The 70,664-nt window shown below is 38.1% G+C and overlaps 6 protein-coding genes and 1 long non-coding RNA gene across 25 annotated transcripts; 3 read left to right on the top strand and 4 right to left on the bottom strand.

The window, feature by feature from the left end:
* Positions 1–14,401: 14,401 nt before the first annotated feature.
* Positions 14,402–16,487, bottom strand: LOC126600439 (uncharacterized). 2 transcript variants are annotated; one of them, XR_007615445.1, is made up of 3 exons: positions 15,292–16,487; positions 15,122–15,212; positions 14,402–14,703 (listed from the first exon to the last, which is right to left on the bottom strand). XR_007615445.1 is itself a non-coding variant. In XM_050267011.1 (2 exons), exons 1-2 carry the CDS (start codon positions 16,385–16,387, stop codon positions 14,638–14,640), a joined length of 1,332 nt encoding a protein of 443 aa, XP_050122968.1. In that variant the 5' UTR covers positions 16,388–16,487; the 3' UTR covers positions 14,402–14,637. The 2 variants fall into 2 exon arrangements, 1 of the variants encoding a protein (XP_050122968.1); XM_050267011.1 differs by having other exon boundaries at positions 15,122–16,487.
* A 1,309-nt stretch (positions 16,488–17,796) lies between these two features.
* Positions 17,797–19,148, bottom strand: LOC126598721 (uncharacterized). 2 transcript variants are annotated; one of them, XR_007614940.1, is made up of 3 exons: positions 18,931–19,148; positions 18,722–18,741; positions 17,797–18,603 (listed from the first exon to the last, which is right to left on the bottom strand). It is a non-coding gene; the product is annotated as an uncharacterized LOC126598721 (long non-coding RNA). The 2 variants fall into 2 exon arrangements; XR_007614939.1 differs by having other exon boundaries at positions 18,722–19,148.
* A 1,057-nt stretch (positions 19,149–20,205) lies between these two features.
* LOC126600706 (uncharacterized) lies at positions 20,206–28,578 on the top strand. The gene is made up of 6 exons (XM_050267338.1): positions 20,206–20,226; positions 20,329–20,401; positions 22,748–22,817; positions 23,417–23,918; positions 24,718–25,494; positions 27,939–28,578. Exons 4-5 carry the CDS (start codon positions 23,419–23,421, stop codon positions 24,752–24,754), a joined length of 537 nt encoding a protein of 178 aa, XP_050123295.1. The 5' UTR covers positions 20,206–20,226; positions 20,329–20,401; positions 22,748–22,817; positions 23,417–23,418; the 3' UTR covers positions 24,755–25,494; positions 27,939–28,578.
* On the bottom strand, positions 25,980–33,544 carry LOC126600705 (probable disease resistance protein At4g19060). 8 transcript variants are annotated; one of them, XM_050267335.1, is made up of 9 exons: positions 33,482–33,544; positions 32,988–33,204; positions 32,706–32,811; positions 29,929–32,596; positions 28,791–29,481; positions 28,578–28,711; positions 27,446–27,530; positions 26,366–26,917; positions 25,980–26,267 (listed from the first exon to the last, which is right to left on the bottom strand). In XM_050267335.1, exon 4 carries the CDS (start codon positions 32,548–32,550, stop codon positions 30,937–30,939), a length of 1,614 nt encoding a protein of 537 aa, XP_050123292.1. In that variant the 5' UTR covers positions 32,551–32,596; positions 32,706–32,811; positions 32,988–33,204; positions 33,482–33,544; the 3' UTR covers positions 25,980–26,267; positions 26,366–26,917; positions 27,446–27,530; positions 28,578–28,711; positions 28,791–29,481; positions 29,929–30,936. The 8 variants fall into 8 exon arrangements, with proteins under 8 accessions (XP_050123292.1, XP_050123290.1, XP_050123293.1 ...); XM_050267333.1 differs by lacking the exons at positions 32,988–33,204; positions 33,482–33,544 and having other exon boundaries at positions 29,929–29,992; positions 30,067–30,087; positions 30,188–32,596; positions 32,706–32,967; XM_050267336.1 differs by lacking the exons at positions 32,988–33,204; positions 33,482–33,544 and having other exon boundaries at positions 28,791–29,287; positions 29,929–29,992; positions 30,067–30,087; positions 30,188–32,596; positions 32,706–32,967.
* A 478-nt stretch (positions 33,545–34,022) lies between these two features.
* Positions 34,023–41,666, top strand: LOC126600704 (putative disease resistance protein At4g19050). Of its 9 annotated transcripts, XR_007615551.1 has the most exons (6): positions 34,023–34,188; positions 35,787–36,094; positions 36,621–36,739; positions 36,844–40,781; positions 40,962–41,218; positions 41,271–41,666. XR_007615551.1 is itself a non-coding variant. In XM_050267326.1 (5 exons), exon 4 carries the CDS (start codon positions 36,846–36,848, stop codon positions 40,779–40,781), a length of 3,936 nt encoding a protein of 1,311 aa, XP_050123283.1. In that variant the 5' UTR covers positions 34,023–34,188; positions 36,019–36,094; positions 36,621–36,739; positions 36,844–36,845; the 3' UTR covers positions 40,962–41,666. The 9 variants fall into 9 exon arrangements, 8 of the variants coding, with proteins under 8 accessions (XP_050123283.1, XP_050123282.1, XP_050123279.1 ...); XM_050267326.1 differs by having other exon boundaries at positions 36,019–36,094; positions 40,962–41,666; XM_050267325.1 differs by having other exon boundaries at positions 35,972–36,094; positions 40,962–41,666.
* Positions 41,667–59,495: 17,829 nt separating this feature from the next.
* LOC126600545 (probable L-type lectin-domain containing receptor kinase S.5) lies at positions 59,496–61,977 on the top strand. The gene has a single exon (XM_050267126.1). It carries the CDS (start codon positions 59,788–59,790, stop codon positions 61,759–61,761), a length of 1,974 nt encoding a protein of 657 aa, XP_050123083.1. The 5' UTR covers positions 59,496–59,787; the 3' UTR covers positions 61,762–61,977.
* Positions 61,978–65,158: 3,181 nt separating this feature from the next.
* LOC126600546 (metal tolerance protein C2-like) lies at positions 65,159–69,304 on the bottom strand. Of its 2 annotated transcripts, XM_050267128.1 has the most exons (10): positions 68,666–69,298; positions 68,463–68,571; positions 68,322–68,361; positions 67,776–67,852; positions 67,044–67,132; positions 66,300–66,369; positions 65,990–66,028; positions 65,757–65,907; positions 65,576–65,665; positions 65,159–65,484 (listed from the first exon to the last, which is right to left on the bottom strand). In XM_050267128.1, the coding sequence occupies exons 1-10, from the start codon at positions 69,081–69,083 to the stop codon at positions 65,383–65,385; spliced, it is 1,185 nt and encodes a 394-aa protein (XP_050123085.1). In that variant the 5' UTR covers positions 69,084–69,298; the 3' UTR covers positions 65,159–65,382. The 2 variants fall into 2 exon arrangements, 1 of the variants encoding a protein (XP_050123085.1); XR_007615472.1 differs by lacking the exon at positions 65,159–65,484 and having other exon boundaries at positions 65,990–66,023; positions 68,666–69,304.
* Positions 69,305–70,664: the final 1,360 nt, after the last annotated feature.

Raw genomic sequence — 70,664 nt, 5'->3', positions numbered from 1 at the left:
ACATAAGTTGATGTTGAACTTAGAGCAGAACATTCTGAACTTATTGTCGTCGAACTGTCGCCCGTTGTCAGTGACTATCGCATTGGGAATGCCGAATCTGCAAAGGATGTTCTTCCATACGAAGTCTTCTATTTTTGCCTCAGCAATGGTTGCCAAGGGTTCTACTTCGGCCCACTTTGTGAAGTAGTCAACTGCAACGATTGCATAACGAACCTTGCCCTTCCCTGCAGGCATTGGGCCGATCAAATCAAGTTCCCATTGGGTGAAGGGCCAAGGTCTGATCATTGGAGTAAGTGGCTCGGGAAGGGAATGAGGAGTAGTTGTGTAGCATTGACACTTATCATATGAGCGAGATATTTTGATGGCATCTTGGTGGAGTGTTAGACAGTAATATCCTTGGCGAAAAGCCTTGTGTGCTAGGGATCGAGATCCAGCATGATCTCCGTAGACTCCTTCATGTATTTCTCGAAGGACAGTTTCCGTCTATGCGGGCGTAACGCATCTTAGGTATGGTAGGTTAAAACCCCACTTGTAGAGTTGGTCATTAATAATCGAGTAACGAGTAGCCTTGTATCGAATCTGCTTAGCTTGGACTTTGTCATTTGGAAGGGTGCCATGAGCAAGGAATCTATAAATCGAGGTAATCCAACTATCTGCTTGTTGTACGTTGCACACTTCCGCAGCCATGGTGCTTGGTGCTGCCAACAATTCGACCTGAATTTTTCTCCCAATCTTGTCTTCCACCGCTGAGGTGATGCGAGCCAAAGCATCTGCATGATTGTTTGCTGCTCGAGGAATTTGGGTGATCTAGTAGTAAAAGTGCTTGATCAACAATTGTGTTTGTGCCAGATATGCTGCCATGGAGCTATCTTTAGCGTCAAAGTTATTGGTGACCTGGTTAACCACTAATTGGGAGTCACTGAAGATAACAATTCATTTAACCCCAAGGTGTTTGGCCAAACGTAAGCCTGCTAAGAGGGTTTCATATTCGGCCTCATTATTCGACGCCATGAATTTGAAACGAAGAGCATACTCCATCGCCACTTTGTCAGGGGTCGTAACGACTAGTCCTGCTGCACAACCCTGTTGGTTTGACGAGCCATCAACATATAGACTCCATGTTGGGGCTGTTGGTTCTATTTTCTAAGCTTCCGAGGGTAATGAAACCACTTCTTTAGGCGTAGAAACAATGTTAACATGATATGTAAAGTCGACGATGAAGTCTGCCACTGCTTGGCCCTTTTCAGCTGGCTTTGGTTAGTAAGAGATGTCAAACTCACCCAATGCTATCGCCCATTTGATTATTCGCCCGGAAATGTCAGGACTTTGAAGTATTTGTCGAAAATGATGATTGGTAAGCACGATGATGTAGTGTGCTTGGAAGTAAGGGCGAAGTTTTCGAGCAGACATGACCAATGCTAGAGCCAATTTCTCAATGTTGGAGTATCGTGTCTCCGCATCTTGTAAGGCCTTGCTAGCGTTGTAGACAGGCCGTTCGACATTACCATCATTTCAAATGAGAACGGAACTTACTGCTGAAGCCGATACCGACAGATAGATAATGAAAGTGTCACCAACCTCAAGGTTTGAGAGCAAAGGGGCTTTACTCATGTAGTCTTTGAGGTTCTTCAATGCCTCAGCACATTCATCAGTCCATTTAATGTACTTCTTACTTCCCTTAAGTGCTTTGAAGAAAGGAGCACATCTGTCTGTGGCCTTAGAGATGAACCTAGTTAAGGCTACCATCTTACCAGTAAGGCTCTGGATATCTTTTGAAGTTACCGATTCCTTCATGTCGAGGATTGCTTTGATCTTCTTGGGATTAGCCTCAATGCCTCGTTGGCTTATCATGAAGCCTAAGAATTTACCAGAGCCTACGTCGAAGGCACATTTGTTGAGGTTCAACCTCATTCGATACCTCTTCAGAATGGTGAAAGTTTCAGATAGGTTGGTGATGTGTTGGTCGGCATGTTTGCTCTTGACTAGCATATCATCAACGTAAACTTCCATGCTCTTCCCAATCTGTTCGGCGAACATTGAATGAACCAATCTTTGATAAGTCGCTTATGCATTCTTTAGGCCGAAGGGCATGACTTTATAGCAATATAGTCCCCTGTCAGTAGTGAAGGCTGTGTGTTCTTGGTCCGGAGGGTTCATGAGGATTTGGTTGTATCCTGAGTAAGCATCCATGAAGCTTAGGAGTTCACACCCTGCCGTAGAGTTTATAAGTCTGTCTATGAGAGGAAGAGGAAAGCTATCCTTCGGGCATCCTTTGTTTAGGTCGGTGTAATCGACACACATTCTCCACAAGACCTTTTGGAGCAGGAGACTTTCCTTGGTCGGATTCTTCTTAACAAGGACAACATTTGCTACCCACGTTGGATAATTAACTTGGCGGACGAAGCGTATGCCTTTTAGTTTTTCAACTTCTGCCTTCATTGCCTCGTACCGTTCAGCGTCATAAGATCTTCACTTCTGTCTCATTGGCTTGGTCTTAGGGTCAATACTTAAGCAATGACAGATTATATCAGGAGAGATGCCTGGCATGTCCTCGTATGACCAGGCGATGACCTCAGTGTTCTCTTGTAAAAAAGAGATCAATGCCAACCGAATGGGTGGTGACAGGTGGTACCAATCTTCACCATGCGATCCGGATAATCTTTTGAGATAGAGACATTCTCCAACTCTTCAGCGGGTTGTGCTTGTTGGGTGAAAGAGTCATATCGAGGATCGTCGGGTTGACTATTGCCACCATGAAGATCTAAGTTGGCTTCGTCTGGGCTGGTCTTTATGACTTGGTCATGTATAGAAAGGGTTTCCTTGGGCACATGCAGGTGTTGTTGCCTGACCTAAGTGTTGTAACATGATCGTGCACTAAGTTGATCTCCTCTGATGTAACCATTGCCGTAGGGGGTTGGAAATTTCATCAACAACATATATGTGGATACCATGGCCTTATGATCATTGATGCATGTGCGTCCGAAGATGACATTGTATGTCGTTGGGCAATCAACCACCATGAAGTTAGTGGTAATGGTAGTTGTGTAAGGGCCTGTACCAATGGTGAAAGGTAAGTGTATGCTCCCCAAAGGTTGCACGATATCACCGGAGAAGCTTATTAGAGGGGAAATCGAGCGGTCGAGTAAGTGTTCAGCTACATTAAGTACCCTGAAAGCTTCAGCAAACATGATATTGATCGAAGCCCCCGTGTCTACCAGGATTCGTTGTACTTCAAAGTTGGATATATGAGTTTTCACGATCAGTGGGTCGTTGTGAGAGTAGATGATACCTCTTTCTTCCTCAGGGTAGAAACATATTGGATCCTAGTTAGGCTTTTGATACTTACCTCCCCTGACGTCTTCCACGTGAAACACTTGGTGGCCAGACCTTAAAGCTCGTTCACTATTTTTCATGGCCCTGTTAGAAGATTTAGATATGGGTGTGCCACCACTTATGAAATATATCACATTTACCTGGCATTGGTTATGGTTACCCCTTGGATGGTGAATGAGGAATTGATCAATTTTTCCTTCACGTGCCAAAGCTTCAATATGATCACGAAGGGTGATACACTTCTCACCGTCATAGCCGTTATACTCATGGTTGCAGTAAAACGTGCCGTGTTCTTCGTGGGTTTGTAATCCAGGTGCCTCGGCTTTGGCTTCGGTATCAAGTGTGCTATGCTGGGGTAAATGGCCACACATGTGGCGTTCAAAGGTGTGTATGCCTCATACCTCGGGGTAAGGGCTATCCTGACACATGCTTGACCCACTGTGTTGACTGCCTAGGGTCGAGGATTATCATGGCGATACCCTTGGTTATCGCGGTAGTGTCCCTTACTCTTTTTACTAAAATGAGACTAGTGAGGATGGAAATCTTTCCTTTTGCCCTGAGGTTGATATGTATGTTAACTTGGCAAAGTATTAAGTAAGGCAGGAGGAGGCACTGCTGCCGTTTGGAAGGTTGAGGTCTTCTCATTTGGTTGGATCTGGCTTCCACTCCCTACTTGCTGATAAGGGGTGGTTGTGGGGGGTTTCCCTTAATATGTCTTTGCCTTGGTGAAGGCATGGTTGTAAGCCTGTGCCATCACCTCAGAGTAAGTCTTCTAAGTGTTGGCATTGATCATGTACTTAAAGAAACAATCATGTAGGCCTGCCGTGAAGGCTTTGAGGGCGGTCTTGTCATCTGCCTCAACGCAACTCATGGCTGAAACGACCAACATACTCTCATAGTGACTCGTCCGGCTTCTGGCGAATAGTGTACAAGTCATCTGCAGAATGCAAGTGATCAGTCTGGAAGATGTGTTGAGAGACAAACAGTTTCCTCAGTTCCTCAAATGTGTTTACTGTCTCGGGAGGAAGACAGCAATACCAGTTTAGAGCTCCGCCAGAGAGGGTATAGAGGAAGAAAAGACATCGTTCTTCGTCGGTGTGCATCCGATATGCCATGGTGGACTCAAAGAGGTTAAGGTGTTCAATTAGGTCCTCCTTTCCAATATAGAGTTGTAAACCAAGCTTTTGTTTTTTCTTCACTTGAAGGGGGTGTCAAGGATCCTCCTTGTGAGAGGGCCAAGCCTGGGTTGGTTCCAGTCAGGTATCTCGGCCTGACATTCGACGTTCAACTTGTTTACTTCCTCAATGAGCTGTAGGACAAGGGGGTCTTGAGTGGAGTTATGTACCACTGGGATTTTCTTTCGTAAGTCTTCATCGCCTCTTGGAAGTAGGAAAGTTTGAGCAATGGCGTGTGATTTTTCCTTGGACTCACCTTACTGACTTGTAGGGCGAGTCTGTCGGAATACCTTAGAATCCCCTGTACCTTCATGTTCCTCTAGGACATGTTGTTCCTTCCCTAGATTGGCAACTGGCTTGGGTCGTGGGAGGGGACCGAGTCTTTCAGAAACTCTTGGGTCATTGATCTTCGAGCATATGTGGAGGGGATTCTCTCGACGTTGCTTTAGGAAGTCTCGGCAGTCACGATAAACAGTTTTCGATCCTTCCAACCCTTCTGCAAGGAGGTGTCTTCCTCCACTTCTCTTGCTTCAGGTCGAAGCAGCTGGGTTGAGAGAAGTCTTATGTTGATCAATGTTTTGATGATTAGCTCGTTCTTCATCAGGGATACCCATGTCGAAGGAAGGTGACCCTCCGTGTTGGGGGGCACCCAAATGATGGTTAATGTCCACAGGGGCAACAAGCTCGCATGTTTGAGTACGCATAGTTTCGTGGAGCATCTCAAAGAGCTTCTCATACTTCTCCTGGAGGACCTCATACTTCATTGCTATCTTGTTGTTTTGTGCTTCTAGCTCATCGACTTTAGCTTGAAGAGAAACCCTCTTTCCTTCATTCTTTTGTTGCTTCGCACTAGGTGCAAGAGGGGTGTCATTCTGTGTGCTGTGGCTTCCTTCTCTCCCCATGTTGGAAAGAAATGCCTGGTCAAAAGAGAGTGTACGAATAATGGAAACCAGCTTGACAAAGCTGAAGAGAATGGGAATAAGTGTCGTTCCCACAGATGGCGCCAAATGTTGATGCACAAAATCAGTAGGGACTTTGGTACAACAAAAAGTGTTAAGTTTGTGACCTTCACTAGATTGCTTCGGTCACTAGTGTGGATAAGTATGTAAATGGATAGAGACAGGGAAGCAAACACAAGATGTACGTGGTTCACCCAGATTGGCTACGTCCATGGAGTAGAGGAGTTCTCATTAATTGTGAAGGGTTTACACAAGTACATAGGTTCAAGCTCTCCTTTAGTGAGTACTAGTGAATGATTTAGTACAAATGACATTAGGAAATATTGTGAGAGAATTATCTCTATTTATAGAAGAGAGTTTCTAGTTTCATTCTGACATTGACACGTGTCGTGTTGTGATTAGCTTCTGATGTTGACATGTGTCGCGCTATGATTGGCTTCTGATGTCGACACGTGTTGCGTTGTGATTGGCCTCCTGGTTAGAGGGAAATTCTTCTGGGTCCTTGACGGTATAACGTTGACTGGTGCTCAGTAGTTTCAAGATTGGTCAAGTATGGTACAAACATACTACATAGTAAGTTTTCCGAAAACTCTACATGCCATGAAAACGTTCATAAAACATGTACGTGTAAAACAATGCTCAATAATAGTGTTATAGCCGCTTGAAGGAAAATCTATAAATCTCAACAATGTTATACTCACTAGGGGTATCATAGTGGCCCTAAGGCATAACCATCACCAAAGGTGAAGCTGTACGACTTCGGGTTATGCCGAAGAAGAAACATATACATATAACATCCCACACCGACACTAGTCCCGGGCTAGTGAAGCTGGGGGTATAACATAAATCTCCTCAACTGTGCTCTATGGCCATAGATGTCTACATATCCGTGTTGTGTGGATGTGTTGTATGATAACCCACTAGATAAGCACCGAATACATACCTCAAAACTCATCCAAACCGGAGCTCACAAGGTCAAAGCCTTATTTCATAAATCCAAGATAATTCACATCCGTAAATCCAAATAAACCACAATCGTAAATCCATGGAATTTCATAAGCGAAAACCCAATATTTCATAAGCTTTTGTAAAACGTAAATTCAAGAAGTTATAAACATTCCGTTAAACAATTTAAATAATTCATAAGTATGAAAATCCATAAAACATATTATAAATCATGCTCCATTCATGAAATATGCAATGCATGCAAGCCTAGCATTTTATAAAAACATGCAAGTTTAGAAGGGGTCCACTCACAGTATTCCATCGCCTGTGAGCCGTTCAAACTAGCGAGGATGGTGTCACTTCCAACCGACGGTACCTAAACACAAAGAGAGGATATTTAATAAAACTCTACTAAAACAACATAATTTGGGAAAACGGACAGCAGATTCGGATTCGGCATGTCAAAAAACCTAAGGAGGGATCTCGGGTTCCCCCACTCGCTGCCGCACGCATCGCCATAAGATGATGGCTCGGAAGGCCACGACATACCCTTGTGCGTCGAAAAACCTAAGGAGGGACCTCGGTTTACCTTATGATCAACATCATTTTGTCTGGTTGGATTTTTGTTACCCGATGATGTTTTAATGAGTCACCTACTCTGGGTTGGTCATACCCTTATCTGCGTCCTACAGAAATTCGGTAGATGTTTAGTTTTAACTTAATGATTTAAAGAAGTAGTCTAACCACCAACCTCCACTTCATGTGGTTTACATAATATGATTGTGTTTGGGTTAAGGCTTAAACTTTGGGCTCAAAAGGGAGTTGGCCCAAAAAGAAGAGAGAAGCCCGAAGTAAAGCCCAAAACCCAGAAGACAGAAGAGGCCTTTTTTGACTAGGTGCAGACCATTGGCACCACTTGCTCACCTACCCAAAGACCAAGTGGTGTAGACCAGCCAGCTAATCAGCCCAAAAGTATTTTATAATGGCAGTACAAGTAAATAGTTGATGAGTCATTATCCTTCAAACCGCATTCGGGCAAGATTACTGCTACAAGAGGCCAAGCCAAAGTGTCTATAAAAGAAGAAAGAGAAATCAGAGTTGGGGACACTCAAACAAACAAACAAATACAAGCACAAACTCTGCTCAAAAGCCAGATTTGCTTTCAAACGAAGCTGTAGTCAGCCCAAGCCTTCATCCTTTTCGGGATAAACCCTCACTCAAGCCTTTGTAATAGCTCTGCTACCCTATTCAACTCTTGTTGTAGTATCGATTTCTTTCTGTAAACTCATCTCCCTACCCCTCTTCTAAAGCTCTCAACCCCCTTGATAAACCACAAAGATAGAAAGTTGCAAGACGATCAGCCTTGCCCGACAAGGTTAAACCTTGCCCGACCCTTTTTGTTTCTGTCTTTTCATTCATTAACCTAGCAATATGTTGTATACTTCAAATTGCATTCAAGTTATTTCTAGTAAAATGACTATTAAAAGGCTTTCTCAGTGCTTGAATCCGATTTGAATATGTCTTCACAGTTCAAACCAGATCTAAGTTCGAAGCCCTCGGGCATGTAAGATTTGATCACTTAAAAGTCCTTGGCCTCAAGGCATAAAAAAGAACCTCATGTGGACTTAACCCATCCACGACAAGCTTTGATAAACAAGAAGTCCGAAGTTACTTGGGGTGCAAGTAATCGACCTATTCCTTAGTTTTATTTCTATTATATTATGATTACCATAGAACATTTGAGTATGCAATGAATTCTGATAGGAAGCCTCAAGGCCTACATCTAAGGCCCCACAAAGGCACCTATTTGGATTCATTCTATTCCTCGGGCTAGAACGTTTGAGTATAGAAGGAGTTCTGATGGGAAGCCTCAAGGCCTACATCTAAGGCCACACAAAGGCACCTATTTGAATTCATTCTGCTCTTCGGGCTCAGGTAATCAGAGGTATAATGGTTATAAGACTCATACAATCAATGAAGAGGACATTATATGTTCGAGTACTTAGTTAGTTATTGACTGGAAGCCTCAAGGCCTACACCTAAGGCCCCACAAAGGCACCAGTCATAACTAACATAGTCTCTCGGATATATATACAACTAAAACTCAACATCTGTTTTACGTTTGCCATGCTGAAGATGGCAGTGGCACGCCTGAACACTTAAAAGTTAATCTTGATTGTGAGCCTCAAGGCCTACACCTAAGGCCCCACGAAGGCACCTTTCAAAGTTAACTCTGTCCTTCTCTTTCAGCTTTGCCCGACAAGCTTTGCCCGAGAAAGCCCACCAGTGAAGCAGAAGCCTAACAGAAATCATCAACCGGCGCCAACCTCTCGGGGAGCTGTTTGCTCGTCGGCCAGGGAACATCCCTGACGGAAATTCCTGCCACGAACAGATTGAAAAGATAGTTTCTATAGCATCTAACCAAAAATATAACGATATATTCTCTAGTGGGATTTGATTTCAATTTGTAGACTATGTAACGTAATAAAGATTGGAACTAATTATGGCAAATGGTGTAGTGGCGCTAAAATTTTATTTTGTTGAAAGATGCATGTGTAAATTTTATGAACGATAATTGGTGAGTGAAATAAAAAATATTAAATACATATTTTTTAATAAAAAATAATAATAAATTAGGCGAATCGAATATATAAAACACATTGTACACATGCATGCGTAAATGGACCATTAGGGCAAAAGAGACCCTTGCATGCGCCAAGGATGGAGACCCCCATTGCTTGAACCCTAGCAAAATCCTTTTCCACAAAGCCGGCCGAGCCGAAGATCTCATTGCTCTCCGCTATCTCGTTTTGACATCTTAATCAAGCAATGTAGCCTAAAGGAGTTATAGGCAAGACTAGAAGATATAAAGACCCATTTTCTAATGCGCGAGATTCAATATAATATTTAGCTTAGCAGAAATATTCCCCACATCCAAAGTTTAAGAAAAATTATTTTGTACAGCACACTTTGCTGTATTCTAATAAGAAATTAGTGAACCTAGAGGTCTCACATATTAGTTTGTTATTGAAAGTGTTCACTAAATCCTGCAACAATAGTGTGTGTTTATTTTCTGGTGGTGCTACATATACATTAAAATTTGTGCACTTAATGATGTGACACATTCTACACCATATAAATTTTTCCTACAACTATTAATCAAATTCCAACTTGAATTAAATTAGATTAGTGACATATCATTCGGTGTCCAAATTTGGTATGCCTAGCATTATTCTTATTCTTTTATTATATTATTACACTAAGTGAGATGAAGGAGATGAGAAAATTTGAACCCAAGACCCAATGAGTTGTAGAGAAAGACCTATATACCATTTCTTTGTGCAACAACAGTGTATTTTACTCTTTGATTATGAGCTCAAACTGAACCTTTTTTCTTCTTCTACGAAATAGTAAAATACCTTGTTATTTTACTAATTACAATCACCAACCATTTTTGAAAAATGTAAAGTCTTGTTTCGGAAATGTACCTGTTTGTGGCAAAATGTGGATCTAGCCCTTCACACAGCTCCCCAAGGGTTGATGCCACCTTTGTGTATGTTGGTCGTCAAGCTCTAGCTTGTTGGTGTGCTACAAGAAGAATACAAAGTTAGTTCTGAAAGGTGCATTTGTAGGGCCTTAGGAGTAGGCTTTGAGGCTCACAATCAAAACTGACAAAGTGTTAGGCGTGCCACTGCTATGTCAGTATAGCATATGTAGAACAAGTGTGTTTTAAGTTGATTACATGCGCCCCAAGTTATTCAAACTTCTTGTTATCAAAAGATTGTCGCAGATGGGCTAAGTCTGCATTAAACTCTTTTTCTTGCCTTGTAAATAAGGACTTTTAGTTCATGATCTTGTAAGTTCGAATGGAGGGAGTCCAGAGCCCTTTAAGTCATTTGCTTGATTCCAAGTTGCTCTTAATGAAAACATATATATTAAGTTAACCAGATCCATATGCAAATGAGACTCTTAAAATAGGAAACAGGTGGAAATGATTTGAATACATGCTAAAGAGTGCATTAAGCAACATATCTACTAATTTAGAGGACAAACAAAGAGACTTGGGCAAGATTCCACCTTGTCTGGCAATGTTAAACCTCTTGCAACCACTCCCCTTTGAGTTTGCAGGGGTTGTACACTAAAAGGGATGGATGGTAAATAGGTTTACAAGAGGGAATCGATACTATAACACTAGGGGAAGTAGCAGAGCTTTTACACTAGACAAAAGATAGCTTTTCTAAGGAAACTATTGCTAAAAGGACTAAATCTGAGTTGATTTCAGCTTTCTGGATGCAAATCTGGCTTGAGAGCAGAGTTTGTATATTCTTGAGTTTGATTGGTTGAGTGTCCTTGTTCCTGATGCTTGCCTCCCCTTTTATAAGCAGTTTGGCCCGACTGCCCTTAGTTCTACTTTTGCTCGAAAGCTCTTGGAGGGTAGTGAGTCATCATCTTTTCACTTGTAATGCAACTAGAAAATGCTTTTTGGCTGATAGTAGGTTGGTCTCCATTACTGTCACTTCAATTATAGATACATGGCTCATGTCTTGGTTGAGAAGGCTTCAATTTGCTTCAGATTTCGTGGCTGGGCTTCGGGCAGATTCACCTTGTTTTGACATCTTTGGACCTTCCTTCAGTCTAACCCAATATTCAAATATTAACCCAAACACTACTAAACTAAATACATTTTATATTAGTGGTTACACTACTAATTACATTAAGGCCTTTTGTATAAAACTCCACATTTATTAGATATGCAGTTAAGTTGGATACAATAATAATGGTTCCACTACTACGTACTAATTTCACTAATATCTTTTGTATAAAACCCTACACCTATTGAACTGCACATGTAGTTAAGATAGTATTGATGATGTTTAGTAGTTGTTGATGGGCCGTCACTAAAACTTTGACTAGATATCAAAGTGAGCTGACCATTTGGGCGTGATTGAACCTAAATTGGGACTACAAACTGAAAACCTCGAAGTCCCGAGTTGGAACACCCGGATTGAATCTCTGAAACGGAAATCAAACAAATAGGGTTAGTGATGTTGAATTGACTTCATGTGTGGTCCAATAGAGAGTTGTTGTATGTGAGGGAGTGTGTTAAAAAATATAAAGTCTCACATCATCAATCTAAAAAAATAAATACACTTATATTGAATGATTTCGCTACTAATTATATTGACCTTATGATATATCATCCCCCTATTATATACGTTCGACCGTTTCTCAAACTTTGACAGCCACAAGTTAGGATCCCTTTCTTCTTTTTGTTTGTTACATTAGTGTTGTTAGTTTTTCTGATGTAAACAAAAATTATTTTTAAAAGAAATGAGAATGTGAAACATTCTTAAAAAATCTATGTGAAACATTCTTAAAAGATCTATTGAAGTCGCTGTTGCATCTCTTGAGCACATGATTAACCTTGGTTCTTGTCAACTTTCATCGATTGATTCGCAAGAGAAAGGTTTGCTCTGGTTGGCCAAGGGTAGAGCACGAGGCCAGTGTATCATTGCCAAACTTGCATACATGTTGGGCACTGGAGGGCCCCAACAGTAGCTATATGGTGGGCTGTATACCCACTGAGAAGATAACTTCAATTCTATATGATGGGGGCTTTGAGGGCTTGCCAATCACATATCAAACTAATATTGTTAAATCTCATTAAATCCTGAGTGTATTATTGGGTTTCTTTTTTCTTTCTGACCAATTTTGTACATACAACCTTAGTATATGTCCAAGTTTTTAATCTTTCATATACAGAGCTAAAGCTACCAGCCGGCAGATGGTACAAACATAATTAATTAGAAATGGGGAGCTTCCAAAAGGTTAGCCTATAGCCAGCCAGGCTGTGTTTGCACTTGCACATCACAAATAGTAAGTACTTTATATTGAACCGAAACCTGTCTAAGGTTAAAATCACAATGATTGGTGACAAGTTCAAGCTTTGGCTAAATATATGGAGAGAAGCTTAGATACCTATAATGATTTTCTAGTAGTCTACAATACATTGCTCATCACTTGACCTCAAATGATAAGTACATAAGTACTATATAAACAATTGTTCTATATCATCACGTCGTTACAAGTATTCTTGGCAGTCTAGGGCTATCTCCCCATCTCCTTATCTCACATTATGTGAGGTCATGTGGAGGGATAGGAAGAGCGAGCTGCGACCCCGGTCCGATCGTATGCTAATTTGATGAATAGGGATGGCATCCCTCAGAAATGTTTGATTTTGTAATCTTGACAAGAAATATATGTATTATTAGATCATCTTTTGGGTCTTGCTACAAGATTATGTATAATTCATTGGTACAAATTTGATTCAAGATTTAACTGTTACTAAGATTCATATATTTCTATAATCAAAATCTAATTGTTGATTTTTCTATACCACTCAATAACATGTACCATGAAAGAAAAATTGCATTTTTTTTACTGCACTTAACTGATGGTTACGAAACATGATCTTTTAGTTCCATTTGCAAAACTAAAAAGTACTGTTGAATAAGGACAACGATGATGAACCCATGTGATGAACCACATTTGCACAAGTGATTCGAAATTGCGGCTTACAGTCTGACTTCCATGCTCATGCATAGGAAAAGTACTAATTGTTTATAACGGAATGAGGGGAAAAAGGGAATAATAAAGATAAAGTAGATTAGCTACTCTCTTGATTATTGAATGCTTTTATCTTCACTCTGGTCGAGTCATGAACCACCAAAGAAAAAGTTATTTACAGTGCGTCTCATGTTATATTGCGATCTATGTAGGCTGGACATATTCAGCAACTAAAGGTGGTGCTCTTGTACAGGGTTTAGGATGCCCACTTCTCAATATCATGCCAGTATTATGGGTTTGAGATGTCACGATGATATCTTTAAAGGTGTAGGAAGTCACTCTCCCAACAATCATATTCCAAACGGCCAAATTCCATGACGGCATCCCTAGGGCCGGTGACCATGTCGGTAATATTGTTGGTGACACTGACTGAAATGGCGAATGAATAAGCATCCAGCTTGTCAAGTCTTCCTCTGTCTATTTAGTTCCTCCTTCCATACAAATATCTTAGTGCTATTTATATACAAGGCCATCTAGACAGTGTTACTAACTTTGTACTAATTAGTTGAAGCTGTTGATGATAGGGATGTTGTGTGCATGCAAATAATATACAAATCTTGATGCAAATCCCATGTAGTTTGTGCTAACCTGCATAAACCAGACGATGCAAAAGTCAAATAGTAATGCTAGTACGTACAATGTGTTGCTTATTATAATAGCTTTTGTTTGTACCTAATTAACAACATGAACATCCAACTAATAAGTTTTATATATTAATCGCTGCCGTCTTACTTTGGATATTGACCACATTGGATGGCTAAATGCACTACTCTAATATCTTGACTACCATTGAGTTAGTGGACCTGATGGCTTTAGTGATATATACACACCAATTGCGGTAATTTAAAAAATAATATACAACTTATATCAAATGATTACGTTTTTAGTTATACTTTTGCGATAATATTGCACATTTATTAGATTGCACAAGTAATTAAATTAGGGACAATATCTGTGTAATTATTAGTAGTGGGACACTCAATCCGTTTTTATGAAATCTTGACACATTGTGATATATAACGTTGAGTTCTAACCAATCCTGCATCGCTTTGTGAGGGAGATTAAATAGCTTATATATATGTACATATTCTAACTTAAAGTTGGCTTAAAGCAGACAATATCTTGCCCGAGACTTTGGTTGTGATACATACAGTTTTAAAATGTAGGCCGGGAGGGAGACAATTAACAGGAGGAGTAGAATGAAGAATTTGACATTAAGCATAGTGTTGATAACTTCTGATGTGAACAAATAACAACGAAATTGGTATGTGATGACAGCTGCAATTATCTTGTGTTCGCATTGCTTTGCTTTTGGTTATTGGTGTCTGCATCATGACTCATGAGTAACTGAGTCTTATACTGCAACCGTTAATCATTATTACTGGGAAAGAAGAGGGTTTTTCAACTCATGCATGCTCTTGAAACAATAAACAAACATTTGAATTGAAATCAAATCGGGATCCTCACAATTCGTTTTTTGTAGCTCTTGTACAAAAATTATTGGAACTATGATATGAATTCTCAACATGTAAAATCACACTCAGAAAAACTTTTCGGTAACTGATCAGTTTTCTTATGCTTCTGGCCTCCTGACCACTTTAATCCCTACCTCTTTCGTAGCCCGTATTGCAGCAACTCAGCCAACAGGAAGGGCTGTTACTATCCTGCAAACATATTAACATAAGTTATAGAACTCTCTTCTGTGAGCATGGGTTTATTAAGGAATAGTAATTTCTACAGCTAACTCCTAATGTCGAACTCTAAACCAAATTTCTTGATGGACAAGGAACAAGAGAAATAGTACTCTCCTCTAATTATTCCTAAGCAAAAAGAGAAAAAAAATGAAAATAATACTAAAAATTTGGTATTTATGTGACAGATTCTGAACCAATAGTCAATCAAGTTATAAACAAAAATCCTCTTTTTCCTATTTTTACAGTTTCGAGAAAGAAGACTTAATTTGGAGATTCATGCACTATCTACAGATGATAAGTGAAAATAATGAGTGTGATAGACAGATTCTTCATTTTGCAGACACATAAATAAGGATCAATTGATGGTATGAAATTCGGTATCACTTACCATATCTGATTTAGGACTCTGATTTCCGGTGTCTGAGCTCCCCATGGTATCACTAGCTTTTCTCTTCATCTCCTTTGGGCCTGATTCCTTCCTTGTAAGAGTGTCATTTCGAGTCAAGAATGCTTCATTCAGCTTATTTTCCGGTCCAATTTTAATGGAATAATTAGTACCTGATACATTAACATAATTGGGTTGCTTTGCTGGTTTGGCGCTGCTCAAAACCTTCTTGGGGGGAATAGTACTGTCGGTGTAGCTTAATGTTCCTTGGTTTGGACCTTCCCTGTTTGCTTGAATTTTCTGACCATAAGATGTGGACTTCGCCAAATCTATCGAAAAATACGCATCGCTGAATTGATAACTTGGAGTCAATGTAATGTCTTCAGAAACCGAAGTTGCTGTATCTTTTGAATTCAAAGAAGTGATGGCCATGTCTGCATCCGTTTGATGTGATCCACCATTTCCAAGTTTGCTAGTTGTAAAGTTGAACTCTTGTTTCGGAGAAATTAATCTCTTATCCCAGCCGGTGACTGCTGCACTTGAAACCTTTTTGTCACCAATGCTTTTAATGTTACCCTTAAAAACTATCTGTCTTACCAAATGCAAGAGTTCATTGCCTTCACTGTTGTAATTTTCTGCCTCATTGATCCCGAAAAAAGCTCCTGAAGAATAGCTGCTCTGCCTTGTAAACCCGTTGGCGGGCGGTGGGGGAATTGGATTTTGGGTAGGTTCAAGACCCGGTTGCATATTATAAATGGCACAAGAAATATGAGAATCAAACTCACAAATGTGACACCTATACAGCCATTGATCATAACCAGACTCATTGCAGAGATCACAGCTCAAATCGAACGGTGGAGAAAATGATAATTTCAATGCATGAGGGTGCGATGAAGTTTTAATGGAGAAGGGCAGGCCCGAGCACAAGCTATGATAGTAAAAGCCACAATCGGCACAATCATAGTAAAACCCCACGATATGAGTTCGACAAGCCCGACAATTCAAGGCCCCTTTGGTGCTTGAAGGAGGAGAAGGATGGAGGTTCAAGTAGTGGCTTGGATGTGCCGGATGACGCATCTTGCGGGGCATGTTGTAGCATACTTGGTGCAATAAAAATGGGCAGGTTGGGCAGCTGTAGTAGTCCTTACCGGACTGTATCATGAGCTTGCACCCTGCACAGAATTTGTTCTGTTTGGAAGGTGAATAATTTGTAAGCTCCAATGGATGTTCATGGCTAAAGTGATGAAACTTCAACTTCTGATTTTCCATTATTTCCACTGCTTTTGCTTCTTGAAAAAGTGCTTTTCTCTGCAATAAATTCAAGTTTTTGGGGGTCTCAACAATTTCTTGAAATATCCGCAACTGGAACTCCTATGTCCTTGACCGATTGGACTATTTTCAAGCAGTATTTGGCCGGCACATACAGTCCAATGCTTGATAAGCTGACAATTTGCTGCATTCATTCAATAATAATATTAGTATTATTATTCAAACTGCAGCAATTAATTTATTTTTTATGCTGTTAAATGCTTGGCACATCAACATCAAGGACAAGGTTAGCACAGGAAAAGTGTATAAAGAGAATGTCAAGAATAATTCGTTTTTCCTGGAGATGATTAATTCTCTTGAAAATATACAAAGAGACCCTCTTTTTCCTGCTTTCTTGCAAGGGGGTTTTAAATTTGTACTCTATGCTGTGTGCCCAAAGAAAGAATAAGAATTATCGAATATTTCTGTTGCATTGCAGGGATTCGAACGCTGGATCAGTCTTAATCCTAACCCGTTACCCCACCCAACCTCACCGTTTGGGCTAAGTGGAGGGCTTTGCATTACCGGGTCTACGGAGAGGACATGCATGGAGATTAAACATTTCAGTCACACGCATCCATTGATGTTTAAGGAATTAGAGCAGAAAAATGAAAACAATAGGCTAGTTTTCTGCAATGGATGCTCGGACGCAGGATTGGCACTTGCTACTCTTGCAACCAAAGGCGCCTTCTGTTGATAACGTGTTTAAGTGTCGTATGTGCAGCAGTTTTAGCAAAGGTTTTGTCTACAGTTGTAAAAAGATGTCCTTCTAATTTGACCTATGCAATCTTCGTTTGCATTCAAATATTAGGCTCATAAGCATCCCGTCAAATCAAAGGAACAAAGCCTGGATGTCCTTGCACACAGGCCTTATTAAAGAGAGGGGCATCCCTTGCCTTGTCTATGGAAGTAAAGCAGTCGCCCGCTTCAGTTGTATCAGTGCGCAACTTTGATATATGTGTTCAGTGTGTTAAACTGCCTACGGCTGCAAGGCACAAATCCGAAAACCATTGCCGATAGCTTAGCACATCAATGTTGGTACAAAACTCTATCTAATCTCTACATGATCATAGCTTAGCAGATCATTGCTGATTTTATATATTGCTCATTACACCGAGAACAACTTAAGAATCCTTCCTACAGCTCAAACTAGTTGACAGAGGATTCAACCTAGTAGATCATTGATAATTTAATACTTAACTAGTTGACAGAGGATTAAACACATAAGAATGATGTGAGCTGTTAAGTGACTGTTAAAGTCTGTTAAGAAAGCTGTTAGTAGCTGTTAGTGTGTTGACACTGTTATAAGAAGTTTGTTAGGTAGTTAGTTCTGTTAAAACAGGTATCTTAGAGTGTAAGTCATGTGTGGCTATATAAACAGAGTAATAACTCTGATCATTTCGATTAAGCAATACAGAAATACAATTTACATTTTCTCTCTTTCTCTCTCAAGAGTTGTTCTTCTCTCTTCTTTGCTTGTTACTTTCTCTGCAACATTGTTACATTCTCAGCAATCCTTCACTTCTGTTATCATGGTATCACTCGCGGGACAGTCCTCAGTGTCGGTCTTCCGCTGGGTTCTTTGAAGTTCTTGGATTAAGATTTGTGCTTTTTTGTGATTTGGGTCAAGATTTCGACCACCATCAGGTTCTTTTGTTTTCTGGTTTCTACAACGCACATAAACTCTTTTGCTTTTGCTACTCTTTCCAATGATGCTATAGAGCATGTCATTGGATGAAAGAGTTCACAAGAAGCCAGGAACTGCCTACAAGAAAGATTTGCATCAGTAACAATGGTTCGTTTGAATCAACTGAAGACAGAATTTCACATTACACAGAAAGGAGGAGATTATGTGGACAAGTTCATGCTCAGACTCAAGGGGATTAAAGATCAGTTAATTTCTGCAGGAGAATTTTGAAAAGGTCGCTTGCGCTTTTTTCAAAATTCTTGAGTCCGGTGAAAGCCTGCCCGATGTAAATAAGACCTTTAAGTAACTTTTAGATTTGAGTAGCCATCTTCTTCTCAATGATTTTAACATGAATGCAGGGTAGGATGCAGTTTAGCACACGGAGTGCACAAATGATTTTAGTATGCTGGTACAGATGACAATCATCTTCTTAAGTTAAGTATGATTAGGAAGAACCCATCCTGCAGTTCAAACCACCCCTACCCTGTCCCTGCAACATATAAAACAGGGTTAAACACTTCAATCTAGCTGGTTCGAAGATTATAAAACATCCGACAATAGGAATTAAGATGGTTTGTAAAATGAAAATGCATCAAACCAATATATACCTTTCTTATAAACTCATCGACTGAGAAAGGGAGCAAGCAAGCAGAGGTCGCCGGCAACAGAAAAGTCAGTTTTCATTTGAGTAAAATCCCCAAAAACCGTAATTTATATACTCCCAATCAAACGCAAAAAGAATAATTGACATATCATAAGACCCTTTCTGACGGCCAAATTCATCGCCAACGGAGGCGGTTGTCGACCGTCACTGTACCTCCATTTCGTGCCGCCATGTTTGAGGCTTTCAAACGTCACTACTTGGTTTGTGGGCTTCACATCGAGAGATATGGAGAGCGGAGAGAATGGAAGAGCAGAGGAAGATCAAAGATTGTGGGTTTTCCAGTAGAAGGAGAGAAAGGAGGGATGAGAGATGAGAGATGAGAGGAGAGCGCACGTGTAGGAGATTCAAACCCAATTTATCAAATATGAGACTGCATTTGTATGAAGAAAACCTCATGGTGGTGGTGGATTTCATATAAAAAGCAAGGTTCTAAAAGACGCTAGGCACTAGTCGGGCGGCGGGTTAGGGCCTAGCGCCTAGGCGGACTAGGCGGATTTAAGTAAATCTATTATATTTCGTGTAAATAAATGTCTGTTTATACTTAAAATATATATAATTTCATCATAAACTACAATATAGAATGACATATGTATTATAAAGTATTGGAATATAATGAAAACATGGGGAACAAGCATATAGTGTGTGCCCATTTAAGTATTCAACAAGTCTCTTACAATTTATTGAAAAAAATTAAATGCAAATTGAAAGTAATCTATTTTCTATCAAAGTGAGTCGCAACCTAGGCAGGTGCCTAGGCGAGTCTGAGCGGGTTAGGCGGTCTAGGCGGGCGCCTCAACTGGTCTAGGCGCCCTTTATTAATTTTCAAACGCCTAGGCATTAATCAGGACAGTGACCAGCCGCCTAGCGCCTAGGCGGCGCTAGACGGGGATTTTTAGAACAGTGATAAAAAGCACCTGGACAATTCCCCAATAAAAAAATATGTATCTATAAGCATGTGAAATTTTCGAATATGAAGAAGAAAATCATATAAGTAGAAAAAAAACCGTCCAAGTTGTGCATATCATCATGGTATAGAATCTTTGTGGAAAAACATGTATACCAAAAAACATTAGGGGAAACTTGAAATAAGTCCAATTTTATAGCTCAACATTAGAATTAGTCCAATTTTTAGCTACTTTTGACTTAGCTCCAATGACTAGGACTCCATGTCAGCAATTTTTCTGATTAAGTTGATTTTTTTGCATTGTTATTACTATTTTACCCTCCTATGACTTTTGCACGTTCTCCATATATTTCCCACGTTTTAAATTTTTATTAGAATTCAAATTCATTGTTTAGTTCATCTTTCTCCCTGATTTCTTGATAACAATTTTTGAATTTGAATTTCTTATCAGTCTACTTTTAAGGAAGGCTTAATCACTTTTAACTTTCTATACAAATTACATGTGTTTTATACGTGCAGATTTCTTCAGGAGACCTATTCTCCAGGTACAATTTTTATGATCGTGTTTTTCCTTCGTGGTTTGGCGATACTCAACCTTCTCCATCTATTAAAGACCTAAAACACAGCAAATTGAATGCCACAACCAGAAATCTATTGGGGAAGAAACACGCCCCAACAAGTGCAGTAGGTGTAATTGAGTGCCAATTATTTTCAAGTCAGGTATATTATAATTGTTTTCTCCTTTATTGTTGTTTGCTATGCGAATTCAAAACATGAAGACTTTATCCTAATTCCCTTAATCCCTTTCTATCATCTCTCATTGATATGCTTCTTTCTCTTTTTATTCAAAAAAACCAATGCACATAAGGTGTTTGATGTTATGCCTCTTTGAAAATTTAACAAACAAAGTAATATATATGTACAATCTCCTACAAGCCAACACTGTAAAACCCCAGCCCTAAAAGTAATGTAATTTCATTTTGTTTTGGTTATTGTTTTCTTTTAAAAATTGTTTTTGGTGTTAAATTGTGTGCCACGTGGGGCCCATCCCCTTTTTGGTCTCCTTCTCCCTCTCTTTCCCATCACTCTCCCTCACTTTCGTTCTTTTTTCTTCTCCTTCACCGTGCCACACCCATAACCCATATTCTAAAATCATCATCAAATCACAATTTCAATATCACCATCGTCTTTATCTCGTCCCTACGAACTCAACCATAGTCTTGGCATCTTGGAAGTCGAACCATGAAGTCCCGTACACGAGCTCCAACGCAGACCGCCCCTTTCGAGCCAAATTACGGCCAAAACACTGCAATTTGGCCACCGTACAAGATATCAATCTCTTCGTCTCGTCGAGTACTACAACTTTCATTTTTGTTTCACCCAATTTCGTTAAGTATTGAAGAAGTTATACTCATTTGAATCTTACCCAGTTTCCAGCGACCTCCGCGGCTTTTGAGGTATTTTTCGGCCAAACCACGGCGAGTTAGACGTCATGCAAGATACCATTCTCTTTGCCTCTTCGAGAACTACGACTTTCGTTTTTGAATCACTCGATTTCGTTAAGTTTTGACAAAGTTATGGCCGTTTAAATTTGGTATAGCTTTCCGGCCGAAATCTGGCCTTCTCCTTCCTTTGAATCCGGCAACCCAGAAATCCCAAGGCCTTTGGGCCTTTCCTGCCGAGCCCAACCCAAAACCTATTTAAGTTTTTATTATTTATTTATTTATTTTTAATGTAAAAGGCCCTTGGGCCATTTTAAATCAGGGCCTTCGGCCCATCCTCCTTAAAACCTTTTTACTTTAAGTTGTTTTTATTTTTATTTACTAAACTAAAGGCCCTTTGGGCCATTCCTTAAGTCTTAGACCCTCGGCCTTAAGCCCACTCCTTAAAACCCCAACCCATTTATTTTAAAGCCTAACCCATTTTCCCTTAAACCCATTTCTTGTTAAAAAAAAAAAAAAAAAAAACAAAAAACCCAAAAGGCCTTTAGGCCCCTTGCATCCTAAACCAACCCTTTAAACCCCATTACCCTAAACCCTTAACCATAATCTATCCAAACCCTTTATGGGAAATATTCCATTAGAGAAAATTCCGTCAGGGAATATTCTAGGAATATTCTATTGACTTTTACGAAATTTAAACGAAACCCTTCTTAGGGTAATTCGACATTTTGAATCTGTTTCCAACGTCCGTTTTCCCAAATTCAATTGCTATTATATAGTTTTATTAATTGGACTCTTTATGTGCTTAAGGGCAATTATAGTGTCGTTTCTGTCTTTGCTAGTTGCGTGACTTTTCGATGGCGGAGTACTGTGAGTGGACCCCTTCTAAAATTACATGATTTCATAGTTTAATTGTATAAATGAATAGCATGCCTTACGAGTTTATGAACTGAATTTTATGTTAAGCATGTTTATTGAAATGTTGTTTATCGTCTCGTTATTTTGTAAGGAATTAATTGTTGGCCTATATTGAGCTATGTTTTAATATATCATATTTTCTATAAAAACCATGAACTGGTAGACTATCTGATGGATGACGATATGATGCTAGCACATGTTTTCAAAACCCATCTTTATAGTATAGACGATGGATGACTTTATACTATGAAGTGGTTATATTTGAGAGGTGTAACTATTTGTCCGTACCTAGTGGACACTATGCCGCCTGGGGCGAGGATCTGGTGTCGGTAGTTAGACCGGGAGAAATAATCCCTAGCTACGGGCTGATGGACATGGAGCAGGCATTGGGCCGGGAGTTGGTAATCTCTGGCTATGGGCGCAGAGACCACGGTGCTGGCATAGGGCCGGGAGTTATATTTATTTAGTAATCTTACTAGCAGCACACCGCGCTTACAAGACAATTTGTGAGATGATTGATATTTTGATTTCCGCAATATATCTTCTGAGGTGTTTTTGGCATGCTAGGGTTTTCAGTAAACCTATCACTTATTATGCTAGTAGTTTTCTTTATATAAACCTGGGGGTTAGTACGTTGATAATTGTTTTATTATATATATATATATATCAACTTGGTCCACTCATGTTTGTTTTGTGTCCCCTTCAGAACTTAGAATCGAGGCATACAATCCCGACGTCCAGGCACTTTCGCATCGGCATCTTCGAGTCCTCTCGGTGTAGGACCCACTCCTTTGCTAACTCAATTTGTATATTATTTCTTTTAGTGTTCTAGTTAGTTGTATGCTCTGAACACGTTCCTTAAATGCATATTCTTTATTCTTTTATATTTATAAGTCTTATTTATTCCCTTATTCTCAGCATTTGCACTCAATAAATGGCTTTCGTTACCCTCGGATGTCGGCCAGCACGTGCCTATCCTGGTATTCGAGGAATATCGGGATCGGGGTGTGTCAAACACAGATTAGAAGCACAGTAGCCTTGTGTTCTCACTGCAAAATTTGATTCATCCACAATATCCTACAAGCCAACACGGATTAGAAGCACAGTAGCCAAAATGTAATATACCTGTACAACTAATTATGATATGCATATATGCTTAAGTTCCTAATATTATATGAAATAGTTAATTATGATATGTACAATTATAGTATGCTGAATCATTAAAGATTTAACTTATCTATGAAAATCAGCTGCATGGTTAAACACTGCAGAGGATCAGAATTTTTATTCTTAGAATTACTAAATTTACATAGTCATATCTTTTTCCGCCTATTACATTTATGTTTTTTTTTTCCTTTGTTTTATAATTGTCTAGTTATGGAAGGAGCTATCATTGCGAAGTGCACTTTTGAGAGCAAGACCCTTTTAATTCCAGTATTTAATCATACTAATTTCAAGGATATTGCTGAACAAATTTGTTCCCGATTTGTGGGATTAAGTCTTGAAGTCATGGAGTTGAAGTATTCTCTAAGAGAACACCAATCTTGTTTACTGCAATCTGACATGGATGCGAGTGTAATGAAATTTTCATGTTGTGCTGAAAACATAGCATCTATTCCTGTCAGTGTTTCCATGGTTGAACCAGTTGAGCAACTTGATCCTATTTCTTCCCTACATGATAAGCAGATTTTTACATATGAAGGCTTAAACCCCTCAGATGATCGTGCAGATTTAGGGAAGTTTGCCACTCCTCATGGGAAGACATATTTGTCCCATGCTTGGAGAAACTACATTAGCCATGTTGGTCAAGAATTTCCAGGTGGTGTCAATGAGTTTAGACAAAGATTGATGAAGTATGCAGTTGAAAAGGGTTTCAGGTATGTCTATGTAAGAAATGATAGTGAACATGTTACTGCTGAATGCTTCAATAAAGATGATGAAGGTTATGTTTGGTGTGTGCATGCCATTTTGAATCATCCTAGCAAGTTATTCTACATCAAAAGTCTGAATAATGTACATACATGTAAAGCTAGGTTTCGTGATAAAAAAAGCATCAAGATAGGTTCCAAAATTGTGGCGTCGGTCCTTGTTGACGAGATTTGAACCAATCCAATTGTAAGACCAATCGATGTTGTAAGACCAGTCCATGGTGATGATATACAGTCATACAGACAACTATTATGGTATGCAAAAGCAATGCTAGCAACCAACCCAAGCTCCCATGTCCAGCTTGAATATAATGATAGTTCATGTCGGTCCGAGCGTTTATTCATTTCATATAATGCTAGTATTGAAAGGTTCAAATTATGCAGACCTTTCTTGTGCCTCGATGGAACTTTTATAAAAAACAAGTATAAAGTCATTTGTTGGTAGCCATTGGGAAATATGGTAATCAAGGTATGATTTAGACATCTACTTATTATAAGCTAATAATTTTTTTTTTCCACATTGATAGGTAGTTTAAATGTTTATCCATACTGTTGACAAAATTGATCATTTTGTTAATTTTGCTCCATGTTTGGTAGTTTAATAGGGTCCCAAACAGTAATATATGAGAAAGTATTGTTTTATAACTTTATACATGTTGTGTCCATCCTTTATTATAACTTGTTCTTATGTATTCATTCTTAACAAATTTTTCTCTAACATGTTCTTCTTCCTTAACACATGGCTCAGGGTTTTCCCCGCTAGCTTTTGGCATTGTGGACTCTGAAAATGAAAACAATTGGACATGGTTTCTGGAAAATTTAGTAGAGATATTGCTTCCCCAAGGTCGTATAGTTACATTCATATCAGACCGCAATAGAGGTTTACTTGAAGCTGTTTCCAGCGTTTTTCCAGAAGCACCACATGCATTCTGCATGTTTCATTTGAAATTGAATATACAAAGTAAATATCCAAAGCATATGGGTTCTGGTTATGGTAAAGTCATTGCTAACCTGTTCCAAAAATGTTGTTATGCTCCATCCCAACTTGTGTTCGATCAGGAAATGAAAACTCTCATCAAGGATGGTGGTACAATCATTCAGAAATTTTTGCAAAACACACCTAAAGAAAACTGGTCCAATGCCTACTTCAGGAGAAAAAAATATGGTGAGATGTGCTCTAATATTGCACAATCTTTCAATTCTTGGATTTTGGATGAACGCAAGATGCCAACTTACCAAATGATTGATAACATACGTGTGAAGTTGATGGAGATGAGTTCTGATAGGCAACGTGAAGCCAAAAGATGGACCTCACCAATATGCCCAACAATGGATGACAAAATGATGAAAATGGTTGAAGTTGGAAGACATTGGAATGTGTGTGGTTCAAGTGAACATATTTTTGAAGTCAGAGATGAGTATTCTGTCATGGTGGACTTACAAAGTCATACTTGTTCTTGTTATCAATGGCAAATTAAAGGGTTCCCTTGTGCACATGTTTTGGCTGCTATTTTGAAAGATGGAGGTAACCCATATGATTATGTCGAAGATTATTTCACTACAAATTTCTATAAGTCTTCGACATTTTAGTTTACTCATATTCTTCTTTTTTCCATTATCTACTTACATGTGGCTTATGCAATCTGTGAAGACTAAATATTTATTATGATATCATTACTAAACCTTCCAAATCAAACCTATATGTAACAAGCAACCATAAGATGTTAAATTTTATCCTACCTATCAATTTGGCTTACAATAAACTACCTATCCTTGTAGAATATGATTTTTCAATTCACAATTAGTTCTATAGGTATATTACTTTTTGGGACGGTTTTAAACTACCTAACATGTAGGAAAATTACCGACAACCATTTTTATCAACACTTCGAAAGTACATATCCTTGTACAATTTGAAAGTACACTAGACAAACTATCTCCAGATAATGACAACATAACATTATCTGAGATTACAAACAAATCTTATTGTGCAATCAATAAAGGAAAACATGAAGAATATCCCCTTTCAATTGAAATTAAAAAACAGGTATGACAAAGCATATCTCAGTTCACATAACATCCAAACTTATCTAGCAAAAAATGAATTTGGATGGATTGGAGTCCCATCATTTATTAAATTGAAACACTTAAATGAAACAAAAACTCAAATTTCGCATAACATCTTTATCTTACTCTTCCTTTTCCCAGCTACCACCTCCCTCATTTATGAATCTACAAAGGACATGTGCTCTCATATTCTTCATTGCCTCTGCCGAAAAGACAACTCCACAGTCATAACTGTTTAACAAAAAAAAAAGGGGTAGTGAACTTAAATATTACATTCTATCACCAAGAAACCAACAAATAGGCATAATATAGATGAAATTAACACTTACATGTTAGGAAATTGTTGTAAGCATGATATGTTTGCTTTCAGTGGATACTCAACATTAGTTTGCCTCAGCCACATGAGAAATTCTCTGTCATCATGGCTAAACGTGTACAACAATGTATGTACCTTATCACCTTTCATGATATGTTTGCAAATAGAGTTCTCATTGAGCTTTCTTGAAATACTATCTTTCATGTGCTTAAAGTAGTTAGAAATTTTCACATGCTACAAAAAAATAAAAAAATAAAAAAAGGACACATTACAAAGTTAGTGTGTGAAATAAAATTCGAAGGATAAGAGGTATACTACATAGTTATCAACTTACCAATTTTTTAGCCTCTTCGAAATAAGGATCCACATACATATTCAACTTGGTTTGTAATGTGTTGTAATATTCCCATCATACACTTTGTTTGTTGAACACAAGCAAAGTACAATGCATTCCTTTGAAATGGTTAATCGGAAAGAAAACATAGTCGTTCTCCCGCACCTTCTTCAATAGAAGTTCAAGATAAATATATATTCTCACTGCAAAATTCGATTCATCCACAATATCCTACAAGCCAACACGGATTAGAAGCACAATAGCCAAAAAGTAATATACCTGTACAACTAATTATGATGTAAAAATCATATTCTACAAGGGCAGGTAGAAGATTCTCTAGATTAATGCTAGAAGATCATAATAAAAATGGATTACTGTGTTACAAGGGCAGGTTAGTTTATAATTACCACATATACTAATAAAAATGGATTAGAAAAAAAATAATAAAAATCAACATTTGATAATTATACTACTCATCACTAAATAGCATTGGACGGTATTAAACTAGCTAGAATGGAGGAAAATTAACCACAATGTTTGAAGAACTAAAATTTAGGCACCCATGCAAATGTCGGCATAGATCCATATTTTAGCTGATCTTTTGGAATCCCAATTTGGTCGTTATTCAAAATGTCGAAAAAAGAATCAACTACCTACAGAAAGAACCAAAACATCTTATGAATCATTTGTAAACCTCTCATTCAAATATAATTGTATTCATTGCTATCTAAGTCAAATAATTATAAAAATTACAAATACCTGTCGACTAACACCTCCCTCATTCAAGAGTGCGAGGATATCATCATGGATCACTGCACTATGCTCTCTTTTCCACATTGAAACCCTATATATATATAGTTCAAACAACATAATCAACAACTTGATAACTAACAGGTAAAAAAATGTAAAAATAAGGATGAAAAATTATACACTACCTATCATCATTCAAATCTAGAAATTGTTTCAACTTCTCTGCGTACGGTATTGGAAGACACTTGCCCACTCGTAGCCTACGCACAACTATTGTCTTCACTGGTGCCATTATTTTTGTGTTCCCATATTCATGCATTTGAATTGCCCGTGAACCAACACAATTTTTATCCATATGAACTACCATTTTTTTATTAACACAAGCATCATACTTGTAATCTAGCATCAACAAAGGCTTCCTTTGTTTTTATTTCTCCCGCAAAATCATTGAGTTTTGTTATGGAGATTTGTCTTTCACTATGTAATTTTCTTTACATTTCAGCTCCTCCTTCATATTCTCGTTTTCAATAGTAAGCTTCATAATTTTTGAACGGGAGTCCTCCACCAAAAGACTCATCTCTTGTAATTTTCTCTCCAAGTCATTAAGGTCCTCCTTACTATTGGAAGGCTCTCCCAAGTTGTTTTCCATAAATTCTGATGGCAGTATATCAAACATTGGGAGAAATTCTTCATCTGACACTTTGTGAGGCTCCACATTTATCCCCCCACCATGTGAATGCAGTTGTATGATTTTCTTCTTTGTTTCAGGTGTTTTTGGATTGCCCCCACCTATATGTACAACTTCTTGTAACATAAACACACCATGTTTAATTTTATTAAAGTACATAAGACTTTAGTTACATAATCTGTTCAAAAAATAACATACCTACTCCAACATGGGAAATCCAAAAATGAACCAACTCATAGTCTAGCTCACTCATGGATTAGATTAAAATGGGAAATCCAAAAACGAGCCAACACATATTAGAATAGAAGCACAGTAGCCAAAAAATAGTATACTTGCACAACTAATTATGATGTAAAAATCACATTCTACAACTAATTATCATGTAAAAGTCATATTCTTCAATGGTAGGTAGTTTATATTTTTAAACCAAATGGATGTGTTGGATAAACATACCTCCAACTCATGGATCTTCATAATTTCCATCTTTGCATACAATTCCGACAAATTTCATTTAACAACCTTAAGAGGCATATTTTCCCTTCCTCTGATTAGATTGATCAAATGAGTATACGCTCACAAAATCAGAACTGCATTAGCAAGATATTAATATGTTATTTCATTTGAACACAGATAGAATAAAATGAAATAAAATGTAGATTAACATACCAATAATCCAATTACAAAACCAGTTACACTTTTGTAACGTTCTCCCATATTATCAATTGTGCCCAACAACCAATTCTTTACTGCCACAACCCACGCATAATCCTTCATCTTGGTAATATCCTCAACGTACCCAACCATGTACAAACTAGTATTATTTCCACTCGTATTGAAAAACAGTGTCAAGCAAAAATATAAACAAACATGTCGCACAAAATCACCCTCATGCAGCTACCATGCAACTTAACCACTCTCAAAATCATTTCTTCCAATATCTTCTTACTTATATCTTTGACTTCTGCAAGACATCTCTCATAAAAACCTGTAAACGCATTTTTTCTTTTCCTACTATTCAGGTTGATCTCTTCCCCTTCATCAGGCAACCCGAAATTTCAGCTATATTTTTTGCAGTTATTGTTGCAGTTATTCCACCAAACACAAATGCTTTTTGTACAGGGTCGTAGCACTTCAATATAGACACAATATTCGCATCACATTTCCTGCAAACACCATCAATGATCAAATTCTCATGGTACGCTTTGAACAATCTCCCAAACGGTGTACGATTCATTAACTCAAGATGCGCATTTGTCACACTAAGTCTCATTTCTTCCATAATGCGACAAAACTTCAAAAGGTTAGACCTATACTCCAGGCTTCTTTTTTTTTTTCTCTCCATGCAAAACATCTTTGGCTACAAGTAATACAAAGTCTGCTATAAGCATGATTATTCCAAAACATACTAAATAACGCCCAAATGATAACATATCAAGACAAACTACATATCATATTTATATAAGCAATGTTAAAAAGAGACTAATTTAACAATATGAACTAATTATTCTAAAAGTAACTCTAAAAAATAAACTACGTATCAATTTAAACTACCAATTATTAAAGTTCCAAATAATTGGTAATTTAAATTGATAAAATTAAACCTTCCAAACTTAAACAAATCATTACTAAACCTTCCAAATCAAACCTATATGTAACAAGCAGCCATAAGATGTTAAATTTTATCCTACCTATCAATTTGGCTTACAATATAAACTACCTATCCTTGTAGAATATGAAAGATGAACTATAGTACCTGTAATCTAAGTATCAAATACCACAAAAGTAAAAGGCCAAAGCAGCATACCAAAATACTAGAGAAACAAATTCAACCAATCATCATCCCCCATTTCACATGCATAAGCAGCACCCTGCAAAAATTAGAGCAAAGATACGGTAGCACCTATTATCAAATACTGGTATTGAAATCGAGGGAGTGTAATACCTGTTATCCAGGTAACGAACACTGCAAAAACAAAGCCCAAATCAGCAAACCAAAATATTGGAAAAAAAAAAAAACCAGATTACCATGTATGAAGCTAAAATCTTCTGAGAAGATACAATACCTGTTCTCCGGGTATACCAGAAACCCGAACCAGATATTCGCCTATTTTGTTTTCATCATATACTAGGAGAAAATTTATAACTTTCATAGCTTCATATGGATTTAGGATTCAAAAAAGGGTTTCCGCTGGATACGGACGCAAACCAATTTGAAAGATAGGAGGATAAGGTTTTGAATAAAGGGGTCTTTTGATCTACAAGAGACCTAATAAACGGGGTCTTTTGAATAAACAATGAGATTAATATGCAAGAGACCTATTAAACCATTTAATGGCAATTGTTGTAATTTTGTTGGTAAATTATGTGCATTTTGATTGCTAACATGGATGATTGTTGTACTTACTAGCCCTCACTTATGCTTATGTAATATAAGTGGATTCCATTCAAAATAGGCTTATAAAATTGGACCCATATCAAAAGACCCCAAAAAATTATACCAGGACAAACTTAAGAGCATCATCAAGTCTATTGGTTGAGCACAAAAGAAAACTCCAAACCCTGCAATGATTCTAGCTCATATAAATCAAAAAATTCAAGTATCAAAAGCCTGTTAATAACGTGTTATGAATAAAGTATAGAAAAATGTAGAGAAGAAGAGAGATTTGGAGGAGAAATTAGAGTGTCTCATTCATCTTATTAGATGACCTATATATAGGCTTAGGATTTTTCATATTTACAACAATGAGAACTAAACTATTAACATATTACATAGAGCCCAAAATGTGGACATCCACCTTTCAAACAGGCCAGATCAGGTCTGGTTTAATTTAGGACTCGTCCCACCCCGACTTGTTTTATTTTTAGATGAGTCCGATCTCCCCAAGAATTGGGTTCGAACCCACCCTTGCCAACCCCTAAGGATTCGTGCCACGGATGATCTAAGTGATTCTTGCGTTGCCTGTCCCATCATCCTTAATGCTAATGGAATGCCCCCACATTTTTCTTTGACTTCCAATTTCAGATCTTCCAAGTTTGAGGGACTGGATGGAATCTGATTATTCTTAACAGCGTCCTTGAATATCTCCCAGAAGCTTTCATTATCTGCCAGATGTTCCAAGTTTGAGGGACCGGATGGAATTGAAATCCGATTATTCTTAACAGCGTCCTTGAATATCGCCCAGAAGCTTTCATTATTTGTTAGATTTTCCAAGTTTGACGGTTTGGATGGAGTCAGATTATTCTCAACAGCGTCCTTGAATATCGCCCATAAGCCTTCATCATCTGTCACATCTTCCGAGTTTGAAGGACTGGATGGAATCCGATTATTCTCAACAATGTCCTTGAATAGCGCCCAGAAGCTTTCATTGTCTGTCAGACCTTCCAAATTTAAGGGACTGGACGGAATCCGTTTATCCTCAACTGCGTCTTTGAATATCGCCCAGCAGCTTTCATGATCCGAAAGGGGCAGAAGGTGATGTATATTTTCCTTCCCGACCATCATTTTTGTTATATCTTCATTCTGACTTGTGACTATGACTCTTCCCCCATGCCCTTTTGGGAGTCCAAATGCAAGGCCGTCATCCCATTCCTTATCACGAGTCAAACACGAATCCAGCTGTCCACACCATGAGTCCGTCTCCCTGGCATGATCAAGCACAATCAGATACCTCTTGCCCAATAATTGCAGGCGAAGAGCATACAGCAGTCCCCCGAGGCCATGCTTCTCACAAACGGACTTGACCATCTCCTTTCCAACTCCGAGGTGCATCAACATTCTTTTGACAATTACTATTTTCGGAGCCTCATTGTCGTTGTCATCCGGGTGTCTGGCCATGCACACCCAGATCCTCGGAAGGAATGTGTTTTTCACTTCTTGTTCGTTGAATAAGAGCTGGCAAAGTGTTGTTTTTCCTATACCTTCCCTACCAACAATGCCTACTGCCCTGAACCGATCATCAGTTCCTTGCTGTAAAAGCAACTTCTTCATCAAAATCACATCATCATCAAATCCATAAACCTTGGATGCATCCACTGACCGAGTAGTCCACCTCGAAAGCTCTCCACCCGTTGAGCTTGCTTGACCATTATTAGGTTGTGGATCGGTATTTCCATTATCCCTTATAAACTTGAGCTCCCTCCTGATCTTGTTTAAATCCCTTCTGATTCTGTTTATGGTGAGTAGCTCCTTGGGAGAGTTGAAACCGTGTTTTCTCGAAAGCATCTGGCACTCAGTCAAAACATTGTTGAGGTGGTAAAGCTTGTCTCTGATGGATGAATCATGCAAGGATGAGCTGAAAATGCCTTCAAGCAAAGATTTTATTTCTTGAAATTGGCTGTACCCTGGAATCTTAGAGATACTTTTGTCTTTCCCATCAAGTCCATTCTGGAACTTATCCATTAGAGACTGTTCAATTTCTTGGGCCATAGAAGCAGGCTATGCAACTTCTTATCACTCGAAATTGTAACGACAACTGGCAAAATAAATAATTTAGAAATTTATGCATCTGGGTTTTATGTTACATGAGTAATGCAGACAGTTTGAGAACACAATATATGAAACCAAAGAAGAAAGAGAAATACTTGATGTGTTGGGTGGATTCGAAACTGAAAGTCCAAAACACGAACAAGCTGTGGAGACTGCAGAGAAAGGAGGACTAACGAGTTTATGAGTCTCTTCACCTCAGTACTGTTAACATTTTCCAAATCAAACTTTACTTAAGTGTCATAAGAAATCTCATATGACAACAAAGAACGGAACAGAGAAGTAAATAAAAATAAACCCAATTATTTAGGGAACATGATAGCCCAGACAAAAGGTATGAAATGGAAGGCATCATCTAAATAGTTGTACAGGTAAATCACCTTTGGCATTTGTTTGGCAAGATTATGTAAGCACCTTTGGCAGCCTTGTCACTCACTTATCTGCGTTGCCAAGTAATTCCTCTCTTTAGAACCGGAAAAAAAATATTGCATTATTCCTGTTCCACAGGGCCAGAAGAAAAGTTGTCAGCAGTATCGAATCGTAAGGGCTGCTAAAATTTACATCTTCAAATCCAATCTCTGCTGATCTGCATCAATTCTGCAGAAGAAAAACAGAGATAAAGGCCTTAGTGTACAAGTATATACACTACAGAGAACATGGAAAATGTAGGAAACAACAGTAACTGAAATATGAATTGTTCAATCCCTCTATTCTTAAAGCCAATTAGTTTTAGTTCAACCGTTCCGCGGATCAAAATTGAAACCCTGGTTCCCATTTCTTTTTGAGTTGGACTATAAAATATCAAGTCCAAAGAAGTCTGAAACATTGTCCACTCTTTCTAGTGCATATTTGAAACTCAAAGTGAAACACGAACCAAGTAGTGCATAAGAATAAGGAATCTGCAATTTCCTGTTCGGTTTTTTAATGTCCAAAAGGATGAGGCAACAACGGATTGTTTATTCACTACATGACAAATGTCTAATGGTTGTTTAAGGTCTAAAATTAAGAGATTAACAAGGCCCAGCCATGTGAAAATCTTCAGTAGGGCTTCCGTGCCCCAACACGTGTCCGCCCAAGGCACACAAAAGGGACCGGAGGACAGTCCCTGTTCAAGAATTTCTCTTCTCCCAGACAAGACGCCAAGTATAAAACTTTAGAAAAGAGGAGGAATCCAAAATATTTGGATTTTACGCCAAATAATTCCAAAATTGTAACTAAAGAAAAGGAAAAGGAAAAAGGGGAAAAAAAATTCCAAAATTGCAACTAAAGAAAAGGAAAAGGAAAAGGAAAAAGGGAAAAAAAGAAGAAGAAGAAAACCAACTCGAGGGGGTTAACCAAAGTTCTTTTTTTTTTTTTGGAAGACTTAACCAAAGTTCTTTGTTCAGAATAAATAGCGATACTGGGAACAGGATTAAACATTTAAGCAAAAACCAACTGGAGGGGTTAACCAAAGTTATTTGTTCAGAAGAAATAGCGATACTAAAAACAACATTAAACATTAAAGCAAGCTGGTCTCCTTGGCGTTGTCCTGCAGAGCTTGGTTTTCAACTCTCAGACTTGCAGGTTCAACTCTACCATCAGGTTTTTGCTCTTTCTAACTTTCTTCATTATTATGTGCACGATTATTTCTTTTTATTTGGTTAAAATTGAAGTGTTAATTTGGTGCTTGCGGCTGTCATTATCTCTTCTCTACTAATTAATAAAACACTCATTGTCAACTAAAATTCTATAAAATTATCAGTTTAACCTTCTAATTAAAACAAAACATGAATAAGAAATAATGTAATTTCACACAACCAAATTTTGCTTTTTTTTATTTTCAAAACCTTACCTACATGTAATCCTAACATATATCTAATTTAAAAAAATAAAAAATAAAAAAAATTCTCACTCCCACATTCTCTATCACTCTCTTCCTCTCTCCTTCTATTTCAAAAACAAAAATAAAAAAAATTTCTCGCACACTTTGTGTATGCCCATATGCTAGTTTTGAGTGTGAGAGCTTTTTATTAGGTGATAAAAAGACAATTAAGCTATACTGTTTTCTTGTGTAAATTTGCTTAATTTTTGTATTAATTTCTTAGAGATTTGTAGTATCATGATGCTGTTGAACAGAGATTGGTTAAGAAGAACAAAACAAAAATTTATATCGTCGAATTAAACCTCAACAATTAGTACAAATTAATTGAAAACATTTAAATTTGGTCTACAATTAAGAATACATTTATACCACCTAACAATTCTTTTCGGTGTGCGTTTGAGATTCATTTAAAAAAACGAGGATAAATAAAATACAAAACCATAAACACTAAAATAAGGAAATGTTAGGTTCTCATCCCTCTGTTTTATATTTCATTGATTAAAATCTTATTTCTTTGTAATATTTTATCAAGGTCCTTAGGTTATAATGAATGTCATTATGTCAATAATAAAATATTTACATATTAGCATAATTAAATTAAATTTCTAAAATATATTAATTTAGTATTAGAAACGTTGCATTTGTACTCTTATTAATTTAGTATAAGAAATTTCTAAAATATGAACCCAATTTTTTAATGTAAAATCTATAAATATACCCCTTTTTCAACCTCAAATGTACCCTTATTTTAAAAATATAAAATAAAACATTTTATTTTGTGAAAAACTAAAAAATCTGATAACTGTAAGACGAATTATCAATCTTTGTAAGATTATAGGGAGAAATTAATACTAAAATTTAATATTTTGTCTTTCAGTTAAAGTATTCAAATTAATAAAATTTTATTTTAAGATTTTGGTATAATAAAATTTCAATCAAAATAATGTATCCATATGAATTTTTGGGTACATTACTATATAGCTTATTTACAATTTTTTAACACTATGGATACATTCTTTTGCTATTTATGATTTCATATTATTACATTGTTTTTATTCATTTATTCAATAAAAAATTTTGAAAATTTTTTACTGTAGCCATTTCATATTATTACATTGTAATATAATGAGGGAGTTTAAATCTAGGATTTATATGCCACATATATATACACACACAATATGGGAATATAAATTTCATAAATGTCAAACTTATAGAAATATACATATTAATATTGATATTATGAGGTTGTCAAAGTCAAGGGACTTTGATGAAAAATTGAATACAATTAAAGTTTTAATTAAAGAGTATTCGTGATTAGGGACCAAATCCAAAGTCTCCCCTAAAATACCAAGACCGGTTGCAACCGACCCAAGCATCAAAAGATTAAGTAGTCGAGCGGTCGTGTGACTTGAGCTAGGTGACATTGCTTCTGCTTTAGAAGAAGATATAAATTTCTTTTTACAACGTAATGGCGCGTTTTCAAATTACAGTATCACTCTCCAGCTTCAGTTACTAGGACAGCTTGACGGTGGTGGCCATTTCCATTGCAGTGCACTGCCGTGGTGTGCGAGGCTATCTCCTCCATAGACAAAGCCACCGTAAATATATTTCTTCAAAGGTTTTTACGTAAGTTCATTCATATAGACTTCAGGCACATGTTTCCTACCAAATTTCATATTATGGATTGTATTCAACAAGAATTAATTCGATATGCCGAAAACTGGCTCATGTGTTGTTTTTCTGTTACTTTCTTTATAGTGATATTCTAAAATTCAGGACAACTTTGTTATCATCATATTGTAGTTTGAGCTCTCTAGATCAAGAAAGGATACTCCGTTTATTTCAAATATAAAATGGTTCTATTTTTCGGATCCACAATTCTTTAAATTTCGATACAAAGGGTTAATAAATTGCTGAGTTATCAAAGAACTTGTGTGGCTTTGTACATATTTGTAATTTTGTATAAGCTTCCTTTGAAATCTGAATTCTGAACCATATAATTCAGTTTAATCAAGCTTTAATATTCACCCGAAACCTTGCAATTCCATGACATATAATAGTTGAACAAAAAAATTTCTTTGTTTTTTAATTGCTGATTCGTGGTTTACCATCTACCATCTAGCAAGCTAATGACTGACTCAATTCAATCCAGGCTGCCCCAAAACTGCAAACCTGGTATCATTCCAATTTAGCTACCTCGGGTGAGGGGAAAACGGAGTTTCTTTTGACTTTTCAAGGAAGTATTTGCGTTTGCTTGCACTGAAGGATTAGGTATGTGAACATCTGATTGTACTTGGTTTAGTTTTTCCTTTGTGCTGATAACTCTGCTATTTTACTTTCTTCTGAGACTTATTTTGTTTAATTTTTTGAGTCAGAAATGGCTTTAGGTATGAAGGAATGGATAGAAAAGATACTGGAGCCGCTGAAGAACGATGGTGTAACAACAATCGTTCTTGATGGTATGCGTGGAGCATGGAAAACGTGGACGGCAAGAGAGATAAGCATGAAGAGAGACTCAATCCATGACAGTCTATGGGTGTATCTGAATAAACAATATGACGGCAGCTCTCTACTTGAGAACATTGCCGGCCAGCTATCTCTAATCTCTATTCATGAGGAATATGATGGCGACGAGGAGGAGAAGAAGGAGGAGAACATGAGCTTGGAAAATTTGAAACAGAGAATAGCCATCAAGCTTGAAGTATTGATATCCGCAGCACATGAAGAAAACAAATATTTTCTACTAATTCTGGATGATGTTCCTTACGAGCAGTCTGTGACAGACATTATCTCAGAACTGGAGAAGCTGCGGGGTTCAAATCATATGAGTTCTTTTAAGGTTTTAATAACTAGAGATGAAGGTGACAAAAAGCACACTGCAGAGGAGGAGTGCACCACAGAGGAGGAGCGCACCAAAGAGGAGCGCACCGCAAAGGAGGAGCACGGAGCAATTCAGACCATCCACACATGGCTGCACAGCATAAACGTAGATCAATTGTCTACACAAGAGTCCAAGCTTTTATTGAAAGAAAATATCAAGAAAGTAATTTCCGACTCTCCGGGCTTTGAAATGTTATCCAAGGTGATTGTGGAGATGAGAAAGTCCATGCCTAGTGAAATCATCGCAATAGCAAAAGCATTCAATTATGTTGAACATATTGGTTCTGGGGTTTGGTCATTGGAAAGTGTTTCAGTAGCAGCAGCCGATGATGAGGGAGCTGCAATAAATCTGCTACATCGTGCTTGGTATGACACGTTGCCAAGCGGTGTTCTGGCAGACTGTTTTTGGCATAGCATGCAATTTTTCAGGAATAATGTCTGTCTGCATTACAAAGAGTTGATCACTCATTGGATAATGGAAGGGTATGTTGGATGCATTGATCATATCGAGAAAGCCTATGAGCAAGGACATCGCATTCTGATGGAGCTTATAGATCGTGGCATGCTAAGACGCCAGGAGGATAATATCATGGGAGGAATCTTTTCAAGTATAGCTGATCACCGCCGTCGTGGGTTTACTGGGACTGCAAGCCTGGGATTGGTTAATGTGTTTGCAAATTCCAAGTGGGAAGGTCTTGGGAGGCTCACACACACTGATGGTATGATAAAATCGCCGTGCAGTGCTAAAACCTGGGGAAAAGTCTCTACACTTGTGATGGATGGACGCTGCCTCAGTAGAGAAGTCCCTGAAAAATATTTTCAACCAATGCAGGAGCTCCGGATATTAACTGTATTGAATCCCAGGTTCAGATCTCTACCCTTGTCCTTGACTAGCTTAAAGAACCTTTCTATTCTGGTGCTCAGATGCTGTGATCTCTTGGAGAAAATTGATCGCCTCCGAGAATTTAAAAACTTAAATGTTCTTGAGATATCTGGTGCTACCTGCTTGGAGAAAATCGATGATGATCTTTTCACAGACATGCCTCACCTTCGAAGCCTTAACCTTTCTGGTGCCAATATCAAATCACTACCTGGTTCTCTCTTTCAAAAAACTGAACTACGGTGGCTCATCCTTAGAGGTTGTTCTCAATTGACAGAGCTTCCAAGCTTGAAATCGTTTGAAAACCTCCAGGTGCTTGATCTTCATGGTGCTACATCTTTCAAAAAGTTTCAAGACAAAACCTTTGCTCCGCTTCAGAAACTTCAGTTAATTGATCTTTCCAATTCCCAAATTAGTCGCCTACCTTTTCTTCACAATCTTGGTGATCTCACTCGGCTTCTATTAGCTGGTTGCAGAAGCTTAAAAAGACTGCCCATCTTGAACACACTAACTCAGCTTCAAATTCTTGATCTTTCGGGTGCTACAAGTTTACAAGAAATACAAAAAGAACCATTGGATGGCCTTAAAGTCCTTGATTTATCTCAGACTCAAATTAGTGGTCTGCCTTCAAGTGTAAGCAACCTTTCTGATCTTGTCTTAAGAGATTGTTCTCATCTTGTAAAACTGCCCCCCATAGGAGCAACTAAAGAGCTTGAACAGCTTGACCTTTCCGGCTCAAGAAATCTGGCTGAAATTGAAGACAAATCCTTACAACATATGAGGTTCCTTCGAGTTCTCAACTTTTCGAAAGCCAAAGTAAAAGAATTACCATCTTTGTCCAACCTAGTTAACCTTCGCCAACTCCTGTTAATGGACTGTACGGTTCTAGAGAAACTGCCTGTGATGGAGGGCCTTCTCAGACTCCAGGTTCTCAATCTTTCTGGTTGTGTGGCATTGGTTGATTTGCCCCACCTGAATGCCCTTGAAAAATTAGAGATTCTTGATGTTTCAGGTTGTACGGCATTGAAAGGAATACATGAAAAGTCCTTTGAAAATATGTCATGTATTCGTACACTCAACCTCTCAGACTCTAAAATTGAGTTTCTACCGTCCCTTCCCAAAGCCAGAATCTTCTGTCATCTCATACTCAGAAATTGCAGCAACCTAAAAAAGCTCCCTCCTCTTGAACATCTGTCAAAACTTGAGGAACTTGATCTATGCGGTGCCATTTCTTTAGTTGACTTTGAAGCTGGGTTCTTGGAGCATATGGATGACCTTAGAATTCTCAACCTAACAGGAATCCCACTTACAATGCTACCGTCCATGTCCAGACTCACCAACCTCAGACAACTCGCACTAAAAGGTTGTTCGTCGATGGAAACAGTGCAAAACCTAGAAGCACTAACACTACTTGAGATTCTTGATCTTTCTGGAACAGCAATTGGGAGTCTGCCACCTCTAAACACTTTTAGCAACCTCGTCCAACTCTTGCTGAAAGATTGTTCACGGATAGAAGAGTTGCTGCTGCTAGGATCACTTAGTCGTCTGGAGGTTCTGGATCTTTCAGGAACCAGAATGAAAAAATTTCCCTATGAGATATCTGAATTGACTAATTTAAAGCACCTTTATCTTCCAGACGTGAGGAGTATGCATGATCTGGATGTTGGAAAGATAAAGCGTATACCACAAGAGGTCAACTGGGATCAATGTGGTATCTTTGAGCATGCTGATATCTTTTGTGACAATGACAAACCTTCCATATCTGTAAGTGGAACGGAAATTTTTCAGTTTTTGGACAAAAATCCCAAGGTGTGGGAAACAAAGTTCAAAAAATTTTGTTTCTTTGTAACCAAGAAGCAAGGTGAAGATGGAGATATCATCTTCTGCAAAGATGAAATTGTCAAAGATGTGTACTCAAGCACCAGACACTTGTGTTTTCCTGAAGAGCATGATCGGTCTTTGGAAATCCATGGATCATATGGTCTTCCTCATGGTTTCCCTCATGGTTTCAAAAGTGTCCTCAAGCATTCCGACTGCATATCTTTGGTTGACAATGACATTATAAGTTACCTATCTGATTTAGGTGCTGACGTTGTGGAGGTAATGAAGGGCTGTTGGATAGAGAGATGCAGTAAAATTGAGAGCATTCTCTGTGGAGAAGAGGCAAATGTCAGACTGGGGAGAAGTTTAGAGATTCTATGGGTTTCGAACCTTCCGAAGTTGAGAAGTCTATACAATGGGAATGCGGAACCAGAGTGCTTTAAGAATCTTAAACAGTTGTTTCTAGATTGTTGTCCAATGATTGTGAATGTCTTTCCCTCATCCCAGCTTCCAGAAAACCTCGAAATTCTCCATGTGCAATTTTGTGATAGATTGCAAACTTTGGTTGAATGTGATACACCATCTAAGTATACATTCAAAAAGTTAAGGACACTGTATCTGTTGGAACTGCCAAAGTTGACGAGCATTGGGATTGAATTGCCAGATCAAGTGGATGTCGAAGCTATGGAATGCCCTAAGTTTACGAAGGACCCTCCTGCTATGGTCGACTAGGTGATAAGCTCATATTTATATATATTTTACATCAAATTCACTTGTCTTTTCTTAGTTAGTTCCTTATATTTTTGAGCTATTTACTTTGTTTTTGTGTTTTGTATGATATGTCAAGCAAAGAAAGGAAAAATAGCACAAGTGGGATTTTAAGTAACAAATTCGTCAAAATTGTCTGTGCAGATCAGCTGACTTTGGAAGCAAGCTGTGAACATCTCTGAACGAATTAGAAAATGGGCGATATTTGGTTGGAAAGCCCTGGAAGTCTTCTTTCTCATGGTCTTTACAGCTTGTGATTCGGAGTTTTCTACAAGAAGTTATGACAGAATTAAAAGGAGTTGTTCAGTTACAAAAAAGTCTCATAGGATACTTATTCATAATGTACTTTCCCTTCAATTAAGGGAGTTTGCTTTTCTTGTTATTGTAAATAGATAAGGAGTGTTTTTAAGGAGTGATTCAAGGAGAGTGTTTTATGGATTGATTCAAGGAGAGTGTTTTAAGGAGTGATTCAAGGAGAGTGTTTTAAGGAGAGTGTTTTAATGAGTGTTTCAAGGAGTGATTCAAGGAGTGATGTTTCTTCACTCTCCTCTCTTTTCTTTTCTCTCCTATATAAGTCTTAGGAGAAGAAGGGAAAAAAGACTCAACATGAAAATAGGAGAGACAACATCAAAGAGAGGAGAGGAGGAGGAGTCTTCAACCTTGAGCCGTTTCTAGGTTCTATCCTTCTTAACTTTTTATGTTTAATTTAGATTGTTTTTCAGTTATGATGAACACGTGTAACCAAATTTTTAGTAGTTAGGGGTTGTTTTGAAGCCCCTAATATCATTGCAAGTTTGTTATGACATTTCGTTGGAATTATTTTTATGAATGGATGAAATTGGTTCACTACTTATGTCATTGATGAATTCTTTATATGTTTTCTATGGATGCATACTTAGTAAACATTTCTAGGATTATAAAACTATGAATATATGTGTATCTACCCTTGTCGAATGAGGACCTACATATGTTATAGAGTAGTACTTGTTAATTGCGATTAACATGTGAACCAATTTCTGGGATAAGTAAGACAACGCTAGTACTTACGATGCATTGTGATTACTCAAACTCTTTTCGTTCTTAATGATTTCTACTTGTTAAATTTTTACTTGTTAAATCTATGAACACTCTAGATTGCATGCTAGGGACTAAGTTAAGTTGAAAACGTCATTCTCTTAACATACTACATAAGAAAGAGTAATAGGTTGAGTTCTAACATTGAGCCAACTTGAGCATCTTCATCCAGAAATAAAAGGAATTTGAATGAAATATAACATGCTTGCATGATTATTTGGTGGTGGATAGCAATTCCCATAACTCGTTTTTCTTAATTTGTGAACTACTTAAAATCTGTTTCTGTCCTGTTTTTGTGCAATTTAATTTTAATAGCAAATCAACTCCAAAAATATCAAACTTTTGTGTCAGTGTAGCTTTGTGTGTCTAGTGTCTGCATATAAAATTTCGTAGACTTTAAATAAGTGTAAGTCGGTCTAATAATTATTTAACGGTGGCTGGTCAGTAGGGACAGTAACCTAGTTTTTGTGACATTTTAAGTAGTTAGATAAGACAATCTTCTGCGGGAAAGACCCTTATTTTCATATGCTATAATTGACAAATCTTAGCGTCAATAAGGAAAATCAATAGGACATTTGTGTGCTACTTTGTGGTGTGCTTTTAATCCTATCACTAGGTCTACAAGTAATCCTCAACCGGGGCAAGTTTCCAGATGCAATTTATGTTTTGTTTGTGATTTGATTCTACTATGTAATTGAACTGGTTATCTGTGCGACTAATCATACATTAATCAAGCCATATATAGTTAACTTCAGATTTTCACAAAGAAAAATACAATTTTAGATGCACTGCACGGAATGTTCTCCCCCTATCAGCAGGCACTTTTGGATTCTTTGCTTAGGTGACAAGTAAGAATAACAACTTTTAAGTAATAAATAACGAAAGCTTTACCGAGCATGGCTTATAAGATTTATGCTAACATATATATATATATATGACACATCACGAATACCAGGATAGGTACGTGTTGGCCGACACTTGAGGGTGACGAAAGTCATTTATTGAGTGCAAATGCTAAAAACAAGGGATAGATAAGACTTATAAATATAAAAGAATAAAGAATAAGCATTTAAGAAACGTGTTCAGAGCATACAACTAACTAGAACACTAAAAAAATAATATAAAATTGAATGAACAAAGGATGGATCATACACCGAGAGAACTCGAAGATGCCGATGCGGAAGTTCCTTGACGCCAGGATTGTATGCCTCGATTCTAAGTCCTGAAGGGGGCACAAAACAAACATGAATGAACTAAGTTTATATATATAAAATAAAACAGTTATCAACATACTAACCCCCAGGTTTTATAAAAACACATATATCATGATAAAAATAGGTTTTCCGAAACCTAGCATGTCGTGCAATGTCTCAAAACATATCTCGTATATATCGTAATCACTAGTAAATGTCCAATATCCCTTCAGGCCCCATGCCAGCTCCTTGTCTATGTGCCAATTGCCAGAGGAAAATCACCCCAGGCCTGGTGCCAGCTCCCCGTCCCTATGCTAATAGCCAAAGGAAAACCATCTTCAGGCCATGCCAACATCGTACCCTCGCTCATGACGGAATTTATCACTCATTCCGTAGCGAAATAGGGACCACTAGGTAAGTACAAAACCATTGAACATATATATAATTGGAAAGCATCTTCATAGTATAAAGTCATCCATCATCTATACTATAAAGAAGTGTTCGAAACATGTTCTAAATATTATATCGTCATCCATCAGATATCCTATAAAGAACATGGGTTATACGAAAAATAGTAATAATTCAAAATAGTCTCAGTAAGCATGTTATTTCAAAGCGTTTCACAAAACGTAATAATTAACTCATGCTTTTCATGTATGCATTTCTACTATTAAAACATGCATTTTTAGAAGGGGTCCACTCACAAATACTTAACCGCCGAAGAGCCATGCAAACTAGCGAACACGGAATTGTCACAAATAATTGCCCCTAAGCACATAAAGGGTCCCATTAATAAAACTATATTATAACAATTGAATTTGCGAAAACGAACGTCAAAAAAGGATTCAGGACATCGAATTACCCCAAGAAAAGTCCCGGTTAATTTTCCAAAAAGTCAACAAAAGTCAACAGGGAAATATTTTTAGAATATTCCGTCTGATGGGCTGGAGGGTTTGGGCCGAAGGACCCTAGGGTTTTTGAGCTTAGGTCCATGCTTCACACGGCCCAGGGGCCTTAGTTCACTTAGGGTTTTGGGTTAGGTTTTAGACAGTGTATTAAAACGCGGTCTGTGTAGCCGCCTAGGCACTAGGCGTCGGGCTGCCGTCGCGATTATTTAAAAAATGTTCAGGAAATCGACAAGGGTATTAGGCGGTGCCTAAGCAGCCGACTAGGCGGGCTAGGTGCCAGGCTAAGCGGCCTCCACGGCGGTTCTGTTAAAATATTTCGTTTCACTACACCATGAGGGTGACGAACGAGAAACCGAGAGAGCGTGAGGGAAGAGTAAACGTGTGAGAGATATGTAGAAGGAATTGGAATAACAATGCAATTGCAAGAAAAAAAAATGAGAACTTTGACCTGAAAGCCCAGATTTCTTCTCCAAAGAGGATTGCTTCGCTGTGCTTGAGGAAATTGACTGGACTCATGATTAGGTTTTGGAAAATTATATAGAGCAAGAAGATGGAAATTAGGCGGAGAGTTAGGGAATCAGGCGGAGCAATCGAAGAAGAATGGAGGGATAGGAAACGAGAAACTTAATTAGGTGGAGAAGATGGGGAATTCTGGTGGAGCAATAGAAGAAAAATGGGAGGGAGAGGAAACGAGAAACCCCAAATTAAGGGCCTTACCGATTTCCAATGTGTCAAAAGTCACTGCCCTCTGTCAAAAGCCATCCCTCCTGTTAGATCAAATTCCAAGACGTCAAAAGGAAGGCACTAGGCTTATGAATTATATTTAAAAACGTTACCTACTCCCATTATTAAACAAATACATTATATATTATTATCTACTCTCTTTTTTTTTCAAATTATGTACTTAAAATTCTTTACATTATATATATATATATATATATATATATATATGTTCTTTTTTTTTTTTTAAATAACGTGTTACATTACCTATATATGCTTACTGTTTTTTAAATATTGAACATGTTGGATGGATGTACTTTGTGTATTCTTCTACTATCATTTTACATTTTATCATTATTCTATTATTCATACAAGTATAGTTTGCTTTTATGGTAAATAGGCAATTATTTACAAGATATATAATAAATTTACATAAATCCACCTAGGCGCCCGTCTAGACCCCGCCTAGCCTCCTAGGCACTAGGCCCCTACCCACTGCCCGACTGGTGCCTAGCGTTTTTTAGAACCTTGGTTTTAGAATTAGAAAATTGGGTTGGGTATAGGTAAATGGGCTAAGGGGTTTAGGCCTAAAGGATTTTGGGTTTCTAGGTTAATGGGTTAGGGAATTGGGTTGATAAAAGGGCCTAGGGTAATTAATTGGGTTTGGGCTTAAAAGGGTCACGGGTTGGGCTGGAGGCCCGTGGGTTTTGGACTGGTTTCAAAGGACTTGGGTCGGGTTGACCCATTTTTAGGCCAATGAATTGGCCCGTTTCTGGGTTGATTTTCCAAGGCTCATAACTTCTTCGTTGCTCATCCAAATCAAGTGATCCAAACATGAAAGTTGTAGCACTCGACGAGATGAAGAGATTGATACCCTGCATACCGGCCAACTAGCTGTAGTTTGGCCGGAAAACACCTCGAAATGGGAGGTGCTCGCAGGAAAACTGCGTTTTTGGCCTAAGGTTTAGACAATTTTCAAAGTTTCGTAACTTCTTCGTTTCTTAACCAAATTGGGTGATTCAAAAGCAAAAATGTAGTTAGGAATGTGGAGAAGATATTCATAGCAAGTGAGGACCGAGTGGTGGCCAGAGTTGGCTGGAAAATGGCTTGAAAGATGGCCAAACGACCACGGCCAAGGAAATTTCCAGATTTGCACAGTGACTTCCCTTGAGCTTTCTGAGTTCCTACACCATCAAAATCACCCAAAAACTTACTAACCGTGAACCTAGACATGATCTAAAATGATAGGGACCAATTTCGAGGCTTAGCTTCGTCGGAAATGTGAGAAACTCGACGAGGAAGCTGATGAATAGTGTCGGCCGAGGGTGAGGAAAAGGTTTGGGGTGTTTTCTGGGTTCATGGGTTCGCCTAGAGGAGAGAGGATGGTGGTGGAGGGTTGACGTTGTTGTTGTTTGTTGTGGAAGGCCCTTAGAAGGGCTGTTTTTAGAGAGAGCCGAGAAGAAGAGAGTTGCGAGAGGGAGAGTGAAAGAGCACACAGAAAGGAGAAGAGAAAGAGATGAGAGGCAGGAAGACACAAATCAGGGGGTGGGCTCCTTGGGCTCACCAATTAAGACCCAAAAATCAATTTTAAAAGAAAAAAAAATCTAGCCGAAGGTGAAATTTCACAAAAATATCCCCTTTGTTCCGATAAAATCGGGACGGGTTGTTACAATATATATTAGCAGAGAGCACACACTTTGTGTGTGTGTGAACAATTTCTCTTAATAAGTGCATATTTTTTTTAATATTACATAATTACTGTTTTGTCCTCTTTATGTAAATATTATGCATCAAAAGTGAGGGTAAAATTGGAAAAATATGATTGTTATTATCTAAAAAAAAGGGTAAAATAGGAAAAATAGGGATATGGTTGTTATTTTGTCAAAAGGTACAAAATTACTATTTTTCCCTCATCATGTCAACATTGTGTATTCAAAAGTGAGGGCAAAATTGGAAGAAAATGGGGCAAAAAGTTGACAAGCCCTCTTCTCTTAGTAGAATAGATATATTTGTGTGTGTTTTGTGTGTACTTCTGAAGGAAGATCAATGGAGCTTCAACATTTTAGTCACAAGCATCCATTGATCTTCAAGGAAAAGCAGAAAAATGTCCAACATAACTTCTGCAATGCGTGTGAAGACAGCGTGCTAGGCCCTAGCTACATTTCCTACCAATGTAGTGGTGTTTTCCCCTTCATTCTCTATAAATCATATGCAGAGCTACCCTCAAACTCTGCATCCATTGCACCCCAAACACCCACTTATTCTTACCATAGAACAATGTTGTTGTGTTGCATGTGGCCAAAACTCTAACAACTCCAGCTTCTCTCTTATAGGTGTTCCGAGTGTAATTCAACCTCAACCTCAAGTGTACTTCCAATCCACGCATGATACTAAAAGACTTTCACGACCACAAATTCACCATCCTACAGAATAAAATGAAATCTAAGTGTGATGTCTGTGGTGAAAATTTGACTGAAGACTACGAGTTCGACTCATTTTGCTTTTGCAACAGATGCTACATGTTTAGTATCTGCCAGCTCTTCGTCCATAGGGACTGCACGTCAATACTACGACACATGAAAATAGCCCCCCACAACACGCCCTCATGCTCACCTGGTTTTTTTAACACACTTTCCCCCAAGACCAATTATGTAGGCTCTGCCATAAAAACATGGGAAAAGCCACGCTGTTTATTGTTGGCAACACTGCACTTATGCTTCCCAAGATAGATGCGCGACAAATGAGGGTTTCTTGACTGAAGCTACTTATATAAAAGAAGAAAATCATGAACCCAGTGATGACACAACCATCAAAACCATTAATGATCATAAGTCATCCACATCCAACAATCTGATACCGGGGAGCCCTTGCAGATCATCAACGTGGGAGTTTAGGAGAGGAGGACCCAAAATCTGAATCAGCCCAACAGCGGATACAGCACTTCAGTCAAGATCAACATTTATTCGCCTTAAGTGATGAGGTTGCAGAGGATGAAAGAAATATTACTTGTGACGGTTACAAGCAACCCATTACCAATGCCTTCTATAGGTGCACACAGCGATAAGAGTATTACTTGTGATGGTTACAAGCAACCCATTACCAATGCCTTCTATAGGTGCACACAGCGAGAAAAGTCATGTAATTTCTTTCTCCACAAAAGATGTGCTCAATTACCTCAACAGATGATTCACCCAATTCACCGACACCAGCTCACACTCCTCCCAAAGTCTCCGTTTACTGACAACAAGTTTCAATGTTACATGTGCGGGCCATAAACCAAGGGTTTCGTACCATTTTAAGAAATATGTCTTCTTTGTTGACCTCAATTGAATCTCGGCTTAAGACTGTTACGCATGAGGCTCACGAGGACCCCCTCCACTCCAACAAAGAAAGTACATGCTCTTGTCAAGGTTGTGGTATATCTCGTAGCCTTTTCTCTTCAGTTGTATGAAATGCGACTTCCATCTCTATATTTCATGTGTAAAACTACCTAAAACCGCTAGGCACAGATATGACACTCATTTTCTCAAGCTCACCTATGGTACTCAACTTAGTTACAAAGATGAATTTGACTATTTCTTTCGAAGTGCATATGGAAACAATCCAAGTGATGATGACGAACATTACTGTGAAATGTGCAAAGGAAAGCGAGATCCAAAACATTGGTTCTACTACTGCGCAGAGTGTGAGTTCGATTGTTCTCCCGAATGAGAAAGGACCATTGCACCCAGAACCCCACCCCATCTCCCCGCGAGTCCCCCTCTACCAAGTTGAGGAACTAAGCCAGTACCCGCTAAAGACAATTAACGAAAACGATAGGCCGGAACTGTATCAAACTTGTTGACAAGGGAAAGAGTGCCCTACCTTGTAAGGCAGGTGGCAAACCCACCCAGCTTTTGGTCTTCGAATGCCATTGTGTAATCTGATAAACAACACACTCCGCACAGCCCGTTAGGAGGAAATTCAAACATCTTATCCTCACAACCTCTCCCGCAAAAATCTCTTGATTCCTTCGAAGATGTTGTTCAGTCATAGTCTTGCTATTACTAGAATTTTATAGTTTTGGATTATGTATTTATCCCTTGCATTATCAGTTTGTTATACAAGAGTTTGTTCAACTTCAAACTCTTCTTTGTAACCTCTATATAATGATGAATATACAGAAGCAAAGATTATTGAGCAGAACTATATTCAATCTTCACTTCCTTCGTCCTATGACTCAAACGCATTTCGAAACCCTCACGGCTTTATCCCCTGTAAACACCATCTCCTACCCCCAACGTGGCAATATTTCTTACTATAAAATTGGATCACAACAATTATCCTTTATGGCGTGCACAGTTCATCCACTTCTTTGAAGCCGTGGCCTGCTTTGTTTCGTCAAAGGCACCACTATCTGTCCTCCAGCCTTCATGTCTAATGATGAAGGGATCCAGCATGATCAGCTTGTTCTCTCATGGTTGGCGAGCTCTTGGATGCCCAATGCTCTCTCCATTAGAAAGGTATGCATCTTCCTCGCATAACAGGGTGGTTCAGCTTCGTAGGGGAGCTTATGAACCTGAGTCATGGTGACCTTTCCATCAGGGAGTTTTTTAACGGAATCAACTTGTTGGCTAATCAGCTTGCCTTCGTGGCTCACCCATCACTGATGATGATTTAGTTGCTCTAATTATGAACAATGTGGGTCTTCAGGCTCGTGAAACGCCCATTTCCTATGATGCTCTTGAAGCGTTGTTGCTTAGTGTTGAATGTTAACAGTTGACGTTACTCTTCCTGGTGATTCTGGAATCACCACCATAGCTGCGACTTATGGTCACCGTGTCTCTGCAAATCCTTCCCATGGAGGTTCTTTATCTTATCCCTATAGAGGCTCTTTCTTTGGTTCCCGTGAAGGTTCTTTGGTGGTTCTTCTTCAAGCTCTAATCCATGCCCTGGTCTCTTGGGTGCTACTCCCAACAGCTTGCCATCCTCCACCAAGGATCGTTTCATGGGTAGTAGGATTCAATGAGATATGTTGAATGTATAGACACTTGACCCTTGATTGTTTTAATCGCACGTATTCCCAATGCACATCTTCTGACCTACGCTGCCCAAACTCTTCTCATGCTCCACTTATGCAACCCGCTACAATGTGGCTCCTGGACAGATAGTGGAGTTGTCGACGAAAGAAAGCAGGCCATGTCTTCGAAAAAAGTGGGATAAATTGTGCATGCCATAAGGGTTTGGAAATGTGCTTAAGTCGTAGGACAAAGGAAGGATGATACCAATATAGAAAAGTGAAGATTGAATATAGTTTTGCCCAAGAGCAGCATAGAGAATGGGCGTTTCACGAGCCTGAATGGATGCAAAAGTATTTTCATACAACGAACTTGTTCATAATTGTAGCAAATCTTCATCAGGGATGGGAGAACCAGAGAGGGTGAGTTGATTATGTACAAATAATCTGTGATGGAAAGGTCACCACAGCGCTGGTTCATGAGCTCCCCACAGAGCTGAACCACCTTGTTATAGCCATCAATCAAAAAAAGCATGCCACAACTTCGAATAAGTAGGATGAATTGCGTTGTTGCGGTCTAATTTTATAGTAAGAAAAATGGCCTTGTTGGGGTCTAATTTTATAGAAAATTGGCCACGTTGGGGTGAGAGATAGTGTTTGCAGCATTTAAAGCCATGAGGGTTTGGAAATGTGTTTGAGACGTAGGACGAAGGAATGATGATACCAAGATAGAAAGTGAAGATTGAAGCTCTGATGCCAAGATAGAAAGTGAAGATTGGATATTGTTTTGCAGCTTTTGCTTGATAATCTTTGCTTCTGTATATTCATCATTATATGGAGTTTACAAAGAAGAGTTTAAAGTTGAACAAACTGATAATACAAGGGACAAATACATTATCCAAAACTATAAAACTTGTCTTTGAAGAAGAATATTGCGACTCTCATAGCTCTTCCCACTTCCATTCATAAAATCTCAGGTCTCCAATCCATGAAATATTGTGTGTGCATGTATTTATATGAAATATGTTTGTCCATTTGTACCAACTTTTATTCTACAGCTAGCTTGTTTTACTCAACAAACCCTCCCTGTGAAATTCCGTCCCCGAATTTCACTATTTAAAGGTACGTATTTTCGTATTATTAATTGCAACACATTTATATGTACAACGCATGTTTTTTTTATGAGAAGCCCTCGATCGCATATTGTTGGAAATAATAATAATAATAATAATAATAATAATAATAATAATAATAATAATGTTAATGTTAAGAAATTGAGCTGCCAAATGGCAGCTAAAGAAAGAAAAAAAGGGGGGAAGAAAGGGGAACCAATCAGAATTAAGGATGGGGTCGGATTGAGCAAGGGAGAGAGGAGAGGAGAGTTGCAGGAGGGTAGAAAAGAGAGAGGTGGCCGAATGGGGAGAGGAGAGAGGAAGGATGGTAACCAATGGAGAGTGAAAGCAAGGAGGAAAGGGAGAGAAGGGAGGAACACAGGATCCCGAAGGATCCGGTTTTGACCCGTCGGCCAAACCCGGTTAGTTAGCCAATTCCGGCGATTTTTCACCCTTTTTTCCGACGAATTGGGAAGAGCCACCGCTCCAAATCATTATCTTGACCCTTCCTCTACCATTCCCACACAAAATTCGGGGAGCTTGGGTTCGAAATTGTGGAGATTTGCACCGGTGGGTGCGACGGGATTCGGGGCGGCGATCTATCAAATTCAAAGGTAACTCCATCAACTAACACCACAAAAATAATTCCCTCAACCTCAGGAACAAAGCCCAAGCAGTGTTGGAGGCGTCAGAGTTCGATTGGAAACCGAATCAAAGCACACCCTTTTCTAGGGTTTCGGCGGGTTTGAGTGAAATTGAATTGTTTCCCTGCCAAATTGGACTTGGCCCAGGTATAAAGTTTGCTCTACTCTTTGAGATCTTCATTTCTGTAATTTTTGGTAATTTTTAAAAATAGTTGAATTTTCTGACAAGTTGGGGCGGCCGACCGCCACCCGTGGCAGCGCGTGCGGCGGCGGCGGCCTAGCCGGTGGGCCGATGATGTCCTTTTAAGTTCACTTATATGCCTTGGTTTCATAAGTGATATCCTTGTGATATGGTTTGATTGTTTGAACCTAATTTCATTACGATCCGTGGTTAGGTCAAAAATATGATTCGACGATCTGACCGTTGGATCGTCACCAAACCTTAATGTGTGATAGAACATAATATTTTTGGATCATAGAAACTTACCGATCGAGAATCCGACGTACAGATCTTGCCTAATTGGATTTCTAAGTTTGTAAAATTAAATGTCGATCGTCACTTGAATTTTGAAATTGGCGGAGATCCGACCGTCGAATCATGTTGAGATTTTAGTATGTTGTTATTTGTGCATAATGTGGACTTTGGAAAGTTACAGATCGGAAATCCGAGGTGCAGATCTTCTGAATCAAATTACGTAAGTTTATGGACCATACTGTTGATCGAGAGTTGACTTCTGGTCAACATGTCATGAAGCGTCCTACTTACTAAAATTAGTACTATGGGAGACTTAAGTGAAGTCTAGTGGGACTACATTGGTTGGAGAGTGACTTGAATACTTGTGATATTGTTTATTATCTTAATTTCTTATATTGGTATCAATTGTGAATATGAATTGGTCTTATAAATAGGATTTCTATTGACATATGATCTATATATATATAGCCATAGACTTATGTTTATTAAACATGAATTGGCTTGTGTACGGGTGATGATTGTGATATATGTGCGTTTAATTATCTTTTAGTAATGTGAAAGGTAAGTTCGATAAATGTGGTGATAATGTGATCGTATATTCCTATTAGAAGTATTCTGTAGAACTTATATGCTTGTGTGACATATTAGTTGGTCGCCACGAGAAGTGAATATGGTAAGTGACTACGTTGTAATTATGGAGATGATGAGGTTTAGATATACCTGGTACATTTGGTAGGTATCATATGCTTGCTTGGATTCCGTTAAGTGATGGTCCGGAATCCCTTCTATTCTGTGATTCCGTTGAGTGATGGTTCGGAATTATATGCTTGGTTAGATTCTGTTGAGTGATGGTCCGGAATTCCTTTTTACTTCGCGATTCCGTTGAGTGATGGTCCGGAATCGTATCTTGGTTTGGATTCCGTTGAGTGATGGTCTGAAATCCCTCCTACTCCGCGATTCCGTTGAGTGATGGTCCGGAATCGTATCCCAATTTGGATTTCGTTGAGTGATGGTCCAAAATCCCCTTTGGTGTCCTAGTTCCGTTGAGAGGTCCGGAACCCGATGTTGATGGATTTCGTTGAGTGGTTCGAAATCGCATCATTTGAGACAGCTTCAAAGATGTAGACTTCGGCCGAACTGTGTCGCTCTAGCCCTGCAATTCGATGAATTGTATGTGTTATTGATGATATGCTGACTGGCATTATTGATTGATGTGACAATTGGATGGTGTTGGAATGCATATGTGTGGATGAGTGATGATATGAATAGAGATTAATATTGTGCCTTGTTAAATGCTCCTTGAGGTGCTACATAATTGATTTGTGGTATTATGATGAGATACAGTGGTTTATGTGATGAATGTTCGAGTGTAGTGAAAGGACGAACTACGAATGGCTTGATCCCTAATAAGGGTACGTAGGCAGTCTAATGAGGAGGTTAGATGCAGCCATAACGTATACGGAAAAATGACTATGCGATTCGATTCTTGAGTTGTGATTTGCCATATTCTGGAGACGGGGTATGTTGAGATACAGGTATTTGGTAACGTCACGTGTCGATCCTGGATGTATGTCAGGATCGGGGCGTGACACTCCCTCCCTGGGTTTATGTATATATATAGAACCTCTCTCTAAAGGGATTCTCAATTTTTTTTCTTTTCTTGAAAAAAAAAATACTTGGCCATTCATAGACGAATAGGAACTCCCACTCAAAATTGTTCGTTGTCAATTTATAGAACTTCGAGTTTATAATTAGAACTGTTTATATTATAAATCACCCTATAAATATCGCCTATGCAAAAAATCAATTAAAACTAAGGTCGTTTAGTCATCAAACTATTTAAAAACAAATGAACGGTATTGGTAAAAGCATTACAAATTGTCTATGTATTTGTTACAATATATTGACTAAACGACCTTAGTTTTAATTTATTTTTTGCAGAGATGATCTTTACATTGTAATTCATAGTATGAACGGTTTTAACCATAAGCACAAAGCTTTATGATTAAAACTTAAGAGTTTTGAGTAGGAGTTCTACTCATTTTTGAATAGCCAAGTATTGTTTTGTTGAAAATAGGGTCTAGTTGTGGGACCCACTATACATCAAATTTCAACGATCTAAACCGTCTATTGATAGTTATCCAAAAAAAAAAACCGTCTATTGATTAGATCTCTATTCATAGATCATCATGGAAAAAAAATCAATTTAATCCGAAACTATTTACCTATTTAATTTAATTATTACAATGAAATTTCAATGTTTCTTAGAAGATAGTGTTTGTCAATTTCTTTGAACTCAATTAAATGTATTTGGATAATATTTTGCAAGGATGATCTATAAAATGCAACATGAAAAACAAATTGTTCAAATTGTTGAAATTCGATAGGTGTGGACCCCATAACTAGTCATCATAAAAAAAAAGCTTTTTAGCCAAAATGGTCCCTGAGATTTGCATAACACATCACTTTGGTCCCTGACATTAAAAATCAATAGAAATGGTCCCTGAGATTGTCTACCACCCATTATTTTGGTCCTTCCGTTAAAAACTCCTTTAAGTGGTCTAGGAGCTCATACCGGAAACCAAGATTTTTGGTCGGAAGTTTGAGCAATTTTCAAAGCTTCGTAACTCAATCGTTTCTTAACCAAATTTGATCCATAATATATCAAAATGAAGATAGAAAAGTGTTGAACAAGATTATAGCTATTTGGAAGCCCAATGGTTGCCCGAGATGGCCAAAAAATAGCCTGAAAGGTGACTGGTCCACTGGAAAACTGGAAAACACACCGGAAACTGGGTAGACTTTAAACGTTCATAACGTTTTCAATACTCAAGGAAATCGAGTGATTCAAAAATGAAAATCATACTTCTCAACAAGATGAAGAGAATGGTACCTTTTTTCGATAGCTAACTCACAGTGTTTTGGCCAGAAAATGGCTCGAAAGTGGCTAACTCGATAAGACCAAGACAACCACTTTCGAACCGTTTTCCAACAAAACCACGACTAGTTAGCTATTGAAAATCTACCATTCTCCTTGTCTCATAGAGAAGTATGATTTTCGGTTTTGAATCACTCGATTTTGTTGAGTATTGAAGAAGTTATGAACGTTTAAAATTTACACAATTTCCGACGAGTTTTCCAATTTTCTCGCGAACTAGTCACCTTTCAGGATATTTTTCAGCCAAACCACAGAATGTTAGCCATCAAGAAAGGCACCATTCTCTTCATCTCGTCGAGAAGTATGATTTTCATTTTTGAATCACTCAATTTCATTGAGTATTGAAGAAGTTATGAACATTTAAAGTTTATGTTTGGGTTGATATTTAAACATTGGGCCTTGTATAAGGAAAAGGCCAAAGGCGCCCAAAAAAATTGAATTTGCCTGAAGCCTGGAGCAAATTGAAGCCTTCTCAACTAAGATATAGGCTATGTGCCTAGGACCTAAGTGACAATTGACAGAGCCCAACTCACTATTAGCCAAAAAGCACTGTCTAGTGGCACTACAAGTAAATATATGATGACTCACTGTCCCTGAGAACCCTCAGCCAAGAACAAAGCCTAAACAGTCGGGCCAGATCGCCTATAAAGGGAAGAAGAGACAACAAAAAGAAGGACACTAAACCAATTAAACAAACAACATACAAACTCTGCTATCAAGCCAGTTCGTACCTAGAAAAGTTGTAATCAACCCAGATTCAGTCCTTTTAACAATAGTTTTCATAGAAAAACCATCTTTTGTCTAGTGTAAAAGCTCTGCTACCTTCCCTAGTGTTGTAATATTGATTCCCTTGTGTAAAACCTATTTATCATCTATCCCTTTTTAGTGTACAATCTCTGTGAACTCTAAGAGAAGTGGTTGCAAGAAGTTCAACACTGCCCGACAAGGTGAAAACTTGCCCAAATCTCTTTGTTTGTCTTTTAAATTAGTAGGTATGTCATCAAAATGTACTTTTCAGCATGTATTCAAGTTATTTCCAGTTATTTTCTACCTAAGAGTCCCATTCCCATCCGGATCTGGTTAATTTAATAAACCTGCTTTCATCAAGAACAACCTGGAATCAAGCAAATGGTTTAAAGGGCTCTGGACTCCTTTCATTCGAACATACAAGATCATGAACTAAAAGTCCTTGTTTACAAGGCAAGAAAAATAACTTAAGGCAGACTTAACCCATGTACGACAATCCTTTGATAACAAGAAGTTTGAGTAACTTTGGATGCAAGTAATCAACTTAAACCAAATTTGTTCTACATCTGCTATACTGAGATAACAGTGGCACGCCAAGCTCTTTGTTAGTTTTGATTGCGAGCCTTAAGGCCTATACCTAAGGTCCCACAAAGGCACCTTTCAAAACTAACTTTATATTCTTCTTGTAGCATACCAAGCAGTAAGAAGTCAGCAGATACCAACACATTCACCCAAGTGCCAACCTCCCAGGGGAGCTGTGCAAGGGTCGAAATCTCGCCCGAACAATTTACCCAGTTTCTGGCGAGTTTTCCAGTTTTCCCGCGGACTAGTCACCTTTCAGGCTATTTTCGGCCATCTCCAACAACCATTGGGCTTCCAAATAGGTATAATCTTGTTCAACACTTTCCTATCTTCATTTTGATATATTATGGGTCGAATTTGGTTAAGAAACGATTGAGAAACTTTGAAAATTACCCAAACTTCCGGCCAAAAATCTCAGTTTCCGGTATTAGCTCCGGGACCACTCAACAGAGTTTTTAACAGAATGACCAAAATAATGGATGGTGGACAATCTCAGGGAACATTTCTATTGATTTTCAATCTCAGGGACCAAAGTGATGTGCTACGTAAATCTCAGGGATCATTTTGACTAAAAAGCCTAAAAAAATAATGGGGATCTCTACAGAGAATATGCATATAATATACATTGTCAATGATCTTGTAACTTAATTAAGTCATCGTTCTCCCTAAAAGTAATGTGACCGATGACCAATCTATTTTTTTTATACAATGTGACCAATCTATTTAATTCATAAAGTGAAGACTGACTGCTGCTAGACCAGAAGCCATGTGTAACAAGACCCAAATTTAATATGGGAACTAATTAACTTTAAATTTTCTAGGAATTTCATTTGTAAGAAGACGTTAACTCGCATGCAATACTACTCCAAAATTCAAGACTTTCCAAGTTGAATTGAAGGAATAATCTATGAGAAGAGAATTTGTCTTTCTTAATTTTCTTCCTGACACATCAGTTGGCAGTGAACTTTCCTTGTAGATTTCGTTAGGAGAAAAACAGGTTGCAGGAGTATAAAAAATGAATTCAATAACCACAATTTTATATGGCTTTTTTGCTGAATTACCTAGAAACTGGCTTCATTCACTTTACTCGCACTCCTCTCAGAACCGTCTCATATCGACAGCATGACGGGGATTCGCTTATAGTTGCTACAAATGTCGCTTACTCTTCCAAAGAATGGGGTGATAACTGCCGCTGAGAGTGGCGCTAAAATTCATCTAAGGATGCTTCTAGGAAATGCAACGTATATCTGTGTTTCATGTGTTAAACTACCTCCTACAACTAGGCACAACTCACAAGTACGAATGGTGTATCAGAGTGTTGAAGACGAGTTAGGGATGATGATGAATATTACTGTGAAATATGAGAAGAAAAGCGAGATCCCGCGCATTGTTCTACAACTGCGCGGAATGTGAGTTCGATTGTCATCCTAACTACATTCTGTAAAAGTATCTACAAGTCAAGTTAGGGGGCACTGATAGGAATTTTTACCACCTGCAAAAATAGGAATAAAAACACTTAAAAATATTTACAAGAGAACAAGATAGTTATAGTATAAAAGGCTCGTTTCCACAGGAATTGATTGAATAATTTGTATTTAAACTAATTCTTAATTAACTATTTAAAACAAAGTTTCGAAAAAGTTGATTTTATGACCTAGAATATTAAAAACGAATTTTAAATTAAAACAGTTAAAGAAACCAATTTGAAAAGGAACAATCTTAGAAAATAATGATAAAAGACCATCACCTTAACAATCTTATGTAGTTTTACCAATTACTTATGAATTACACATGCAACTTTGAAGGTTAGGTTTTCCTTATGCATATTCTACTTGTGGCATTCAAGCTAGAACGTATATCAAACATGCAATCCGTCTTTGACATTTAGATCAAATATAAACATGCATGACTCATTACACTTTGTGAAAACCCTTTGAAAAACCATGCAACCCCTAAGACGTGGCATTCGCCCTAGGTATACTTACAACTATCAATCACAAGAAGCAATACCCAATCTTCCGGTGGCATTCCGACCAAATTGCATCCAATTATTTATCTAAACATCCTAATGGTAGCTAAGCATTAAGATATAAAGGCAGTTTAAATACAGTGATTAATAATTCAAAGTATGCATGCATATATCATAAGCAATTAAATAAAAACTACATATTCATGCTAAGGCTCAAGGCATCGCCCTATCAAACCGAAATTAGTTACGAACAACCATAAAACATAAGGAATTTTATTGAAATAGAAAAAAGATAGAAAACACCTTGAAATACAAATCGTCAAAGCCTAGCTAAGTTCTCCAATGGCTAAAAAGCCTTATTTATACTACTACAAAATAAAATTCTACCTAGAAAAGGTCTTCTAAAAACTAGGAAACATAATAGAATAAGATAAATAGGAAATAAAAGGTTTCTTATTTGAACTGAAATTCGAACTTCTCATAAAATTAGACTTTTGACCGACCAAATCAACTCTGATTAGGTTCCAAAGCTTGAGACGTCCTTAACAAATCCTCAGAAGGAATCTTCCTCTAAATATACCATCTTGACCTTCAAAATACTCAAAACATCCAGAAACGTCAATCTGGGAAAGTTATGCGTTGAGCCTTCTTTTCTTAGCCACGATCAAACGGCTTAATATAAGAATCTGAAACTTTGACACAATCATCTTGACCTTCATAATTCTGCCCATTTTCATTAATTAAATATCAAGTCTCTTGTGGCCAAGGCTTAATCTCCCTACAACATGACCAACTCATTTTATTTATTTATTTATTTTCTGGCATTGAATTCTTACTTCGTAGCAATTTTTATTCTTATTTTTGTTCACTCGTTCAAACGCTGGCCTCTTAACCTGTTGATTTTTCAAAGGTTAAATAAAGTAGCCATAACACGATAACTAAGGTTTTTTAACCAACAAAATAGAGATTGTATGCCACTAAACCGAATGATCGTGAGTAAGAGTACTAATCTATTTGTTGGCCTATTATAGAAGAACAATTTACATGAAATAAGTTCACTGCCACCGTCGCGTCCTGATCCATTTAATTCATGTAAGAGTACTAATCTATTTGTTGGCCTATTATAGAAGAAAATTTTACATGAAATAAGCTCACTGCCACCGTCGCATCCTGATCCATTTAATTCATTCTCAGTTACTTTCATTTTGACCTCTCACTTTTTCCTCTTAAATTTGTGTTTTCTCATTTCTTCCTGATCTTGTCAGTTGGCAAGGAACTTTCGTTGTAGATTTCGTAATGACAAAAACAGGATAGAAGCATAAAAAATGAATTCAGTAACCACAATTTAGTTGATTTTACAATCCTCAAGTAATTACCATGATGCTAAATAATATGAAAATCTAAGTCCATTGTTTGTTTATCTCATTCTATTCAAATCGACAAGTAGAGAAATTGACAAAAAAAGCTTCCTTCTGATACAAGTCATTTGTCTGACATCAATTAGCTTAAATATTTTGCAAAAGACCATGTCCTCCTTCTCCTTCTCCTTCCACCTTGATAGCTCCTTCATCCTTCGATTTCTCGGTCTCTCAAACTCTACCAGAAAATCTTCATGAGTAGGATGGAAATTCCTTTGCTGCAAACGTCTGCCGTCCTCCTACTAGCCCTTTTGCACTTGTGTGCTTTTACTCCAGCAGGAAGCTTGAGTTTTAGCTACCCCACATTTCAAGACAGCGTTGATGAGAAGGATTTTGTTCGATCCGAATATTCACGCATATATTTAAAGGCCATCCAGGTGACTCCTGATGTTAGTAACGTGGGTTCGATCAAGAACCAAGCTGGAAGGTTTTTGTATAAAAAACCGTTCAAGTTGTGGGGGAAGGGAAAAGACGGTGATCGCAGAGTAGCATCTTTCAATTCTACCTTTGTGCTGAACATCACTCCCAAAACCAATCCAGGTGGTGAAGGATTGGCCTTTATCTTAACAGAAAGTCCCACTCTTCCTGACAACAGCGAGGGGGAATGGCTTGGAATTGTAAATGCAAAGTCAAACGGATCGGCTGAAGCTAAAATAGTGGCAGTAGAATTCGACACAAGAAAGAGCTACTCGGAAGATGTGGATGACAACCACGTGGGGTTGGACGTAAACAGCGTTTACTCGATTCAACAAGTGTCTTTGCTTGGCTATGGTGTTCATCTATCAAGCGAAACCAATTACACAGTGAGAATTGAGTATGACAGCCAGAACATCGCTGTCTTTGTTTCCCAGACCAATAAAACTAGGGAAGGAATGAAGAATACTCCAGTTCTGGTTCACACTCTCGATCTCTCTGCCTATCTTTCGAGGGAGGTCTATGTGGGATTCTCAGCTTCCACGAGCAATAACACTCAGCTAAATTGCATCCTATCTTGGGACTTCCACTCTTCGCATATAGATGAAAATTCAAACCTGCTGTGGGTTTGGATTACGGTCCCAGTAGTAGTACTACTTTTGGTAACTGGAGTTTATTGTTACTTTTTCGGGACAAGACAAGGTGCAAAGCAGGAGGTGCATCCGAGGATTGAAGATGAGATTAAAACAACTTCCATGGCTCCAACAAAATTCAAACTGAAAGAACTTCAAAGAGCAACAGGCAGATTCAATCCCAAGAACAAGCTCGGAAAAGGTGGCTTTGGAACTGTCTATAAGGGACTCTTGGGAGACAAAGAGATAGCTGTCAAGCGAGTCTCAAAGGATTCACATCAAGGCAAGCAAGAATTCATTGCAGAAGTCACCACAATTGGCAGCCTTCGTCACAAAAATCTGGTCAAACTAATTGGATGGTGCTACGAAAGCCATGAGCTTCTTATCGTCTATGAGTTCATGCCAAATGGAAGCCTAGACAGATTTGTATTCAGGGATGAGAGTTTTGGCACAGAGATAGGGAAACCAACACTGAGCTGGGAAAGAAGGCGCAGCATAATATTTGGAGTAGCTCATGCGCTAGATTATATTCACAATGGATGTGAGAAGCGAGTGCTTCACCGAGACATCAAAGCCAGCAATATCATGTTGGACTCGGATTTCAACGCGAGGCTGGGAGACTTTGGACTCGCTCGTACCATTCAGCACAGTAACTTGACTCACCACTCCACGAATGAGATTGCAGGAACACCAGGCTACATGGCTCCGGAGACATTTCTTATTGGAAGGGCTACTGTTGAGACGGATGTTTATGCATTTGGTGTTCTTATGCTAGAAGTTGTCTGCGGACGAAGGCCTGGTAATCAAAACAAGCAGAACAACTACAACAACAGCATAGTGTATTGCCTGTGGGATCTTTATAGCAGAGGAAGGATCCTTGATGCTGTTGACTCAAGAATGGATGGAGACATCGACGAGGCTGATATGGCATGCGTGCTGATGTTGGGGTTATCGTGTTGCCACCCTAACCCACATGAGAGGCCATCTATGAGAACCGTCCTTATGGTTCTTACAAGGGAGGCGGATCCGCCAGCTTTGCCCCAAGAACGACCTGCTTTTGTGTGGCCAGCCATGCCTCCATCGTTCAAAGATGATACAGAATCTGATGTGGCTGGAGGCTAAATTACTCCATTAACAGAACTCAGTGGAAGATTACTAATATAGCCACATCAGAAATCAAGAAAAGCCTTGGTGTTCTCGAAATGTAATTTTGTAACAGAAATAATTTGGCTAGTTACATTTTCTTACTTTGTAAATACGTACATACATACATACATACATATATGTGGGGTGTGCTATCCACACACCCCATTTTACTTCTCACACACCCCTTAATAATTTTTGTCTGATGATCTTATTCAATTCATCTGATCCGAAGGCCGAAAATTAAAAAAGTGTGTGAGAAGTAAAATGGGGTGTGTGGATATCACACCCCCTGTATATATATATGTGTGTGTGTGTGTGTGTGTATTATGCTTGTTCATCTGTATCGTAACACGCATGTTATTTAGTAAAAGAAGTCTTACTGAAGCACTTGATTCACTCAAAACCCATCGCTTTAAGCTTCGTTCTTGTAATTAAATCAGCTTAGAAAAAGCCAAGGGCTTATTTCCCTGCAGGCTGTAGACAATGCTCCGTCTTATTCCGGGGCATTGGTTTCTTCCTCCCATATCAAATTCAACAGGTTTAGAATTCACTGATGTTTCGTTGTTATGTTACCTCAGCACAACCAAAGATGTTCGTGTTAGTATTTTAACCGGAAACTAATCAACCTTGGCAGCAAATCTCCGTGATCCCATGAATAAAAAGCATTCAAAGTTAAAGAATTACTAGCACATCACTTCCATGGCTGAGGCTCCAAAGAAATTCAAAATACAAAAGCCACATTTCTCAACTCAAGCAGCATAAAAATAAGGAATTATTAAGTGGTCATTGATTTCCGTTAAGTGAGTTTGAATTTTGATATTTGGGTAGTAAATAAATTCAATGAAACTCATCTAATGAAAATCAATAGAGCGGTGGTTTGTTTGTGAGTTTTTGTAAATGGAATTCGGCCTCGTTAATATTATTCCTAATAGAATTCCTACTGCTACTGTTTACACAGTTGGCTGCGATTAAAAGGGTGGACTTCCATTGGTGCGGTTGATTAAAATGAGTGGGCTTCATCAAAAGAATTTCATGTCGGCAATGTTCAGGTTCTCCTTCGAAGGCAATGTCCCAAGCTCAAAAATCACACAACCGCTCCCAGTTCTTAATCTTATGATGTTTGGTGCAGCTGCTACCCGCCCTTCTTATGTTGGTGGCTCGGGTTTCACATTGTATCTACGGCCGTTTAAATGGATCGTAATGCAAACCAAAAAGAGTTCCCAAGTCGTTTAAATGTTGGGTTGTGATATTCACACATCCTTAACTACTTTTCTCACTATCTTTTTATTTTTTTAGTACTTAATTGGTATCCTACTATTTAATCTTCCATATATATCCTCCCTATTTTTTGACTTTTCAAAGTTGTTTTTTATTTTTGATTTTTACACTTACAAAGAATCAACACTCAAGAATCAACCCTAGACTTCTCTGTTCCCCTATCCTCTTTGCTTCCATTCATACCTTCCATGAAAAACCAATCTATTACCCTTCTTTATTACTTCTTGTGAAAAACCACAATGGATGATCTTATAATAACAGATGATGAGCTCCAAATGGACATTGAGTTGCAGAACATATTGGATATGGCATGCAAGGAGGATGGCATGGAAGAAATTTCAGAATGCATTCATCCTCGTAACACTTTTGATGGTAAGTTTCTAAAGTATTTTCTCAAATTATTAAGATTGATTTTGGAATTTAGGGTTTTTGTTCTCTTCTTGCGTTTGGTTTTTATCTCAAGACGACAAGAAAGATGTCCACACATGTCATTCGAAAGTTCATGGTTATGCAATAAACTTTTTATCTCTAGCTTCCAAAATTCTTCACGTTTCATTTTACATCCCCTGACTTCAAATGGACAATTTATGAGGCGAGATACTAAGTTTCTTTTTCTTTCATCTAGTGAAGTTTTAAAGGCTCGATGAACCCCACCTCTATCACAACCAATAGGAACATATGTATTTGTCTTAAATCTTCTAATAACGGTTGCAAACCCTTACATTAATGTTATCTTACGAACTTCACCGATGAGGTCTTCTCGACTTTCAAAACATTTGGACAACAAAAAGAGCATTTAATCGGGCTCATCAATCGTTGGTTGACTTCCTATATATCACAAACCAACACATTTATATATGTAGAATATATACTTTGGTTTTATCAATGGGCTGGACATTTAAGTATCAAATTTATACCAAAGCATTGTATACATTATATCAAGTTTACACCAAAACATTGTATGTATCAAACTTAACTCTAACAATTGGTAACTTTTAAGCAGTGTGTTGGTAAATATATGAAACATGATTATTTTTGTATCAATTTTTACAATCCTATGCCGATATGGGTATTACCTAAAATTTCCTTTCTTAATTTTTATATGGGTGGCGTTAGGATTTCTTATCATCCTAAGCTATGGAATTGTATTGATTGACAAACTAATACAGTAAATGGATTGATTGAATATTCATTCATGGACAAGAATTATTGAACAATGTGTAGGTATTTATTGGCAGCATACTCGAAATTTAAGCTGCAAAGCCGCTATCTACATCGATTTTTGCACATTGAGATTAGGCACCCAATAATTCCATATGTTCATGGAGCCTAGGTAAAACAACAACAATTAAACCTAATACCAATGTACCATTAAGTTAAAGTGTACTGGGGACCACTAGAAAATTAATTTCCCCAAAACCAACACAAATCAATTTTTAATTTTCTGATCCATAATTTGAAAATCTTCTCTAAAAATTAAAACTACACCAGTATTCATTCATTCGATTGACATTTGAACCACAAATTAGGGAAAGAGAAAAATAAACCTAAAAAAACAAATTGAGATAAAAACCTAACGCAAGAAGATAACAAAAACCCTAAATTCCAAAATCAATCTTAATAATTTGAGAAAATACTTTAGAAACTTACCATCAAAAGTGTTAAGAGGAGAAATGCATTCTGAAATTTCTTGCATGCGATCCTCCTTGCATGCCATATCCAATATGTTCTGCAACTCAATGTCCATCTAGAGCTCTTCATCTGTTATTGTCAGGTCATCCATTGTGGATTTCACAAGAAGTAATAAAGAAGGGTAATAGATTGGCTTTTCATGGAAGGTATGAATGGAAGCAAAGAGGACAGGGGACAGAGAAGTCTGGGAGTTTATCTTGAGTGTTGATTCTTTCCAAGTGTAAAAATCAAAAATCAAAAACAACTCTCAAAAGTCAAAAAGTAAGAAGGGTATATATGAAAGATTCAATAGTAGGATACCAACTAAGTATTAAAAAAAATAAAAAATAAAAAAGGTGTGAAAAAAGTAGTTAAGGGTGTGTGAATATCAGACAACAAAATGCAAATGAATGAAACACGAACGGAATCGTAAACCTCTGCCATCGCCGCAACTACATTTCCTGAATAAAAGAGAAGAATATTTGATTACAATGACACGGATCCGATTAAATTCCTCTCTTCCATCGGAAATTTGGTTTCAAAAGAAAAAAGTTGGGACAAATCGACATCTCAGACTTGAATCCAATACTATCTTCACCCAACTACCAAACAACCAAACAATGCAGAAACCAACCCGAAAAAAAATTCTCAGACATTGTCAGCTTGCACTGTCAAGTCCTGTATTCCCAAATCATGGTACAAACCGTGCACATATTGAAGAATGGGGCGATCGTCTATTCCTTTCTTTACCTGTTAGCATCATCGACTAAAATCAGACCCGTAAAGGTAGGATATCCTTATCGAAAATTGACCTACAGAAGTTATTTACAATAATTGTTACCTGTACTGAAATCGACCCAACAACATGACCAGGAACCAATTCCCAAAACCGTGCTTGTGAAACTTCAGATACATCTTCACGGGCAGTAATCTGACAAAAACATAATGTCAAAACAAACATCAATAACTCAATTGCTAATAAAACATTAGGATTGAGCCATGCTGCAGCAAATATACACCACCTGTCGCCAGCATTTGCTCAATGCTGAAGGTGGGACGTTTGGTGGTGCCATTTGGAGTAGAATACCACCACTCGCTCTAAATAATGGCATTACAAGCATAAAAACTGCAGCTGAAACTAATCCGAAACACAAAACCTCTGCATTCTGAACCCTACATAGTTGAAAATAGATCTCAAATCAAGGCAAACAAAAGAGAAGAAAAATAGACAGAAAATCAAGCATTATTTACTCACCCAATAGATAAAAACCAGGATGCCAATATCACCCCTGCACTGGGAAACAAATTTCCATATACCAGCTTCAGATAAAAGTTCACATGATAAATATATAGCTACATAGGGTCTCACCCGACTTATATTGGCAATCTGGAACAGAACTTCTAATAAGAATAAACTGATTAAAGGTCTAGATTCAGTGTCTGGCAGTACAATCTTCGTATGCTGCCAGACGGACTGGCAAGACAATATTTATGTTGTTACATGTATTCAAAAAGGTAATTAGTGTGCTAAACAAAAAAAGATAACAAGGGGGAGGATGTTGTACCTGCGAATTGAATCTGCAAGAACATGCAGGCAAACTGAGTGATTGTTCATATCTTCTGCATTTCTATAAACTGCATGACATACGTGCACCATATAAAACAAAAGTAAAGGAAGGAAACCAAAAAATATCATTCCCAATGCTCATACTCAAAAGTAAATCCCTTAAAAGGGAAATGAGTCATTCATACAGAATGCACATATTAATCATATCCCACACATTTACCAATAGCATCCATTTTTGTTTTGTGATGACGTGAAGGCACAAAATTAGGATGTACAAAGATCATAAAGGCTAAACCAAACACTGATGGATACACCAATACCAGTGGTCTCCAGAAAATACGACCAACATACCATGAAGGTAATATATGTGTAAGGAAAGTAACCGCACCATTCTGATGTGTCATGGAAAACTTTATTTTCCAACTGTTACGCCAAAATCTTTCTACTACTCTTGTATTATTGCAATTATTTAGGTTGGGCCAAAAACAAGGGTGATTTTTGTGGCTTTTGATGCCAAGTTTTAACTAAGTTGCGTCAAGGTATATGTTAAGTCCACTATCCTGAACTTTCAAAAGAATGCAAAAGAACAGTGACAATCTTTCTAACTAGACTAACCGCGGCAATCTTTTTAGGTGAGTTGGGGCAAGTCTCAGAAACAAATACCATGGTGAATTTCATAGATGGTCAAGACAATCACAAATGGTTCTCAATGTCAAAACATAACATACAGCTGAAAACTTACCAAGATTTACACGAGCATAATTTCTGAAGAACCAAACACCAATAAGGTTCACCAGTAGATTTGTCACAGCCGAAACAATCAAGTAATGCCTACAACCAGATAATTGGCAGACAACAAAATCCATCAGAATAAAAACTATAACCACAAAAGGAGGAACCAAAAACTTTCTACCACAGTAGTTTGCCTAATGATGAATAGACCAGTGGAAATCCTGCCCAAATTCATTAGATAAATACATAAGTATGAACGGAGTACCAAATCGTGAGATCACATTAAAATAAAATCATTGTCTGATACCCTTGTCAGACAGCCCAGTTTAAGTCCGATATACTTATTAAACATGTGAACCTACAAAACATTTGGTAAAGAGACAGCAGATCTTTATACTGTGCCACAAGACAATATTAGAACTATACTTCAATGTTATACCGAACTTAACTTTCTCAGAATTAGTCTTCAATAGTAATTTCTTAGCAAGTCAGTGAACCACACAAGGACATTTTTAATAGACCACAAAGACAACAATCTGAAGACACATGAAATAATATAAACATATATAGAATGTTTTGGAACAACAGTGAAAGCAAATGAAATAGTGAGATCCCAGAAGCAAAAAGTGTATATACCAAAATACAAAATATGGTGAAGAGTAAAGTTCCGTTGACAAAATCACTGGAAAAGGACCTTGAATTGTCAAATGTCAGATTATTGTTGTTTGCATAACCAACTTACTTGTGTTCAGATTCATCCTGTATGAATGCGTGAAGTGCTTCGACAGCCAATGAGAATGACATAAACAAAAGAAACAGCTGTCTACATGTGCAGCAGAATCAAAACAAAGTCCATGTATTAGCCGAGAGGAAATATGAAAGAAACCAATCCAATAGCTATGATCAAACAAAAAGAAAAGGGACGGCAATCTCATCCAATGCAACAAGTTGAGATACATAAAAGATGTAACAAAAGTGAAAACATATATAGACATCAAGTTTACATCTAAAAGTGGCTATGGAAACAACCTAGTCAAATAAAACATAATGGCACTTGGATTGCAAGTTCCCAAGAAAATGTAAAATGAGAATCGACATAAATTTGATTTTTTAACTATATGGACTGTTCTCAAATCAATGCCATGTCCGTTGTAAGACACAAGTTATTTCCACAGGACACCAAAAGTAAAAGAATCAAAGTGTCTCAAAATACGCAAAGCTTCCTAATTTATTAGGAAAGCCGAAAGCGGGTAAAATTGCCATAATATGGGAAATGTGAAATACTTACAGCATTGGTAAAAGCAGACAAAACTTCAAGCCTTTTATACCTGATTAAACGAATAAAAAGAAGTCATTAGATACACATTATTCTCAATCCAAATTATGCCCAAAGACATTAATACTCCAGCCATCTTACTAACAATCTTACCCATAAGTGTAAATTCCATCCGGCTTCTTTCGAGAAGCCGCCATAGCGAACAATGAAAACGTTAATAAGCCACAACCAAAACTTAAATGAAAGGAATCCGACACTAAACCTGAAAACGAACCAAAATAACAATTCAACCAAAATTCGAGCAATAACATCGCAAATTTCATATAAATTTAGGCAATTAATGGCGACTTACGAACCTATACGTCCTGTGAAGAGTCCAATAAATAACTCCGCTGTCGAATACGCCACATTAAGCGAAATCAATAAGAACAACCTCTTCATATACCGGTTTCCGGACCTCAAGATCCGAAACACCGATTCGAAAAGCACCAAAACCGACAATTTCTCGGCCGAAACGCTCCGGTCCCCGAAAAGCTCGTCGCTTTCCTCCGTCAAATACGCCCCCGGCGGAACGTCGATGCTCGACACGCTCCGGAAGAGAAACGGCGTGGCCTCGGAGTCGTCGAAATTGATGGAGACAGGCGTGTGCGGTGGTTCGCGGTACTGCTGGAACGAGGCTTGGCGGGAAAACGCCAATCTCCGATCGGTGGCGCCGAGTCCGAAATCCGCGCTCCATGGATTCTGGGTGGCTTTGAATGAATTGGATTTGTCCATGAAGAATGATCGGGAGTCTGATTGGATTGAATGGTTACGGTTTAGATTGAAAGGATCGAAGTCGGAGATTCATACTCATTCGGAAACCCTAATTTCCAATTAGGGCCAGGGGAAGACTGAAGGTCAAGTAAGAGCAGCTCCAGCGGGAGCAATTGCTCAATGGACAGGCCTCAGCACAGGGCCTGATTGCCCGAGGGAGGAAGTCCAGCGTTGGCTGGCGAGGGAGCCCGAGCAGGCCAAGCGCCAGGCCCGTGGATTGTGCCGGCCCGAGTATTTGAGGTTAAACATGTAAATGGGTCGGGTTTATTGGGTTTAGATCAGATTTAACCCGACCCATTAAGTTAACGGGTCGTCTGAACCCGACCCGTTAAGCTAACAGGTCACCCGTTTCATCCGTTAACAATTTTTTTTTTTTTTTGCATAAAGTTTATTTTTTGTTATTAAGACTTTACTAAAATTACTAAAATATCATCAACTAACGGGTGCTAACGGGTGTTAACGGATCCTAACGGGTTGACCCAAAGTGACCCATTATTTAATGGGTTATTAACGGATTCACCCGTTAGTGACCCGACCCGTTAAGCATCCACCCAAATACAAATATTAACGGGTTGGGTCGGGTCGGGTTAACGGGTTGGGTCTAAAATGCCAGGCCTACTTGAGGTGAGTCCGACGTCAGCTGATGTCAGACGCTTGTTTTAGTTTTTTTTTCTGCCAGGCGTGTGGCGTTCAAGCACGAGTGGGCGTGCGTCAAGGAATAGAAAGTCCGAAAAAAGGGTCCCGCAGCGCACTAATTTTTTGTTACCATTGGGGAGCCACATGGCTTCCCCACACCCTTTGGATTTCAACGGCTACAAATTGTGGACCGTTGGATTTCCAATGGTAATAAAAATTTAAAAACCTTATTTAATATCAGCTGTTGGATCTGAGATCAACGGTACACGTTATTCGACTTTAAAAATAAATAAAAAAAGAAAAAACAGTTAAAAAATCATAAATGTTACCGTTGTGCCACGTGACACAATCTGGAGTGTTGGAATTCAAATTTGTTTAAATCCAATGGTATGGATTAATTAGGTGAATAACAAAAAATTAAAAATTAAAAAAATTATTAAAAATCCAAAAAAAAAATTGAAAAATTAAAAAAAAATGATTTTACTTTTCTATAAATACCTTCTCATTATCTTCTACCTTACACAACAATTTCATATTTTCTCAACTACTTTCAACCACATTCCTATCTTTCTCTCAAAGTTTCAATCCAATTTTTTTTTCCAACAAAATGACTACTGATGCAAGTACGAATTGGACGCTTTTTGAAGATGTTGCATTGTGTACTAGCTGGGTTGAAGTTACTCATGATCCGATTACGGGTAATGAGATGCAATTGCGAGAAATGTGGAGTCTTATTCATACCAGTTTTCTTGAGAAAATTGGTGGGAAAAGAACCAAATAATCGATATCCAGTCGTTGGAAATTATTTAGCCAATTGTTTAGTACGTGGAGAGACACCTTGGCACAAGCTAGTGGTAATCTTCGAAGTGGGGAAAATTTAACGGATCAGGTAACAATATATTATTT

Source organism: Malus sylvestris, chromosome 14 (genome assembly GCF_916048215.2).
Source record: "Malus sylvestris chromosome 14, drMalSylv7.2, whole genome shotgun sequence".
Lineage (NCBI taxonomy): Eukaryota > Viridiplantae > Streptophyta > Magnoliopsida > Rosales > Rosaceae > Malus > Malus sylvestris.
The sequence above is the reverse complement of the archived record's forward strand: the minus strand, read 5'-3'. Positions and strand labels throughout refer to the sequence as shown.

Bases quoted from the DNA above. Each gene is read 5' to 3' on its own strand.
- LOC126600439 (XM_050267011.1), bottom strand. From the start codon at position 16,387: ATGGAAAATCAGAAGTTGAAGTTTCATCACTTTAGCCATGAACATCCA. The intron at 14,704-15,121 runs GTAAGTGATACC...ATATGTTTGCAG, and splicing joins AGAGTCCTAAATCAGATATG to GATAGTAACAGCCCTTCCTG.
- LOC126600706 (XM_050267338.1), top strand. From the start codon at position 23,419: ATGGAAGGAGCTATCATTGCGAAGTGCACTTTTGAGAGCAAGACCCTT. The intron at 23,919-24,717 runs GTATGTCTATGT...CACATGGCTCAG, and splicing joins GCAGTTGAAAAGGGTTTCAG to GGTTTTCCCCGCTAGCTTTT.
- LOC126600705 (XM_050267335.1), bottom strand. From the start codon at position 32,550: ATGGCCCAAGAAATTGAACAGTCTCTAATGGATAAGTTCCAGAATGGA.
- LOC126600704 (XM_050267327.1), top strand. From the start codon at position 36,846: ATGGCTTTAGGTATGAAGGAATGGATAGAAAAGATACTGGAGCCGCTG.
- LOC126600545 (XM_050267126.1), top strand. From the start codon at position 59,788: ATGAGTAGGATGGAAATTCCTTTGCTGCAAACGTCTGCCGTCCTCCTA.
- LOC126600546 (XM_050267128.1), bottom strand. From the start codon at position 69,083: ATGGACAAATCCAATTCATTCAAAGCCACCCAGAATCCATGGAGCGCG. The intron at 68,362-68,462 runs GTAAGATTGTTA...TCGTTTAATCAG, and splicing joins GATGGAATTTACACTTATGG to GTATAAAAGGCTTGAAGTTT. The intron at 65,666-65,756 runs GTGGTGTATATT...TGTTTTTGTCAG, and splicing joins TGAGCAAATGCTGGCGACAG to ATTACTGCCCGTGAAGATGT.